The sequence below is a fragment of the Amphibalanus amphitrite genome, unplaced genomic scaffold (genome assembly GCF_019059575.1).
Source record: "Amphibalanus amphitrite isolate SeventyFive unplaced genomic scaffold, NRLGWU_Aamphi_draft 001868F_arrow, whole genome shotgun sequence".
Taxonomy (NCBI): Eukaryota; Metazoa; Arthropoda; class Thecostraca; order Balanomorpha; family Balanidae; genus Amphibalanus; species Amphibalanus amphitrite.
The window spans coordinates 13,351-85,439 of record NW_024883361.1 but is presented as its reverse complement, the minus strand read 5'-3'; the positions used below and the strand labels follow the sequence as shown (position 1 = coordinate 85,439).

Sequence of the window (72,089 nt, the reverse complement as noted above, 5' to 3'; positions counted from 1 at the left end):
CCAACCAGGTCATGAAAGGTAGAATGCAAATATGTTGTTTGAAAGGTGATATCATAAAGAAAACGGCGCAAAATCGGGTAATGTCATTGAAAAAAGCTGCGAAATATGCAAATAACTGAATGGCTGCATTTCTCAGTTGCAATTTGAATACATAGCCTACCGATGCACGACGTTATGTTACGTGATCTTTGATTACATATGCACTTTGAGTCTTCAATCACAGCTAAACCACGCCGGTACAGCAGACCAGCAGCTCTAGGTCAAGGACAGTCTCAGTTTTAGTAGCTGGACTGGCTGGATTGCAATCTCAGGCGGGCCACGTTTAAGCTTCATCTGTCTCCAGACCTCCAACGAAATATTATTTCAATTTTTTATGGAGCATGATAGGATGTACTTACATCGTGCATGGATCGTATAGCCTCTAGAGACCCCGGGTGCACTATAGTATACATGGCTTCAGCGCCGTCTATATCGCTCCGATGTACTTCGAGATCGCAATAGCTATGGTCATACCTCAGACTGATCCAATGCCTGCCATCTGGTGCCAAAAACAAACCTTTGGTTGCAAAATTTGCCGCCAGGGGCCTTTTCGACTTCGCTATGTCGGGGCGACGGACGCGTTCAGGTGAGGCTCCGACATGTTTTCTTTTTTTCTTATTATCATGCCATGTTATCATCATTTTTGACATGTTGCTAGTTATGAGAAAGGTGCTGTGCAAATATGTGAATAGTTATTTTTGCTTTAGCCTTCGTAATTTTGACGAAATGTGTTATCGTACTTGATTGTATACTATAGTATACATCCGGACTTCAGACTTCATTTCATGCCACCCGATGATGCAAGTGCCCTATATCTTATATTCCACTCTCTTGAAAAAAAACTTTATTGTATCGTGACTGTAAGACCACATATTAAGATAATTGTCATACCTAAACCACAAAATTAAATCCTACTTATTGAATGTGTATACTATGGTATCCATCAGGATTCGCTCGTTTCTTGATTTGTGTACTATAGTATACACTTAGGCTTACATTACAACAGGACATGTGCACTCAAGTATACATTCAGGACGTGAAGCGTAAACATACTTGTGGTTCCCACGGACACATCTCAATAATTATTGCGCTAAAACATGGCACAACGTTAGGGACCGGTTAGTATGGTGTTGCACACAAGTCAGACGGGGTACCATTTCACACTCAGGCACGTAAACGACTCACCTTTGCGCTCTCTCGTTCATCGCCCTAACGGCGTTTTACTGGTATTTGATGGTAAAATACTGTTCTTGAATGGAGAATAAATGGTCAAACTACCAAAAGGGATCGTGGCGTCACAGTCTGCATGCCATCACTGAAAAGTTAGGTCGGATTATAGAGCGAAGTTTGATAAACTGTGCTGTTTTATAGGTGGCCTATCGTCTGCCAGTATCAAGGCCATGCTCGAAGCACCTGATTCCGGATCCGACGTAGATGTCTCTGATTCAGGAGACGCCCAGTAAACATGCCGACGTTGGGCCGAGGCTCGGCCCGACGTCGGCCCAACGTCGGTTCAACCTCGGCCCGACATCGGCTGGACGTCGGATATGCCCGCATGTTCCGACGTCCAGCCGAAGTCCAGCCGACGTCGAGCCGACGTCGGGCCGAGGTCGTTTGCCGAGGTTGACGAGATCGTTTGTCGTTGGACCGACGGGGCCGACGTCGGCATCTTTATTGGGACAACGCGCCAAAAATATCAACCGGCGGCGGGATTCGAGCCCCCCAGTCGCCGACGTCGGCATGTTTACTGGGACAACACGCCAAAATCATCAGCCGGCGATGGGATTCGAACCCGGTGTTGTTCAAACGCGAGGTTAGTGCGCTAACCACTACACCACGCAGCCAGCTAACGAAATATGTTTGTTTTGTTGGGTTATGCCCTTTCGGTCTGACAAGACCATTTCAGAGCCGGAAAGATCATAGGATGGAGACATTGGTCTTCTTGGCGAGCACCCTGGATCCAGACTCCAGTTCATATAGAGTCCCTGGTCCCATTGCTGTTACGTGACACTTATTGGAAAGGGCGACCCCACAATGGATTCATATAGCCACTCTTACACACCTGCACCAACGTTTCCCAAAGTGTCCCTTTGATAAGTGGCACTTTGGCAAAGTGACACTTGCCGACTGGCCTTTCTATATGAACTGGGCCCGGCCCTGGTGAGTTGCCGGTGCTGAGCCTGACCAAAGGATAGGCCTGGCAGCCCCCAAGCAAGCACTCACCGCACCCGGCTACGGGCGAGCTCGGCTTACGGGCAATCCCAAATGGGTTAAAGTTTCCCGTCCAGTCCGGATCAGGGGGTTGCGGCGTGGAGGAAGATTTGAGTTTCTTGAGGATATTTTGAATACAGAAGCTCTTTATGAAAAATCAAACATGCATTTTATACCAATACCAATACCAATTTTTATTCAGGCAAATCCACTCATAGTGGCTATTCCTTGCCATCAGTCAAGTTGTGAAATGCAGTGATATAAAAAGACATTCACACTTTCCACATGCACATAAACTAAAACGGGCATAATAAAAAGGGAAAAACTAAAATAAGACAATAATGACGACGACAGCAAGTAACTAGTAGTAAAACACGCATTCCTATGTTTCCCTCGTGCTAATAACTCGCTTGAGAGCGTGATTAAAATTGGCGACTGTCATCGTGCGCATTTCCACTGGGAGGGCATTGTACAGCATCGGTGCACGGTACAAGAACCGGCGCCTCCCAGTCTCCGTCCGTACACGTGGCAGACGCAGGTCATCATCATGTCGAGTGCTCCGTTCTCGTGCCTCACGGTTTGTTTGGAGTGAGGATGAAAGCGACACTGGTGTGTGATGCATGCAAATTTTGTGGAGTAATGCGAGCGTATGAAATTTAAATAGGTCCTCCGCATCGAGCCACCCCAGTGCCGCCCTGACGTCCGCTGAACGGCTGAACCTCCTTCGACCTGATACGACACGCGCAGCAAAGTTAATCACTTTTTGAATCTTGTCTAGATTCTTTCGGCTGCCGTTGCCGTACACAGGGAGGGCAGTAGCGGACGCGGGAAAGCACCAGGGCGGCTACGATGGTGGGGAGGACCTCGACCGGAAGATAGTGACGGATGTGCGACAGGCCAATGAGGATCCCGAAGCATTTGCGCGTAATTTCTTGCACATGGGCGTCCCAGGACAGGTGGCGATCAAAGACCACCCCTAGATTTTTAACTTCTAAGACGGGCTGAATTGTACGCTCGCGGAATTTGACGCCGAAAGGTGTGATGTTCCGCAGATTTTGTCTACTGCCAAAAACTATCAACTGAGTTTTGTCGGGGTTCACCTTGAGAGAATTTGCGCGGAACCAGAGGTCGAGAGAGGAAAGGGCCTGTTCCATGCGCTCAGTCAGATCTGACAGGGCTGTCCTGTTGCCGCAGACCATGACCTGGGTGTCGTCCGCGTACTGGACAACGGTCGCATCCGGCACGAACAGGCTGAGGTCGTTTGAAAAGACGGTGTATAAGAGGGGACCTAGTGCCGAACCTTGAAAAACGCCCATGTTGTTCGGAAGCGCGGTTGATGTCTGCCTGTTGCCAGAGACATCAGTGAAGCTGACGCTCTGTGTGTGGTTCTGCAGGTACGCCTCAAACCATGCAGTGTCCACACCGTGTAACTGAAGTTTTTGAAGAAGCTTAGAATGGTCTATGACATCGAAACATTTACTAAGATCAAGCAGGCAGAGGAGCGAAATTTGATTTTGATCGTTAGCCAGGAGAACGCGATCCGAAATGGTGACCAGTGCCGTTTCGGTGGAATGGCGAGTGCGGAAGCCGTGTTGGGTGTCGGAAAGGAGGTGGTTGATAGTGAGGTAGTGGTACAGCTGTCGCTGCACCACTCGCTCAACTATTTTGGATATAACTGGGATGATGGATATGGGCCTGAAGTTGACGGGATTGGAAGGATCGCCGGATTTATGGATGGGATTGACGAGGGAGTGTTTCCACTCCGCAGGGATATCACATCGAGTAAGGCACGAGTTAACCAAATGGAGCAGTATGTGGCTGATCACAGGTAGACACATTTTTATGACTCGGACACATATGCCATCGACCCCGCAGGCCGAGGTTCCGGGCATGCTTAATATGACGCTGTTAAGTGTACAGAGGTCGATGGCAGACACGGCAAAGGCGCACGCTCCCACTCGCGGCAGCCTACCGGGGATACTCGGTTCACTCCCCTGTAGTCTCACCTCGTGCGCGACTTTCGGCCCAACGTTAACAAAGTAAGCGTTCATATCACCAGCGGACACCAGGGGCACAGTCCTCTGTGATGGCTGTTTTCCCGCTACATGCTGTCTGATATTGCGCCACAGTGTGTGAGGGCCTGCTCCTGAATGCGGTTGGCAATGTCCGCTCGGCTGTCACTGCGTTATTGCGGCCCGTACGGCCCGGTTGGCGTCCCGGTACGCGTCAGACCCGTGTCCGTCAGCCCGCAGCGCTGCCCGCCGGCGGCGCATCAGATCCCTGGTCGCGGCGGTGACAGGTGGGGCAGACGGGTTCCGGATCTTAACGGTCCGAGTAGGCGCATGGGCGTCCAAAATAGGGGTAAACACTCTCACAAACTCCGCCACTGATCGGACACGGTCCGGGACGCAAAAAACAGACTGCCAGTCGGCTGAGGCCAAATCGAAATGCAGTGATGGTACATCGACATTACGCAAGGACCTACTTTGGGCTAAAATGGGCTTGTGGCGTGGTCGGGGGACGGATAAATCAAAACGTACAAAGCGATGCGGGCTAAAATGGCAGTGGTACACTCCGGACCGAGACACAACACAGCCTGCATTGGTAATCACCAGGTCCAACAGGGAACCGGAATTGAATGTCGGACACGTTACATGCTGGCTGAGAGAATATCGCACTAGAAATTCACTTAGTTTATCGCGCCCGAAGCTGCTTTGAGTGTTGAGCATGTTACAGTTAAGGTCGCCGGCGAGTACGATTGGACACTGCGGATAAGTCATGAGAGCGAGCTGGAGCTGTTTATCAAGTTCATCGATGTCATGGTCGAGGGCGGCCTGAGTGTGGCGCGGCGGGCGGTACAGTGACGCAAGCAACAGCTGGTGCCGATCCCACTTGATGTGACACCACAGCGACTCAAGCTTGCATTGGTTATTGTCGATCTCAGGAGTTTTTTAGCACCGTGGTTTTAATGTCACTTTTGTGAAGAATGGCCACACCGCCCGTACCCGCGCCCATCAGGACGGTCGGCTCGCGTGACAGTGAAGCCAGGGAAGACCAGGAGACGGTTGTTGAGTCGCGGGCACAGCCAGGTTTCCTGGAGAAGGACGATGTCGTATTTGCATTGCTCCAGCTCGTGACGTAGCTCCACGACCTTGGGCTTGAGCGATTGAATGTTAAGGGTGCAGGCTCGCAGCTCTCCCCGCGCCGCCCCCGCCCTCCAGCGCTCGCCGTCCCTGCAGCCGCGCCGCCGGGAGCGCCGGCCGCGCCTCTTGCCCCGGCCGACCGATGTAGGCGGCCCGGCCGCCAGTGGAGTCCGCGCGACGGGTGCACCAGGCGCGTCCGCGCTCCGGCCAAGGTCAGCCGCGCCAGTGGCTCTCAACCTGTGACCCGGCGCGGTGGGCTGATTGGGGTCGGAGGCCACACGGCGGAGCACCGCTGGAGAGTCGTTGGGTGCACGTGCACCGTGAGACACCTCCCTGGGGCGTCCCGGCGGTCGGGTCAGCACAGCGCGAGCGTAGACGGTCCCCGTGCGGCGGCAGAGTCACGGAGCGGCTAGAGCGGGCACGGAGCACGGGCGGGCGGCAGTCACGGAGCACGGTGACGGTCAGCAGGCGCACGGACGCCAGCTGCGCGTCCGTGCGCAGCTGGCTTATATTATTTTAACGGTCAAAACAGCGGCCGATGTCGGTCCGACGTCGCCCCGACGTCGGCCCGACGTCGGCTGGACCTCAGCAATTGATCTCGGTCCGACGTCGGCCCGACGTCGGCTGGACCTCGGCTGGACGTCGGTACATGCGGGCATATCCGACATCCAGCCGACGTCGTGCCGAGGTTGGACCGACGTCGGGCCGACGTCGGCATGCCGATGCCGAGATGCCGACGTCACCCCGACGTCGGCCGACGTCGGCATGTTTACTGGGCGAGTACATCCCTCGAGTCGATCCTGCTCCTGGGTCCGACAGTGAGAGTGACCTCGAGTTAGGTAATCAAGATGTCACCCCCAATGCTCCTGAGTATGTTTACAACGAGTATGTTTTTTTCCATGCAGATATCACCTCAAAAGGTTTAGAACACATCAGCCTATTCATCACATTGCTAGACATTGTCCATGCGACCCTTAAAAAGCATATTTATCACTTTTAATATTAACAACCAAGTGCAAAAAAATAAGTTCTGAAACCGAATGTATACTATAGTATACAGGTCACTGCGCATGCGCATTGGGGCATATGGCCAAAACGACTGGAAATTTATCAATCGCACCACTTAAGCAGACTATATTCCAAATTTCGTCTTTTTTTATCTGTAAACTTGCTCTCGGGTCTCTAGAGGATAGATACATCTTGTGTATTGTCGTGCTTTCTTTCATGCTTACATGTCAGCTGCTTGAAGTTGATGGCTAAAATAAGAATTCGGACGCAATAATGGAGGTGTTAGGTTTCGCCAAGCCATATTCTGCAGTGACCACCTTTTGAGTTCAATCATAGCATAGGAAACGATAGTGAAGAGTCGGAGAGGACGAGACTAACAAAGCATTAAGCTTAGATTCGTTTATTTAATTTGTAAGCTTAACGATTGCAGAAGGCATAAATGCTTGGGAGGATCGCACATTTTATAGTCCTACATGAAACAATAGCTGTCATTTTCTCACGATTAGCCGATTTCACTGGCCACGCAGCCATTACCGGAGGGACCCTCAGAATCTGCCGGAGGCTGCAGATGCGCAACACCTGTATGACAGGCTGGATAGCGGACATGTCTGTGGGTCACCGGAGGTGTGTTCCGATATACGAGCCCTACCTGTGCCGCACAGGGCGACATACTGCGGTGCCCTGGTCATCACTAACAAGAGAGTGCCACCTGCGAGGAGCACTGGGTCGAGGGTGCGCCTGATCGGCATCTGAGGCAGCCCCGTTGTTGACTCTGACCTAGCACGTCGGACATGCCGCGGCAGATGCAGACTTCTTCTGCGACAGCGCCCCTCCACTTCCGCCCATCAATCCTGGACCGGAAATGTCAGCGGACACCCGTGTGTGACTCGGCAACACGCTGGGTGTCCTATCGCCACTTCTTGCTACCGCCCGACCCTTTCCGGGTCCTCCGGCGAAGGACTCGGCGCAGAGCGCTCCGAAGGACCCGGCTGTTGTGCCGTGTCGTCTCTCCTCCGAGACTGGGTCGCTCCGCCCTCGTGCCTCTCTGTCGAGACGATTCAGCATCTCGTCCGCCCTCAGCTGCCCTTGTCAGAACGCGGTCAGCTATAGAGGAGATGGTAGCGATAGGGCGGCGGCGAGAATCAGTTCCGGTAGTGTACCGCCTCCGGTGGGGGCGTTGTCATTCCGCTGAGAGGGGCGGCTTTTGTAACCAGAGATCGAGATGTTTTGCTAGACTGGAGCTGAGCTTGACTGTCAGGGTCGCGGCGCACATCTGAAGGAGCCCGTTTCGCAACTCTGTCGGCAGTGTGAGCGATGGGCGGGATCGGACAGAACGCTGAAGGGTTGTGGGAGCCTCAGATCGTCGCCGATGAGTGCTATCTTTGATCATCGAGTGCGGGCGATGATTGGCAAATTGGTTTCCCACCAGTCCGACCGCCGATCGTGGGGAGAAGGAGGGGGGGGGACGATGGTAGGTCACGAGCTCATCTAACTAGGGTAACTATATATCAACGCCATCTAACTTCAGGCAAGTCGCATAAAGATGACTTTTATCATCATCACAAAATAAAACCATTTAGTGGAGGTATGAAGGTAATATTGAAATAAAGATGAAACAATAATGTCACTATAATTGTCATATAGTAGTCATAATAATCACTATTACAGTCATTGTGCCTGCATATATCAATGTTAGAAGATAGAACAGATGGGCACTTACCTCCAAGGCTCAGCGAACTTCTAGTGCCGTGAGTGGCCGCGCACTAAAAAAAGAAGAAGAAATAAAGCAGGGTGCTGCGTCCTTTTATTGTAGGTAGATAAAAATCTCTTAAAGCACGCTTGCAGGTTTTCATTTCTAACATCGGCGACTGCAATACCAAGGATGTTCAAACTTGAATGTCCATTCCAGAAAAGATTGATGAATATAGCATAACGTCAACACATGCGTAATAAGTTCCATTGCCTAATGCATCGAGTTTCCGAGGACTTCACGAGAAGTCTCTGCCCATCTCTGGTAGCTAGAAAAGTCGGCTTTGTGCCTGTGATGTGGTGAGTATGACTGGTATGAGCATGTCAGTATATATCACGGGAAACGCCGCTGGACGTTCGTGTAACTGTTCGCTATTCAGATTGCAGACGCTCTTAAAAGAATCAATGCTTGGCGCCAGGAGTCGAGCACTTGTCCCTTTTCTTATGGTACAAAGCCACATCTCGTATGTATACGTGCAGTAAACGTCTGTCAAATAAGCTAAAATGATACTCCTGTGTGCAGTAGGAGAGTAAAAGCCGTTTTCACGACGGCCATCGGGTTCATATTTGGTGCACATTTGGTGCAGATTATGTGCAGATTTGGTCAAATTAGGTTAAGTGTGTCTCTTAGTAGCTGTCAGCTAGGGTTGCACTAATTGCTAATATGCCTACTTTGTCATATTATCAGAGAGTATCATCGATTAAAACACTGAAATAAATTCATGAAATAAAGATATTTGCTGTAAAAGAGATTAGGTGCAGATTTGGTCAAATTAGGTGCACTCACCGGATAGCCCGTTGTGAAAACGGCTAATATCGAGTTACATAGGTATCTACCCACGCATTGAACAAACTTGTAAACGTTTGACAGGTCAGCAATAGACGGTAGTTCAATATGCTACTGCATGCCTGTGCTCGGTGCGGGTCATACTATCGGCTCTAATTCGCACTATTCCGCTACCGTGCACACGCACACGAACGGAACTCGGCCCGGCACGGTCGGGGCCTGTCCTTCCCACGCCAGTTTGCCCCGAACAAACTGTGCACGTCGCACCGCTGCAATTGTGCATGTGCACAGTGCAAAGTGCGCAGTGCAAGAGTAGTGAGGCCCCCCACTCCCGGCCCGCCCCCGCGCGTGCGACATTGTCGATCGAACCGTAACCGCCGCTGAGCCAACGTCCGCGCTAACTCGACACTGTGCGACAACAATGGTGCTTTGTTTGCGCCCGACCCGCCGGCCGGACCCGTCGAAAGTCATACCGACAGTGAGTTACGACGCTCTGAAAAACGCCGGCGCGCGTGGCTGTGGATGTCCCTCAGGCTGACCTACTGACCACGCGCGGTGACCGCACGCGCAAATATGCGCATACCAAGTGTAAATGTGTTGATGTTTGTCGACTTGGTTAGAATAAGAGACAGTGTGTGCAATGTGCATGTATTGCTGATAGGATGCTGCTGAGGTTATGCGCTTGTGGGTGTGACCTAGTGAGTGTGACCTGATTATTTACTCAGTGCACGATGTGTGTGAATTGCGAACAGGAAAGCTGGAGTCTGTGACGAAAAGCAGATCCATAGAACCTTTCTGTTTGGATGGTGGCGTTACAGTCAATTTTATAAATGCCCTGAATGTCAACGGACTTGTAACATCGTTTAATGTATGGGAGCTTGAGTGTGGGACTGTCAAGAGCGATTGTTCTTGGTAAATTTTATGTGATGGATTGTTCGATTAAACCATAAGCAAAACGATTACGATTTATTACGTTTATGCGTTTATTTCAGCTATCATTACAACACGCCCAAGACCCCTTCTCGGATAGGGGTAGGCACAACTATAAATCACAGTCAGTATACGAGCTCTGACACATTTGACCACGACTCGGCGCATTTCGTTTGAATCGGTCACCACACCGTCCAGACGTCCGCTTCGGTCAAGTGAAACGATCGCGTAAAAAACTCCGGTTCTCCATGGGAACTTGAAGCACGCCTGAGTTCGTCCAGCGTGATCCAATAGCTTGTCATTGAGCCAGAATGTGAGGACCAGTGTGGGGACGTGTGAGGAGCAGTGTGGGGACGTGTGAGGACCAGTGTGGGGACGTGTGAGGAGCAGTGTGGGGACGTGTGAGGAGCAGTGTGGGGACGTGTGAGGAGCAGTGTGGGGACGTGTGGGGACTGAATTGTAGGAGAACGTGCAAGAACGAACTCTTTTGCCGGCGCCCACGGCCACACAGACTGCTCGTTATTAGCTTTGTAAAATTAACAGAAATAGAAAATGAAGCATTCGCGGATTTTTGCTCGGACATTGCGTTTGCGGTGGATGTATGACAAATGGACCGACTTTGGTTTATTCATACGTAAAACGTATTTAGGTACTCCAATACCGCTACCTAGTACCTACATAGTTATGCCACCGTTCCTCTCGGAGTCATGCATCGTTTAACCTTTCGGAATATTTCCGGCAAGCGAACACATAAATACACCTTGTTATTTATCTCGCTGAGCAGGAGACCTTTCATGACTCATGCAGCCATCATCCGCCACAGGGCTGTTTGCATTTCATGGTCAGTTCATCTCAGGGCAATCCATTCCTCATCCTGTCGGTCTTTAATTGTCCGTGAATCACGACTCACGATTCACTTGTTGCCTTGTCGGGTTTGCTGGCTCACGCCGCTCAGTGAACCTCATGACCTCAGCTTAGGGATCGTGACGGGATAGTTCGATCCCAATCTCCTCCGACAGTCCCGACGACAGACCGAGGCCAAATGCAAGTGGTATTTGCATTATCATGGTACTATCATCGCAATGATAAAGCAACAAACACAGATACGCTGTTCGAGCCCATGCGAGATGCTCAACTCACGCTCTGTCTCAACTCCAACATTAATGTATGTATATTTTTTCCATGCTTTGGGTAGGACCCATGGCAGCACATGTATGAATTCAAATATCTAGCTACCCACCAGACCACGCCGGTGATACCTATGCACTCGCATCACTGCGCTGGGTCAGCCTCAGTTCGACCATCGTCAGTCTCTACGGCACGCTGTTCGACCGGTGCCCTGAGGACCTGACCCAAATGCGGCGCCCCCGGTCCGTCCCGGTGGCGGGGCGGGGTCAGGGCCGCCCCTCTTCGCCCGTGCCCTGTCGGCACTTCCTGCGCCGCGGGCTGGTTTTTACCGGCCCTCTGTGCGCAGCGCGTGCGGTATTAGCCGACGGGGGCTCTGAGATGTGACACGGATCTTTGGTATAGCGTCGGTGCGAGCGGATTAGAGCTGGACCGCAGTGAGGTGCCTGACCATGGCCCGCAGCGTGGCAGCGATTAGGCGGCTTTAGCTGCTGCGTGTTGTCAGCAAGGGAAGCCGTGTCATCAAGCACGGTGATGTGGTATCGTTGTACCTGAGCTGCGTGAGTGTTATGCTAACGTGAGCCGCTTTGCTATTACCGTAAGGTATGGACAGTCGACACAGTTTTGCAGAGACTAAGGCTGATTATCTATCACAGTCTCTTATTTTGAGTTGCATATCGTGTTTTATTGATAAGCTAATAATAAGTTTAAACACGTGTTAGGCGGCGATCGAAAGAGCGTGAAATATAATGACAAAAATACTTCATTCTTAGGTCAGGTCAAAGGTCAGGTCACTAGAGGTCATCAAAGGTTAAATTTTGTCTATTTCAACATTTTTCGAAACACTCAGTGCCTACCTCGAGAACCAATAGAGCTTCAGCGCCGCCTTAAAGTGCATTCGATAGTTCCTTTACAGACATTTTTGAATATGTTCTCAGATTCGACTTCAGGTCAACGGTCAAGACTCTAGAGGGCAAAAACTTTAAAAAGCCGTTTTTATGAAAAACAAAGTTTTCCTGCAATAGGTTTTGACTCAAGAAAGTGACAACATTTATTTTGCTAGCATCGTGTCTCTCTCGTCAAGACGCGTCAAAATGAACTATAATTTGGCCTTGAAAGGCCATTTAGAAAATTTGACCTCAGGTCAACTTGACCGGAAAAGATCATGCTGCACATCAGTCGATCCGTATCGTCGAGCTGAACACATCTGAGGTGTTTTCATCGCTCTATAGCATATCTCTATCAAAAGTTATTGTAAAAAAACTGCTGGGGACCTTTCATGACCTGATATGACCTAGGGACATATAGAAAGGTCACGGTTGCCATTTTTCGTGGTGCAGCTTGTCAAGCCCTTACCTGTACCCCAATGTTTGCAGTATTTGGAATGACGTTTGTCCAAAAGAGGCGCCTTTCAATTTTCTCCCGTTGACTTATGATAGAGAGGTCGCAAAGTTGACCTGACCTTAGGTCACCGATATAAAAATTTCGAAATATAAATTTCGTAGATGCTGCTACCCTTATCAATCGCTGACAGTTGCAAGGCGATCGTTCAGTCGGTATAGCTATAACGAGAATTCTTACTTTTTCTGAGGTGAGGTCACTTTACGTGACCTGGTGACCTGACCTTGAGAGACCTGGGTCTGAAATTTTCACAACATGTGTGTGAAAGTGCATGAACAGGTGTGCGCTTTTTACAGATCTGCGAAAAAACCAAGGGTGGTGTTCAAACACCGCCCCCCCCCGGCCCGGCGCGGGTTTAAGGTTTCGTATTCTTGGACCTCGTCTATAAGCATGATAACTAATAAACAAAGGTCCGGTTTCTCCGCTCCTTGGACACGACCTGGTTCCAAGCTGGCCTCACATTTGCGGTTCCAGGGACATCTGCATAACATTGACTTCTTCAATGCAGAGAGGGCAGTACTGAAGAGAGATGCCCTTATAATTCGCTTGAATAGGACCGTTCATGACATTAATTTCGACTATACTGTGAGAAGTGAAGTCACTTGCTCATTCATTTCCGAGAGCTTAGACTTTAAATGACGCCTATTCATGTGCAGTTTAATATTTTTCAACCCCGGACCGTTTAGTCCGAACTCTTTGACTTTATTACTCGGCATTCAGCATCAACCTCCGACGCCCCGCCGCGACAACAGGCGTTTTATTGTGCATACAGACCTGCAGCGTACATACTGCAGCACTGTGTCAAGGCAACATATGCAGAGTTTGCGGTGCTTCTCTTCTGTCCCGTCTCAGACCGGATGGCCCAGTTACGGTACACGGCTGTATCGCTGCAGTCGCTCTGTCAAATCTGTCCAGGGGAGGGGAGGGGAGGGAGAGGGAGAGCGGAGAGGGAATGCCAGCAGAGTGGGACACGGGAGGATAAGCAGAGGGAAGAGAGAGGACTGTCACGCAACAAGCGCTGTCGGATGAAGGTGAAGGGCAAGATGTCCTAGATGAAGGACAAGGATATTTGTTCTTAGGTCATGGAATTTCCGATATATTTCTGTGGAAATACCATGCCGACTGGGAAGTAGGTCTGTGGAAAACTTATAAGCCTATTTATTTTAGTGAGTCTGTAATATATTATTATATTATATTATATTAGTTAAATATAATATAATAATATATTATATATTATTAACTAATATAATAATATAATAATATATTACAGACTCACTAAAATAAATAGGCTTATAAGTTTCCACAGACCTACTTCCCAGTCGGCATGGTATTTCCACAGAAATATATCGGAAATTCCATGACCTAAGAACAAATATCCTTGTCCTTCATCTAGGACATCTTGCCCTTCACCTTCATCCGACAGCGCTTGTTGCGTGACAGTCCTCTCTCTTCCCTCTGCTTATCCTCCCGTGTCCCACTCTGCTGGCATTCCCTCTCCGCTCTCCCTCTCCCTCCCCTCCCCTCCCCTGGACAGATTTGACAGAGCGACTGCAGCGATACAGCCGTGTACCGTAACTGGGCCATCCGGTCTGAGACGGGACAGAAGAGAAGCACCGCAAACTCTGCATATGTTGCCTTGACACAGTGCTGCAGTATGTACGCTGCAGGTCTGTATGCACAATAAAACGCCTGTTGTCGCGGCGGGGCGTCGGAGGTTGATGCTGAATGCCGAGTATAAAGTCAAGAGTTCGGACTAAACGGTCCGGGGTTGAAAAATATAAACTGCACATGAATAGGCGTCATTTAAAGTCTAAGCTCTCGGAAATGAATGAGCAAGTGACTTCACTTCTCACAGTATAGTCGAAATTAATGTCATGAACGGTCCTATTCAAGCGAATTATAAGGCATCTCTCTTCAGTACTGCCCTCTCTGCATTGAAGAAGTCAATGTTATGCAGATGTCCCTGGAACCGCAAATGTGAGGCCAGCTTGGAACCAGGTCGTGTCCAAGGAGCGGAGAAACCGGACCTTTGTTTATTAGTTATCATGCTTATAGACGAGGTCCAAGAATACGAAACCTTAAACCCCGCCGGGCCGGGGGGGGGCGGTGTTTGAACACCACCCTTGGTTTTTTCGCAGATCTGTAAAAAGCGCACACCTGTTCATGCACTTTCACACACATGTTGTGAAAATTTCAGACCCAGGTCTCTCAAGGTCAGGTCACCAGGTCACGTAAAGTGACCTCACCTCAGAAAAAGTAAGAATTCTCGTTATAGCTATACCGACTGAACGATCGCCTTGCAACTGTCAGCGATTGATAAGGGTAGCAGCATCTACGAAATTTATATTTCGAAATTTTTATATCGGTGACCTAAGGTCAGGTCAACTTTGCGACCTCTCTATCATAAGTCAACGGGAGAAAATTGAAAGGCGCCTCTTTTGGACAAACGTCATTCCAAATACTGCAAACATTGGGGTACAGGTAAGGGCTTGACAAGCTGCACCACGAAAAATGGCAACCGTGACCTTTCTATATGTCCCTAGGTCATATCAGGTCATGAAAGGTCCCCAGCAGTTTTTTTACAATAACTTTTGATAGAGATATGCTATAGAGCGATGAAAACACCTCAGATGTGTTCAGCTCGACGATACGGATCGACTGATGTGCAGCATGATCTTTTCCGGTCAAGTTGACCTGAGGTCAAATTTTCTAAATGGCCTTTCAAGGCCAAATTATAGTTCATTTTGACGCGTCTTGACGAGAGAGACACGATGCTAGCAAAATAAATGTTGTCACTTTCTTGAGTCAAAACCTATTGCAGGAAAACTTTGTTTTTCATAAAAACGGCTTTTTAAAGTTTTTGCCCTCTAGAGTCTTGACCGTTGACCTGAAGTCGAATCTGAGAACATATTCAAAAATGTCTGTAAAGGAACTATCGAATGCACTTTAAGGCGGCGCTGAAGCTCTATTGGTTCTCGAGGTAGGCACTGAGTGTTTCGAAAAATGTTGAAATAGACAAAATTTAACCTTTGATGACCTCTAGTGACCTGACCTTTGACCTGACCTAAGAATGAAGTATTTTTGTCATTATATTTCACGCTCTTTCGATCGCCGCCTAACACGTGTTTAAACTTATTATTAGCTTATCAATAAACACGATATGCAACTCAAATAAGAGACTGTGATAGATAATCAGCCTTAGTCTCTGCAAAACTGTGTCGACTGTCCATACCTTACGGTAATAGCAAAGCGGCTCACGTTAGCATAACACTCACGCAGCTCAGGTACAACGATACCACATCACCGTGCTTGATGACACGGCTTCCCTTGCTGACAACAAGCAGCTAAAGCCGCCTAATCGCTGCCACGCTGCGGGCCATGGTCAGGCACCTCACTGCGGTCCAGCTCTAATCCGCTCGCACCGACGCTATACCAAAGATCCGTGTCACATCTCAGAGCCCCCGTCGGCTAATACCGCACGCGCTGCGCACAGAGGGCCGGTAAAAAACCAGCCCGCGGCGCAGGAAGTGCCGACAGGGCACGGGCGAAGAGGGGCGGCCCTGACCCCGCCCCGCCACCGGGACGGACCGGGGGCGCCGCATTTGGGTCAGGTCCTCAGGGCACCGGTCGAACAGCGTGCCGTAGAGACTGACGATGGTCGAACTGAGGCTGACCCAGCGCAGTGATGCGAGTGCATAGGTATCACCGGCGTGGTCTGGTGGGTAGCTAGATATTTGAATTCATACATGTGCTGCCATGGGTCCTACCCAAAGCATGGAAAAAATATACATACATTAATGTTGGAGTTGAGACAGAGCGTGAGTTGAGCATCTCGCATGGGCTCGAACAGCGTATCTGTGTTTGTTGCTTTATCATTGCGATGATAGTACCATGATAATGCAAATACCACTTGCATTTGGCCTCGGTCTGTCGTCGGGACTGTCGGAGGAGATTGGGATCGAACTATCCCGTCACGATCCCTAAGCTGAGGTCATGAGGTTCACTGAGCGGCGTGAGCCAGCAAACCCGACAAGGCAACAAGTGAATCGTGAGTCGTGATTCACGGACAATTAAAGACCGACAGGATGAGGAATGGATTGCCCTGAGATGAACTGACCATGAAATGCAAACAGCCCTGTGGCGGATGATGGCTGCATGAGTCATGAAAGGTCTCCTGCTCAGCGAGATAAATAACAAGGTGTATTTATGTGTTCGCTTGCCGGAAATATTCCGAAAGGTTAAACGATGCATGACTCCGAGAGGAACGGTGGCATAACTATGTAGGTACTAGGTAGCGGTATTGGAGTACCTAAATACGTTTTACGTATGAATAAACCAAAGTCGGTCCATTTGTCATACATCCACCGCAAACGCAATGTCCGAGCAAAAATCCGCGAATGCTTCATTTTCTATTTCTGTTAATTTTACAAAGCTAATAACGAGCAGTCTGTGTGGCCGTGGGCGCCGGCAAAAGAGTTCGTTCTTGCACGTTCTCCTACAATTCAGTCCCCACACGTCCCCACACTGCTCCTCACACGTCCCCACACTGCTCCTCACACGTCCCCACACTGCTCCTCACACGTCCCCACACTGGTCCTCACACGTCCCCACACTGCTCCTCACACGTCCCCACACTGGTCCTCACATTCTGGCTCAATGACAAGCTATTGGATCACGCTGGACGAACTCAGGCGTGCTTCAAGTTCCCATGGAGAACCGGAGTTTTTTACGCGATCGTTTCACTTGACCGAAGCGGACGTCTGGACGGTGTGGTGACCGATTCAAACGAAATGCGCCGAGTCGTGGTCAAATGTGTCAGAGCTCGTATACTGACTGTGATTTATAGTTGTGCCTACCCCTATCCGAGAAGGGTGTCTTGGGCGTGTTGTAATGATAGCTGAAATAAACGCATAAACGTAATAAATCGTAATCGTTTTGCTTATGGTTTAATCGAACAATCCATCACATAAAATTTACCAAAACAATCGCTCTTGACAGTCCCACACTCAAGCTCCCATACATTAAACGATGTTACAAGTCCGTTGACATTCAGGGCATTTATAAAATTGACTGTAACGCCACCATCCAAACAGAAAGGTTCTATGGATCTGCTTTTCGTCACAGACTCCAGCTTTCCTGTTCGCAATTCACACACATCGTGCACTGAGTAAATAATCAGGTCACACTCACTAGGTCACACCCACAAGCGCATAACCTCAGCAGCATCCTATCAGCAATACATGCACATTGCACACACTGTCTCTTATTCTAACCAAGTCGACAAACATCAACACATTTACACTTGGTATGCGCATATTTGCGCGTGCGGTCACCGCGCGTGGTCAGTAGGTCAGCCTGAGGGACATCCACAGCCACGCGCGCCGGCGTTTTTCAGAGCGTCGTAACTCACTGTCGGTATGACTTTCGACGGGTCCGGCCGGCGGGTCGGGCGCAAACAAAGCACCATTGTTGTCGCACAGTGTCGAGTTAGCGCGGACGTTGGCTCAGCGGCGGTTACGGTTCGATCGACAATGTCGCACGCGCGGGGGCGGGCCGGGAGTGGGGGGCCTCACTACTCTTGCACTGCGCACTTTGCACTGTGCACATGCACAATTGCAGCGGTGCGACGTGCACAGTTTGTTCGGGGCAAACTGGCGTGGGAAGGACAGGCCCCGACCGTGCCGGGCCGAGTTCCGTTCGTGTGCGTGTGCACGGTAGCGGAATAGTGCGAATTAGAGCCGATAGTATGACCCGCACCGAGCACAGGCATGCAGTAGCATATTGAACTACCGTCTATTGCTGACCTGTCAAACGTTTACAAGTTTGTTCAATGCGTGGGTAGATACCTATGTAACTCGATATTAGCCGTTTTCACAACGGGCTATCCGGTGAGTGCACCTAATTTGACCAAATCTGCACCTAATCTCTTTTACAGCAAATATCTTTATTTCATGAATTTATTTCAGTGTTTTAATCGATGATACTCTCTGATAATATGACAAAGTAGGCATATTAGCAATTAGTGCAACCCTAGCTGACAGCTACTAAGAGACACACTTAACCTAATTTGACCAAATCTGCACATAATCTGCACCAAATGTGCACCAAATATGAACCCGATGGCCGTCGTGAAAACGGCTTTACTCTCCTACTGCACACAGGAGTATCATTTTAGCTTATTTGACAGACGTTTACTGCACGTATACATACGAGATGTGGCTTTGTACCATAAGAAAAGGGACAAGTGCTCGACTCCTGGCGCCAAGCATTGATTCTTTTAAGAGCGTCTGCAATCTGAATAGCGAACAGTTACACGAACGTCCAGCGGCGTTTCCCGTGATATATACTGACATGCTCATACCAGTCATACTCACCACATCACAGGCACAAAGCCGACTTTTCTAGCTACCAGAGATGGGCAGAGACTTCTCGTGAAGTCCTCGGAAACTCGATGCATTAGGCAATGGAACTTATTACGCATGTGTTGACGTTATGCTATATTCATCAATCTTTTCTGGAATGGACATTCAAGTTTGAACATCCTTGGTATTGCAGTCGCCGATGTTAGAAATGAAAACCTGCAAGCGTGCTTTAAGAGATTTTTATCTACCTACAATAAAAGGACGCAGCACCCTGCTTTATTTCTTCTTCTTTTTTTAGTGCGCGGCCACTCACGGCACTAGAAGTTCGCTGAGCCTTGGAGGTAAGTGCCCATCTGTTCTATCTTCTAACATTGATATATGCAGGCACAATGACTGTAATAGTGATTATTATGACTACTATATGACAATTATAGTGACATTATTGTTTCATCTTTATTTCAATATTACCTTCATACCTCCACTAAATGGTTTTATTTTGTGATGATGATAAAAGTCATCTTTATGCGACTTGCCTGAAGTTAGATGGCGTTGATATATAGTTACCCTAGTTAGATGAGCTCGTGACCTACCATCGTCCCCCCCCCTCCTTCTCCCCACGATCGGCGGTCGGACTGGTGGGAAACCAATTTGCCAATCATCGCCCGCACTCGATGATCAAAGATAGCACTCATCGGCGACGATCTGAGGCTCCCACAACCCTTCAGCGTTCTGTCCGATCCCGCCCATCGCTCACACTGCCGACAGAGTTGCGAAACGGGCTCCTTCAGATGTGCGCCGCGACCCTGACAGTCAAGCTCAGCTCCAGTCTAGCAAAACATCTCGATCTCTGGTTACAAAAGCCGCCCCTCTCAGCGGAATGACAACGCCCCCACCGGAGGGCGGTACACTACCGGAACTGATTCTCGCCGCCGCCCTATCGCTACCATCTCCTCTATAGCTGACCGCGTTCTGACAAGGGCAGCTGAGGGCGGACGAGATGCTGAATCGTCTCGACAGAGAGGCACGAGGGCGGAGCGACCCAGTCTCGGAGGAGAGACGACACGGCACAACAGCCGGGTCCTTCGGAGCGCTCTGCGCCGAGTCCTTCGCCGGAGGACCCGGAAAGGGTCGGGCGGTAGCAAGAAGTGGCGATAGGACACCCAGCGTGTTGCCGAGTCACACACGGGTGTCCGCTGACATTTCCGGTCCAGGATTGATGGGCGGAAGTGGAGGGGCGCTGTCGCAGAAGAAGTCTGCATCTGCCGCGGCATGTCCGACGTGCTAGGTCAGAGTCAACAACGGGGCTGCCTCAGATGCCGATCAGGCGCACCCTCGACCCAGTGCTCCTCGCAGGTGGCACTCTCTTGTTAGTGATGACCAGGGCACCGCAGTATGTCGCCCTGTGCGGCACAGGTAGGGCTCGTATATCGGAACACACCTCCGGTGACCCACAGACATGTCCGCTATCCAGCCTGTCATACAGGTGTTGCGCATCTGCAGCCTCCGGCAGATTCTGAGGGTCCCTCCGGTAATGGCTGCGTGGCCAGTGAAATCGGCTAATCGTGAGAAAATGACAGCTATTGTTTCATGTAGGACTATAAAATGTGCGATCCTCCCAAGCATTTATGCCTTCTGCAATCGTTAAGCTTACAAATTAAATAAACGAATCTAAGCTTAATGCTTTGTTAGTCTCGTCCTCTCCGACTCTTCACTATCGTTTCCTATGCTATGATTGAACTCAAAAGGTGGTCACTGCAGAATATGGCTTGGCGAAACCTAACACCTCCATTATTGCGTCCGAATTCTTATTTTAGCCATCAACTTCAAGCAGCTGACATGTAAGCATGAAAGAAAGCACGACAATACACAAGATGTATCTATCCTCTAGAGACCCGAGAGCAAGTTTACAGATAAAAAAAGACGAAATTTGGAATATAGTCTGCTTAAGTGGTGCGATTGATAAATTTCCAGTCGTTTTGGCCATATGCCCCAATGCGCATGCGCAGTGACCTGTATACTATAGTATACATTCGGTTTCAGAACTTATTTTTTTGCACTTGGTTGTTAATATTAAAAGTGATAAATATGCTTTTTAAGGGTCGCATGGACAATGTCTAGCAATGTGATGAATAGGCTGATGTGTTCTAAACCTTTTGAGGTGATATCTGCATGGAAAAAAACATACTCGTTGTAAACATACTCAGGAGCATTGGGGGTGACATCTTGATTACCTAACTCGAGGTCACTCTCACTGTCGGACCCAGGAGCAGGATCGACTCGAGGGATGTACTCGCCCAGTAAACATGCCGACGTCGGCCGACGTCGGGGTGACGTCGGCATCTCGGCATCGGCATGCCGACGTCGGCCCGACGTCGGTCCAACCTCGGCACGACGTCGGCTGGATGTCGGATATGCCCGCATGTACCGACGTCCAGCCGAGGTCCAGCCGACGTCGGGCCGACGTCGGACCGAGATCAATTGCTGAGGTCCAGCCGACGTCGGGCCGACGTCGGGGCGACGTCGGACCGACATCGGCCGCTGTTTTGACCGTTAAAATAATATAAGCCAGCTGCGCACGGACGCGCAGCTGGCGTCCGTGCGCCTGCTGACCGTCACCGTGCTCCGTGACTGCCGCCCGCCCGTGCTCCGTGCCCGCTCTAGCCGCTCCGTGACTCTGCCGCCGCACGGGGACCGTCTAGCTCGCGCTGTGCTGACCCGACCGCCGGGACCCCAGGGAGGTGTCTCACGGTGCACGTGCACCCAACGACTCTCCAGCGGTGCTCCGCCGTGTGGCCTCCGACCCCAATCAGCCCACCGCGCCGGGTCACAGGTTGAGAGCCACTGGCGCGGCTGACCTTGGCCGGAGCGCGGACGCGCCTGGTGCACCCGTCGCGCGGACTCCACTGGCGGCCGGGCCGCCTACATCGGTCGGCCGGGGCAAGAGGCGCGGCCGGCGCTCCCGGCGGCGCGGCTGCAGGGACGGCGAGCGCTGGAGGGCGGGGGCGGCGCGGGGAGAGCTGCGAGCCTGCACCCTTAACATTCAATCGCTCAAGCCCAAGGTCGTGGAGCTACGTCACGAGCTGGAGCAATGCAAATACGACATCGTCCTTCTCCAGGAAACCTGGCTGTGCCCGCGACTCAACAACCGTCTCCTGGTCTTCCCTGGCTTCACTGTCACGCGAGCCGACCGTCCTGATGGGCGCGGGTACGGCGGTGTGGCCATTCTTCACAAAAGTGACATTAAAACCACGGTGCTAAAAACTCCTGAGATCGACAATAACCAATGCAAGCTTGAGTCGCTGTGGTGTCACATCAAGTGGGATCGGCACCAGCTGTTGCTTGCGTCACTGTACCGCCCGCCGCGCCACACTCAGGCCGCCCTCGACCATGACATCGATGAACTTGATAAACAGCTCCAGCTCGCTCTCATGACTTATCCGCAGTGTCCAATCGTACTCGCCGGCGACCTTAACTGTAACATGCTCAACACTCAAAGCAGCTTCGGGCGCGATAAACTAAGTGAATTTCTAGTGCGATATTCTCTCAGCCAGCATGTAACGTGTCCGACATTCAATTCCGGTTCCCTGTTGGACCTGGTGATTACCAATGCAGGCTGTGTTGTGTCTCGGTCCGGAGTGTACCACTGCCATTTTAGCCCGCATCGCTTTGTACGTTTTGATTTATCCGTCCCCCGACCACGCCACAAGCCCATTTTAGCCCAAAGTAGGTCCTTGCGTAATGTCGATGTACCATCACTGCATTTCGATTTGGCCTCAGCCGACTGGCAGTCTGTTTTTGCGTCCCGGACCGTGTCCGATCAGTGGCGGAGTTTTGTGAGAGTGTTTACCCCTATTTTGGACGCCCATGCGCCTACTCGGACCGTTAAGATCCGGAACCCGTCTGCCCCACCTGTCACCGCCGCGACCAGGGATCTGATGCGCCGCCGGCGGGCAGCGCTGCGGGCTGACGGACACGGGTCTGACGCGTACCGGGACGCCAACCGGGCCGTACGGGCCGCAATACGCAGTGACAGCCGAGCGGACATTGCCAACCGCATTCAGGAGCAGGGCCCTCACACACTGTGGCGCAATATCAGACAGCATGTAGCGGGAAAACAGCCATCACAGAGGACTGTGCCCCTGGTGTCCGCTGGTGATATGAACGCTTACTTTGTTAACGTTGGGCCGAAAGTCGCGCACGAGGTGAGACTACAGGGGAGTGAACCGAGTATCCCGGTAGGCTGCCGCGAGTGGGAGCGTGCGCCTTTGCCGTGTCTGCCATCGACCTCTGTACACTTAACAGCGTCATATTAAGCATGCCCGGAACCTCGGCCTGCGGGGTCGATGGCATATGTGTCCGAGTCATAAAATGTGTCTACCTGTGATCAGCCACATACTGCTCCATTTGGTTAACTCGTGCCTTACTCGATGTGATATCCCTGCGGAGTGGAAACACTCCCTCGTCAATCCCATCCATAAATCCGGCGATCCTTCCAATCCCGTCAACTTCAGGCCCATATCCATCATCCCAGTTATATCCAAAATAGTTGAGCGAGTGGTGCAGCGACAGCTGTACCACTACCTCACTATCAACCACCTCCTTTCCGACACCCAACACGGCTTCCGCACTCGCCATTCCACCGAAACGGCACTGGTCACCATTTCGGATCGCGTTCTCCTGGCTAACGATCAAAATCAAATTTCGCTCCTCTGCCTGCTTGATCTTAGTAAATGTTTCGATGTCATAGACCATTCTAAGCTTCTTCAAAAACTTCAGTTACACGGTGTGGACACTGCATGGTTTGAGGCGTACCTGCAGAACCACACAGAGCGTCAGCTTCACTGATGTCTCTGGCAACAGGCAGACATCAACCGCGCTTCCGAACAACATGGGCGTTTTTCAAGGTTCGGCACTAGGTCCCCTCTTATACACCGTCTTTTCAAACGACCTCAGCCTGTTCGTGCCGGATGCGACCGTTGTCCAGTACGCGGACGACACCCAGGTCATGGTCTGCGGCAACAGGACAGCCCTGTCAGATCTGACTGAGCGCATGGAACAGGCCCTTTCCTCTCTCGACCTCTGGTTCCGCGCAAATTCTCTCAAGGTGAACCCCGACAAAACTCAGTTGATAGTTTTTGGCAGTAGACAAAATCTGCGGAACATCACACCTTTCGGCGTCAAATTCCGCGAGCGTACAATTCAGCCCGTCTTAGAAGTTAAAAATCTAGGGGTGGTCTTTGATCGCCACCTGTCCTGGGACGCCCATGTGCAAGAAATTACGCGCAAATGCTTCGGGATCCTCATTGGCCTGTCGCACATCCGTCACTATCTTCCGGTCGAGGTCCTCCCCACCATCGTAGCCGCCCTGGTGCTTTCCCGCGTCCGCTACTGCCTCCCTGTGTACGGCAACGGCAGCCGAAAGAATCTAGACAAGATTCAAAAAGTGATTAACTTTGCTGCGCGTGTCGTATCAGGTCGAAGGAGGTTCAGCCGTTCAGCGGACGTCAGGGCGGCACTGGGGTGGCTCGATGCGGAGGACCTATTTAAATTTCATACGCTCGCATTACTCCACAAAATTTGCATGCATCACACACCAGTGTCGCTTTCATCCTCACTCCAAACAAACCGTGAGGCACGAGAACGGAGCACTCGACATGATGATGACCTGCGTCTGCCACGTGTACGGACGGAGACTGGGAGGCGCCGGTTCTTGTACCGTGCACCGATGCTGTACAATGCCCTCCCAGTGGAAATGCGCACGATGACAGTCGCCAATTTTAATCACGCTCTCAAGCGAGTTATTAGCACGAGGGAAACATAGGAATGCGTGTTTTACTACTAGTTACTTGCTGTCGTCGTCATTATTGTTATTTTAGTTTTTCCCTTTTATTATGCCCGTTTTAGTTTATGTGCATGTGGAAAGTGTGAATGTCTTTTTATATCACTGCATTTCACAACTTGACTGATGGCAAGGAATAGCCACTATGAGTGGATTTGCCTGAATAAAAATTGGTATTGGTATTGGTATAAAATGCATGTTTGATTTTTCATAAAGAGCTTCTGTATTCAAAATATCCTCAAGAAACTCAAATCTTCCTCCACGCCGCAACCCCCTGATCCGGACTGGACGGGAAACTTTAACCCATTTGGGATTGCCCGTAAGCCGAGCTCGCCCGTAGCCGGGTGCGGTGAGTGCTTGCTTGGGGCTGCCGGCCTATCCTTTGGTCAGGCTCAGCACCGGCAACTCACCAGGGCCGGGCCCAGTTCATATAGAAAGGCCAGTCGGCAAGTGTCACTTTGCCAAAGTGCCACTTATCAAAGGGACACTTTGGGAAACGTTGGTGCAGGTGTGTAAGAGTGGCTATATGAATCCATTGTGGGGTCGCCCTTTCCAATAAGTGTCACGTAACAGCAATGGGACCAGGGACTCTATATGAACTGGAGTCTGGATCCAGGGTGCTCGCCAAGAAGACCAATGTCTCCATCCTATGATTTCCGGCTCTGAAATGGTCTTGTCAGATCGAAAGGGCATAACCCAATAAAACAAACTACATCCGATATCTCGCTGCGTGGTGTAGTGGTTAGCGCACTAACCTCGCGTTCTAATAACATGGGGTTCGAGGCCCATCGCCGGCTGACGCTTTTGGCGTGTTGTCCCAGTAAACATGCCGACGTCGGCGACTGGGGGGCTCGAATCCCGCCGCCGGTTGATATTTTTGGCGCGTTGTCCCAATAAACATGCCGACGTCGGCCCCGTCGGTCCAACGACAAACGATCTCGTCAACCTCGGCAAACGACCTCGGCCCGACGTCGGCTCGACGTCGGCTGGACTTCGGCTGGACGTCGGAACATGCGGGCATATCCGACGTCCAGCCGATGTCGGGCCGAGGTTGAACCGACGTTGGGCCGACGTCGGGCCGAGCCTCGGCCCGACGTCGGGCCGACGTCGGCATGTTTACTGGGTTGCCACCCTTTTTAGAAACAGTACCAACAAAAACCTTATTTACTATACTTTTTGTGTACCCCCAATCTCAATGATCTGTATCCGCCTATGATTTTTGAAAATGCATATTTTTAGGATCCATGTGAATTCCTGGTTCATTCTCTATCGATCGGCAAAAGTTGCGTTAAAGGTAGTGTGCCAGTTGCCACCTTTGAAAGATTTCCCGTTTTATTTTTCCTAGGATAAGAAGCTTCTGTTTTTACCTAATATCGCAAAAAAAATCAAAAATGGGCCTGGAATAGTGCCTTTTTCGCCTAAAAGTTTATCGGTTTTTAGATATGTATAACAACTGTAGTGGGCTCACCTGCAAACAGGCGTCGGGCAACAATCGCGAATGCGGCGCACTTGTGACAATAAGCAAAGGTCATTATAGTGTTACGACCATACGACGTACGGGAATGAGTTATCAGCTGTCTAATCGTAGACAACACAATGTCGAGCCTTAAACTGTAAGCCTGTATTGGTATTGTTTCTTAAATTTGGCTGTCGAACATTAATTTGTGGTTTGAAGTATGATTTTATGTAAAATAATTGATATGAAACAGCCGTCTCTTAAGTTATGACCCCATTACACCACACGCAAGTGGCAGAAATGACAATGATCAGCTGACGCATTTTTCTTGGCCGAAGTCAGAGCGCGCGGCCCGACGCACCACGCGTATTTGGAAATTCCGACCTCGACGAGCATCAGAAGCCACCTAACAGGCGTGTTCGAAACCGCAGGAGATGATGATGAACGGGTTTATCGAAACTTGATTGGATGAGCCTATCGGTAATAGCGATTTTAGTGTGTGCATTTATTGTTCATAGTGGTGTGAAATGTGGTTGGGGTACGACCGACAACCCGTCGGGGCGAATTTCGCACTGGGGTACTCAAAATTTGAAGAATTTAAGACGTTTCCATAAGTTTTGAAGGTATGGATAAGTTCTAAAAATCCGGTTCTCCTTATCCGGGTCATTAAAGGGACCCTCCCACCTTCAAAAAAGCTTATGAATTGGCATGAAAGTGATGTCGCTCGGTTCAGAAAGAGCGAAAACGAATATCTACCAAATTTCACCGAAAAATATTCACCGGTTTTCAAGATATTAGACTTTTACTTTTGTTTACTTTTTAGGGATCTCCGCTTTTTCTAGCGACTTTATTTTAGAAGTGCGGCGTTTGCGGCAGATGTTGCGCGCAAATAGCATATACCACCGCGTGCTACAAAACGTTTTAGTCTAACATTTAAAAATCGTCAGATATCTGCGCTGACGTCACACATTCAGAGGGGTCTTCCTAAGCATTAGCCCCTCTGAATCAAAATGCTGCAATTTTGAAATTCAATATTTCCGATTTAAGGCATTTCTCGATGTTCTGAGTGCCGAAACCGGTAATTGTGAGCCAGGGACCCCATTTTGGCTATCTCAACTCAAATCTAATGTTAAGGTGGGAGGGTCCCTTTAACTCCATATGGTCCAAGAAAGCTGGAACACTACCTTTAAGATTGGTTCAGAAACCTGGCCGTGATAAACAGTCTAAAATGTATCTGCAATTTGCCCTTTTTTACCCCCCTCTACCCCCCTATTGACATTTTTTAATTTTATCTTTTTTAGAAATGTAGATCTCGTTGAGCCAAATCGAATGCCGTTTGAATTTTGAAAATCGGCCCGTTAGATCTCGAGATATCAAGGGGGGGTCGTAAACAGCCCCCCCTGCCACTAATATGGGGTAGCCAGGAGCCTGCCACTAATAGGGTTAATTCGGAGATATGGAATTTCAAACTTGCAGTTTTCGGATTCTAAGGGGCTAGTGCATTGGTATGCCCCCTTAGAATTGGTGACGTCAGCGGAGATCTAACGATTTTTAAATCTTTTACTAAAACGTTTGGTAGCACGCGGTGGTATATGCTGCTTTGCGCGCAACAAATGCCACACTTTCAAATAAAGTCGCTAGGAACAGCGGAGATCCCAAAAAGTAAACAAAAGTAAAAGTCTAATATCTTGAAAACCGGTGAATATTTTTCGATGAAATTTGGTAGATATTCGTTTTCGCTCTTTCTGAACCGAGCGACATCACTTTCGTGCCAATTCATTAACTTTTTTGAAGGTGGGAGGGTCCCTTTAACGCCAGACCCCTTGAGACCCTAATTTTTCGCGATTTTTTTTTTTAAATGCGTGGAAGAATTTCAACCAAGCTCAGGACATGGCCGTTTCAAGACCTGCCAAAACTTTTTCAATTAAGATATTTTATCGCCATTTCAATATTTCAGGCACTTCTCATTGACTCGTAATGTTAAATTTCGAGCAAGATTTCCACCCGGTGTGTAGAGGCTATCTATCACCAGTCTGCCTGTGATACGTTATGACGTCACAGCTAAGCCCCGCCTCTGTGGTCTTGGCCTGCGGCGGTTTCGGGCCGGCGCGCGGTCACTCTCGCTGTGGCGGGGAGCAGGGACGGTCGAGCGGTGCCGAAAGCCGGCGGAGTTGTGCGTAACGTCTTGGCTGACAGTGCCCAAAGAGCGACATGATGACTGAGGAGCCATAAATGCTCAATGCGCATTGCTTGTACAATGCTGATATGTTCGCTGATATTTGCTTCATTTTTTTTTTTATAAGCTGCAAATGCCGGGCAGAATAGATGGCATATAACTGACATAAGGTTAGGAAATATTCACCTGTATTTAAAGCCTATGGCGTTGCAAATAATGCGATAATGGGATGTCGGATGTTACCAAGTAGCTGCCGATTTGTACATCGCTATGCAACCATCGAACAACGCAATAATAAGTTATTGCCTTCGCTTCACATCATAAGGCTCGCTCGTATTTCAAACAGATATCCTACATCGAAAATCGTATTTGTTAGGAATCGCTCGCTCGTATTGTTCGAAGCACGTGTGAGTAGTAGGTTGAGGAGTGATGGTCCTCTTGGTCCTATATACAAGAGTCAACAAGAACCTAACATTTACTTGACCGTCTGCTGCAATTGATTCATAGCACGTGAAGCGTCAGCGAAATTCATAGTCCTTTACAGATGGCAGGGGTGTCGTTTGTACAGAGGTCGCTGATGGGCACGGGTCAGTGCCGCAGTCGTGGGCGGAGCCTAATGTCATATGACGTATGAAAGCCTCTATCCAGGATGGAAAAACAGTTAACGTTACGAGTAAATGACAAGTGCCACAAACATTTAAGTGACAACAAGATGTATTTGAAGAAAAAGTTTCGGCAGGTCTTGAAACAGCTACTTCCTAAATATGGTTGAAATTATTCCACGCATTTAAAAATAATCGCGAAAAATTAGGGTCTCAAGGGGTCTGGCGTTAACAGTAGTTGACCACTTGACCAGGACACGGAGGTCACCGCATTCAGAACGGCATACGGCGGCGACAACCGCATACGGTAAGGTCAGTCCGAGTCATTCGGTGTCACCCGCAAATGACCTTAGGTCAACGCATGACCATGGGAGGTCAGATTGCTAGTGGGAAAGTAAGATCAGATGCCTGCGAGTCGTTTGGTGCCGTTTTTAGCGTTCTAGCTCCACTTGGAAGGGCCATAAACTGCTGTGGAAATTTGAGCCGTGTGACCTTTGCTGACCTCTGTAGGTCAAACGGCTGAAAGTGCCACCGAATGACTCGGACTGTGGATTGGACATCACAGCCTACATTGTGCGCAAGTTTCAGCTCGATCTGGGGTGTCCCGAGTCTGAGCTGAATCCGGGCTGCGACCTAGGGGGAGTCGGAGAATCGTACCTTTTGACCTGCCCAGGTCAAAGGGGGTCACATAGCGAGAAGCGGTTAAGTGGAAAAGTTACCACGTCTCATGGACTACCCGATGGTATGCTTTGATTTGGAATTCGGTCGATCCATATACTCCAGAACCGCTGTGCAGTGTATCTTTTTTCGATATAGCCCGCAAATGACCTTAGGTCAATGCATGACTGCGGGAGGTCAAATTGCTGGTGGGAAAGTAAAATCAGATGCCTGCAATTTTTTGCCATTTTAAGCGCTCTAGTTCCACTTAGAAGGGCCATAAACTGCTGTGCAAAGTTGGGCCACGTAACGGCCTACATTGTGTTCGTGAGTTTCAGGTTGATCTGAGGTGTCCCGAATCTGGGCTGAATATGGACCTGTCTTGATAAACATCGATCATCCCGACTTTTGGGTCATTGACCTGACCTGGAAGGTCAACCAATGAAGGACCTTAAAATTGGGTATCATCGGCTTCCTCCCTGCTGGACGCCGACTCCAAGTTCAAACCGATGCGGACCTGCGAGAGCAAAGACCGCGAGCTCCAGGAAGCCATCATGAGGTCGCTGGAGGGAGCGCCGGCCGACGCCTCGGAGCAGGCACACTTATCGGAGCTCTGCGTGGAAGACGGCCAGTCTCCCCGCTCAGTGGACCTGGCCGGCGACTTTACCTACCGGCTGGTGGGCGTCGTCAGCCACTACGGCAGCGCCACGCACTCTGGGGCACTACGTGTCGGATGTGTACAGCGTCGGCAGGGACAGGTGGTTCCACTACGACGACCGGCGCGTCAGCTGTGTGGACGAGGCCGACGTTCTGGGCGAGGCCGGACACCAGAGGAACAGCTGCATCTTCTTCTACCTGCACAGAGACCTTTGCGACCAAGTGGTCAGTGTGGAGGAAGCCGGCGGGGCGCTGTGACCGCCGCGTCAGGGAGCGGCACCGGCGGCGGAACGGCCCCGACCTCCTCCGTGTGTATGGGTGTATGTGTCCTTGTGTGCGTGTGCGTGCGCCTGTAAATCGCGTTTGTGGAAAAAAATCTGCGATGCAAAAAAAAAAAAAATACAGACCCCGTAAAAATTACACATTGTTATCAAAAATTGTTCCAAAAGCTATGATAGGTTTTCCGCAAATGACGTCAGAGTGGCGTCATGTTCTGCCGTTTTCGGTCCCAAAAAAGGTTTCGCGGGAAGAGCTGTCAGGCCTATAGCTTTGAACATTAGCGTCGCCACGGGGGGGCAAGCGGGGCAGCTTGCCCCCCCCCCCAACCTCGGACCGGGCACCCCCTGAGATCGATACAGATCCGATGAGATTTTGGAGTCGGAAAAAATGGGGGTACCTTTCTGAGAATGTCTGTGAGGTCAGACTCGGTTGGAGCGTGCAGTTTAAACCAAAGTCTGACTCGCAGTCGCCAAAATCTTCAAGATTCCGAGTCCAGACTCGGAAATGTCAATGCTGTGATTCATTCCATGTTCCTAGTTCGTTCTTTATTACATTTTACAGCTGATTTTCATAAGTTTTGGAGTGCTGACACAATTTTCGTTCAAAGTGTGAAACGAAATCTTCGGGGCCTTTCTCAACTCTCGTCAAATGTCTGCGACAGGCTCAATTACCGTACAAGTGTCGCAGGGCTCATGAGCTTGCTTTAAACAAAGGCTCCTAAAGAGCTCCACTGAGCCCTAAAGAACCTTTCAGAGGGCCCAAACGGGCCTTTGAAAGTCCCACTGGTGTCCATGTTCTCTGAGGGCCCATACAGGGATCTTTGAGCCTTCGAACATTTCTGAGAACCTTAATTGGCCTCTGATAGTTCAGCCAAACTTTTGAGGCGATAGACTTTGTTAACCCCAAGCCGGCATCTGAGGGGTCACAGCTCACGTGTCCCTCTGAGGTCCGCAACACATGTTTATTATGTCCCTACGTAAGGTCCTTAGGGATTCGACACAGACCCCGAGGGTTCACACTGTTATCCGAGGGCTCCAGGCTCACCCTGGGCCTAGTCTCTTAGCGCCCGCCGCCCACACTGGCTTCTGAGGGCCCCACCTTGGGCTCGGAAAGCCCTAAAGCACCACGTACACGTAAATATTTGAGGTGACCCACGCCGATCTCCGGGATCCTAAGCATGCTTTTGAGAGTCAGCACTGACCCTGAGTGGCCTGAAATGGCTTGGAAGTCCCAAACCTATCTCTAAGGGATCCCTTGCCGCTATGCCGTGCGTAACTTTTGGATCCGTTTAACAGTTTTTGTTCGCGTTTGCAGCGCTTCCCTTCACACGAAAAACGAGAAACTTTCGTTCACACTCGAGTGAACAAAACACTTCCTCTCACTTGACCAAAGATGAATTACTTCCGATTCACACTTCCGACATTCACTCTCCGCCGAAATCCGAATGCCCAACTTAGCTACGATCGGTGGCTGGGATAAGTCCTATGCATTTCACGTAAAACCTCTGCATGCATGCGTGAATGGAGGTTTTAGCAGGGTGATCCGATTAAATGGAGCTTTTTTCACCTTTTTCTGGGTAATGATCATGAGCGTCGAGCGTCTACACAGGGGCCCTCTGCAGTGCGTCGGCAATCGCAGCCACTATATACTATAATTCTACCAGTCGTTTTTGTCATGAAATTTCAATATTTCGAATTTTTCTGTAAAAAAATTACATGTCATAGCTAGACAAAAACCTTTCTCACCATCGGATTGCTCGCACCATTGCGCGTCGAATGATATGTAAAACGAGTGAGTAAAGACTGGGGAAAGGCAAGTTTTAACACAAAAGTTGATTTTGCCCCCCCCAACCGAAAATCTCTGGCGACGCCTATGGCTTTGAAGATATAGAAAAACGTTCAATACACAAAAGGTGTAGAATTATTAGGGCTACAAAACTGCTATCTCGAAATTTTGATTTTTTGGAATTTGGACCCCCAAAAATAAAAAAAATAAAAATTTGAATGTAATTGTCGACAAATCAAAAAAAAAAAAATCGAGTTTCGAAATAACCCGAATATATGATAGCACCTACCGTCTTCTATTCACATACCAAATTCTAGATCGATAACTCTTTTTTGGCCAAGTTATAGCGAAAAGAACTTCAAAATTGATGACGTGAAATTTTCAAACTCAATTTGTAGCAATTCTAGACCACGTAGCGCAAAACCAAGATCACCATTAGACTCGCCGTGACGAGCTGCATCGATTTGATACCCATTTTATGCAAAAATATCAACTTTAAAATTTGACCTTTTTTGACCTGACATTGACCTGACCTCCACCAGGAAGTGACCTAAACCGTTCCTGATGTTCTTATAACCAACACCATTGCAATTTCGTTTGAAATGTAAAATTGGCCATAAAACATGCATCACACAGCCCTAGTGAAATTGCTGACCCTTGGTGACCTGACCTGTGACCTGACCTGGTATTATCAGTGACCTCTAGGCTCTAATAGTAAAACAGACCCCACCAGGTTAATCCTAAGGGTGGCGAGGACCGAGGACGGACCGAAACAGCTAAAACCGCATACGTATTTATAACGCTCGCGTTTGGCGCTGCTAGTGCTAAGTGCCGTGGGTCATGCATTAGCTCAGTTTTGCTAAAATATGCTAAGATATAGGTACCAAACTAATTTAACCCCGCGTTCGATGTCTCTCGGACGACGAAGATTCTACGTCGTCCGGCCAATCCCGTCCAAGGTCAGCGGGGGCTCGGCTGCGGTTATAGAACGTGATTGGCCGGACGGCGTAGAATCTTCGCCGTCCTAGAGACATCGAACGCGGGGTAAGCCACAATAGACGCGTTTACATAGGGTTTGTTGCAAGGTGATATCTCCGTCCGTGATGCAGGGCCTCGTCTAAGGAATTTTCACTGGGGGGGCAGAGACTGAAGGAGCCAAACCTAGGGTACCCCCAAATCCTGTTTTCTCACCGGATTTAGGCCACTTGTTTTTCGTCACAGCCCTGAGACCATGATTTTTTAACAATTTTCTTTTTTAATTTGATTTTTTAACCTGCGCCGGGTCGGGGATTTTCGAACACCCCCCTGCGTTTTTTGGCACATCATGCATCTTTTCCGCACATGTTATGAAAATTTCAGACCCAGGTCACTCAAGGTCAGGTCACCAGGTCACGTCAAGTGACCTCACCTCAGAAAAAGTTAGAATCCTCGTCATAGCTGCACCGACCGAACGATCACCTTAAAACGTTCAGCAATTGATAAGAGTAACAGTATATACAAAATGTGTATCTCGGAATTTTGATATCGGTGACATAAGGTCAGGTCAATTTTGCGACCTCTCCATTATAAGTCAACAGGAGAAAATTGAAAGGCGCCTTTTTGGACGAACGTCATTCCAAACACTCTCACGCATTGTGTTACAGGTAAACTCGACAAGCTGAACCGAAACATGGCACCCGTGACCTCTCCTTAGGACCCTGAGGTCATATCAGGTCATAAAAGGTCCCAGGAATTTTTTAAGGTCAAATTTTCAAAATGAACTTTCAACGTCAAATTATAGTTCATTCGACACGTCTCGACAGGAGGAACACGATGCTGGCAAAATAAATGCTACTTCCCTGAGTCATAAATTGTTGCAGAAAAACATTTTTCATGACAACGGCTATTTTGGGAGTTTTTGCCCTCTGGAGACTAAACCGTTGACCTGAAGTCAAATCTGAGGGCGCAGTGGCGAAAGAGCGTTAAAAGAGCTATCGAATGGGCTTTTCCGCGGCGCTGTAGCTCTATCGGTTCCAGAGTTAGCCGTTGGCAGTTCCCAAAATTGTTGAAATAGACAAAATTTGACCTTTGATGACCTCTGGCGACATGACCTTTGACCTGGCCTAAAAAATGACTGAAGTGTTTCCGTCATTATTTTTTACGCTCTTTCGAATGCCGCTTACTGCATGTCGCTACATGGCCCAGGAGCGGAGTTGGACGGGGGGAGGGGGGGGGGGGGGTTCAGACTAGGGATGCCAATTTCATGAAATTTCAATTCCAATTCCGATCCAATTCCAAGAATCTGCCAAGTAAATTTCCATTTTTTGTCCAAAGCGGGGGCTATTCCGATTCTTTCCCGATTTTTTTCTTGCTTTTTTGCGTACATTGTAAAAGCGCATTGGCCTTGTGTTCCGATGAATTTCCGAAAAATCTTAAGAATTCCGTCCAAATTCCAAATTGGAATTGGACAAAAAATTGGAATTCCAAGAAAAGAAATTATGATTGGCACCACTAGTTCAGACACCCCCGGCCCAGCGCGATAGTGACGGAGCACCGGCCCGGCGCGGGTTAACATTGTGTTGCCCCCTCACATTGTCCCACCAGACAGTGATAAACATACTTATCCGTGTTGAGCGTTTGACTGAGTGTGTGTGTGCGGGGGGGGGGGGCAAACACGAGTTGGGTCACTGGCCAGCTGCTAATTGACAATTTGCTACTTGGCGCTCTCAGCTCTGAAAATCACGAAACTCTGGCTTTTCCCGTAGCCATGAACAGTTATTGAACAAATTATTTAATGTTTCTCGTTAAATCCATAAGCGTAGGAACCATGGGTGCAAGGGTGCAGCTGCACCCACAATATTTCTCCAGTGGGTGCAGACAATGTATTCTGCACCCACAATAATCTGAACCAAAAACCCCTTTTCTCATCAACACTACTTCCCATGCAGCACGGCAAATTCAGGATATGTTGCCTACTATCCATCTTTCGAAGCATTTCCTACTGTGATGGTCTTCAAAACTTTCATTTGTGCTGAAAAAGAAGGGAAATGGAGCATGTGATTCAACACATATCGAACCGATGACCCACTGTTAAAATTTTTAGCCCGATATCTTCGAAAATGGCTAACTTGGCCGCTTTTACTTTTTGCGGTAGTCAATATTGACAATATTAACCCTCGCATGTGTGCGGCGTTTTCCAGCTTCTAATGTGTAGGGGGAGGGGAGGTCATAGGTATCTTGGGGGGTCGGTCGGACCGAGTAGTAAAGTAATCTTGGGTCGGACCCCCTGCCGTTCGGCCCCTGATTGAGCTAGAGCTTCGCGGAAAAAACGAGGGTATTGCCCGTGACGAGAGGAAGCCGATGATACCCAATTTTAACCCTCGCCGGCCGAGGGGGGGGGGGGCGGGTGCCGCCCCCCCCATAGGGTTTTTTCGCGATAGCTCCGAACACGCCGGCGATAGAGAGCTGAAACTTGGCATACCTGACCGTTGATCCAAGCCGCATCTTTTGACACCAACCGCATTTTTGGGTCAGGTCAGGTCACTGACCTATGACGTCATAAGTGAACCTCTGCACGGTCTTCAGATGTCGCAACTTCGCAACGCCCTCACTGCCAGAGGAGATGTCACAGGGAAATGAAACTTGCAGGATCTAGTATCCATTATGAGTCTCACAACTTGTATATCTCGGATTTTTCCTAAAGGTCATATGAGGTCGGGTCATTTCCGTGACCTCACCATTATAAGTCAATGGGGAAAAATTCAAACTGCTATTCTGGGGCCGGGAACGATCTCCAACTATCTCAAGCACACAGAATCGTGATTTGATGCACTCCTTGCAAGGTTAGATGCGTCACTTTTGCAATGTTGACCTTCCGTGACGTCATTTATGACGTCATCAAGGTCATATTAGTTTTTCGTCAATAACTCCCGATCAAATTGAGCTAGCGAGTCGAGAAAGCCACCAATGGACTCAGGAAGACCTGCCAAATCGAATGATATGCGACATGACCTCTTTCGACCATATTCGTGACCTGGGGGTGCTGACCTGACCTTGACCTGGGGTCAACACCCCAAGTTGACCTGACTCGAACAAAAAGTATATCATTCGACGCGCCTGAGCGAGGCGAACACGATGCTGCCAAAATCGCGGCGCTGCGGCCTTTTTTGCGAAGTTATTCACCAAAAACTGAACCGTACCCTGGGGCACTTGACCTGACCTCAGAGGTCACCGGTTGACCTAGGACCTTAAAATCGGGTACCAATCTCTGCGTCTTGTAACGGCGCACACGCTCGTTTTTTCCGCGACGCGCTAGCTCCACCAGGGGCGAAACGGCGAGGGGGGGGGGGTCGTACCCGCCCCCCCCCTCGGCCGGCGCGTATGTAGAAAACCAATAGGTCCGGCGAGGGTTAAGGTCCTAGGTCATTGGTTGACCTTCCAGGTCAGGTCAATATTCCAAAAGTCGGGAAAATCGGGACCTGCTAGAACTGCGTAAAGTGAAGCTGTTATTGGGTTTTTCGGGGTGCTGATCACAAATATTTGATGTTAGTTTTGATCACAGATGATTTCTTCATGCATTTAGGCCAGATCGGGTCAGGTCAGGTCAGGTCAACCATTAGGCGTCCTACCGGCTATCCATAATAGGTGTCAACTACCACTGACGGCGTCGTAGCATGTTACGAAGGCACTAAAACTACTTCGTAAACGTTCAAATGGATGCTAAATTCGAAATCAGCCCGATAAACTACCCTAAAAAGTAGAAACTTGTAAAACTCGAAAAAGTGAACCGAGGTCATCAAAGGTCAATGACCTGACCTGACCTTCAGGTGACCTTCACACCCACCGTGATGCATGGGAAGAGCATCATTTCACATGTTTGGACGTCTACAATCACAAAAAGACTGGAAACGCGTGGATGATGTGAGCTGACATACGCCAAATCGCGATTCAGGCCGAACATGGTCTCGAGAATCAGGTCACAGGTCGAAGGTCTTTTGGGTCAGGGTCATGAAATTTTCAAAGTAGGTGGAAAACTGATCAACTCGAGGGTACTAAAAGTTTTGTCGCGATCGGCCGCTTTTTGCGCGAGTTGTTTGCGAAAAACCATGGGGGGGTTCATCCGACATCCCTACACATGCGAGGGTCAATGCTTCCAAATGCACTTATCGGTCGGTACCTTTTCGACATGGTACTTACACCCTCAAAGCTCGCAACGAGCCTTCGCTCGGATGTCGCTCCCTCCCCCCCCGCCCCGCTTCACTGGCCATGGCTGGATTTCTGCACCCATGCACCCACAATGTTCCAGCCGTTCCTACGCCCATGGTTAAATCCATGTAAGACTCCTGGCAAAAACGTATTGTAGAGAAGGAAATTTTGTGAGAAGTTCACGTGTTGACTGGGGGGGCAAATGTTGGCCACTGGGGGGGCAATCCGCTCGACTGGGGAGGCAATTGCCCCCCCAGTTAACATGTTAGACGAGGCCCTGCCGTGATGTTGCAAAAGATGCCGCTTAACAATTTACAAAATGATCCCCTCTAAATATTTGAAGACCACTGCAACGAAATGATCGCCAAATTAACGAGCTAGAGCCTCGTCAAATATGCTATGTAAACCGGGTTAATATTTGCATAATGCATAATATACTACCCAAAACGCGCGGGAAAAATTATCTACTAGCTTTTTCTGAGAAGCTAATTATTTTAAAGCGAAAATTTTGTTTTGAAAATAAAACATTAAAAAAAAGGAAAAGAAATAAAAAGTAAAATTTTGTTTAAAGCAAATCATAAGGGAAAATAGAAAAAGGTTGGCTTTAAAGTTTTTGGAATTAGTCTAGTTCCAAATCTGGTATCCCTACTTGCGCCGTTATTATTTGGCGTCTCTGCGTCAGATTTGTCGAAACTACTGTTTATTGTTTGAGATCGTCTGTGCGAGTGTGTGTTGCGAATATAGGGCTTGTTTTGGATCAATTATTTGATATTTGCCTTGGGCTCAGCCGTGGCGCTCCACTAACCTTTCAGGAAGAAGTGCCAATCACCGCATTTGCTGCTGATTGCCAAATGCAGGTTACCTTTTGACAGGTTGAAGTACCTATTCAAAATGACCTAAGTCTCGGTCTGACAAGTGAAGTGATAACTGAAGTATTTATCTCATTTCAATTTGAATTAGGACAATCCATAGAAAGGTATGTGCTGGTGAAGCATTACAGTTTTAAATCATAAACATGTAGCCATGTTGTCCAGGAGATTGGTTAGTTACCTAGTGTAATTGAGTCGGTGGTTTATGCCGACATGACCTAGATGCCAGTCGGGGGAGGTTTGGTCAATCGTTGTCATTTTTAGCACGTGCTATTTTTGTCACACGTGCTAAAAATGACAACGATTCTGCTATTTTTGACAACGATGAGGCCGATTTCACTCCTCAGCGAGGAAATGAAGATTTTGGAAAGATAAACACTGATTTTGGGTCGGAAACACGGAGGTCCCCAAGCGTTTTCGTTTTAATTATATGAATCCAATTAGTATCATAACATGCTATAATCCAACTATCTAACATTCCCTGCCAGTAAAATGCAACAGCTTACCATTTAAAGCTGGCAAAATTGACCCCAAAACACCACATGCCTCACCCCTCGCAACCGACGCTGACGCCATGCTGGTTACGGCGGATGAACACAATTTATAAACAATCAAGGCTGCAAAAATATCAGATGCGTTTCGCGTGCACAATTTTTTATCGCAGCCAGAAATGACAAACAATACCAAGGTTCTCAAATTGTTATGTCTAAAGCGCGGACAACCTAACCTAACCTACTGATTTTTGCCTACCGAGCTTAAAGAAGCCTAACCTAACCTACTGATTTTGCCTACCAGGCATAAAGAAACCTAACCTAACCTAACCTAACCTAACCTACTGATTCTTGCTTACCGGGAATCCTAATCCTAACCTAACCTAACCTAACCTAACCTAACCTAACCTACTGATTTTTGCCTACCAGGCATTAAGGAACCTAACCTAACCTAACCTAACCTAACCTACTGATTTTTGCCTACCGGGAATCCTAACCTAACCTAACCTAACCTAACCTAACCTACTGATTTTTGCCTACCAGGCATTAAGGAACCTAACCTAACCTAACCTAACCTAACCTACTGATTTTTGCCTACCGGGAATCCTAACCTAACCTAACCTAACCTAACCTAACCTACTGATTTTTGCCTACCGGATAAGGAAATAGTTACTTGCAGGAATAGATTGCAGGCAATAGTAAATCAAATATTTTCAGGTTAAGTGGTCATGCATCAGGCTTCAGGCCTTCGGCCTGAAGCCAGATACATAACCATTTAACCTAAAAATATTTGATTTACTATTGCCTGTAATCTCTCCTAAGGCATTGCCTTCGGCACTGCACTGCTTCGCCACGAGTTGGCCACCGACGAAAACATGCACAGTACAGGCGAAGAAATGTTGGACGAAGAATGAAAATATGTACAGACAAAAAAATGCACGGACCAAAAAACGATAATAAAGAAAATGCACGAACGAAAATATTTACGAACGAAACATTTCTGAAGACTTTTTCAGAAAAGTCGCTATCATTCGTCGACAGATCTGGCGCATCTCGTGAGGCGCTTTACCGAAAAAGAAAATTACCGAATTCTCTTCTATTAAAAATTAGAAATACAGAACCGTAATGTAATTCCAAAATTATTTGTGTATATCTATCACTTTTTCATAAAAATAGTACCCCCCCCCCCCACCCAAAACCCCGGTTTCCCACAGTTCCCCTAGTGAGTTGGATTTTATGAAGATACTACATTTCTGCGTAATGGTATTTAACAACAATTGACATGTTGACAACAGACCGTCGTGCGGCTCCACCGAGATCGTGGTAAGAATACGATTAGTTAGCTTTTGGTCTTAAAATTATCGATCAGATAACTGGAAACCACATTATTCTTACTAAACATGAGTTTCTCTATAGAATGATGTCTATATTATAGGGATTAACTAATTTTGAAGCGGGGACCTCCATGTGTACCGCCTGATTTTGGAAAAGAAGTGCTGCCACCTGGTGCAAGACGAAGAATCCAGCTTTAATATGCCTGTTATTTGTATGGTAGTTTGTTTTGTGGCCTGAAGTTGGAACTTAAAATTGAAGCATCCGAAAATGATCGATATTGATCGAAAACATGATGTTGATGAAAAAAATAATATTTTAAGTTGAGAGAGGAGGCCATTTTATCCAGATGCAGTAGTTTACTTCTTGAAATTATTTTTGCTAATGACGGCTGCTAATTATCCCTCATTACATGGCAGTCGTCGTAAGCAAAAATAATTTCAAGAAGTAAACCACCGCATCTGGATAAAATGGCCTCCTCTCTCAACTTAACATATTATTTTTTTCATCAACATCATGATTTCGATCAATATCGATCATTTTCGGATGCTTCAATTTAAAGTTCCAACTTCGGGCCACAAAAAAGGGTATACTTCAACGTTGGACTACCATACAAACAACGGCCATATTAAAGCTGGTTTCTTCTTCTTGCACCAGGTGGCAGCACTTCTTTTCCAAAATCAGTGCTTGTATTTCCAAAATCGTGATTTCCTCGCTGAGGAGTGAAATCGGCTTCATCGTTGCTAAAAATAGCTGATAGCGTTGTCATTTTTAGCACATGGTTGCCAAAAATGGCATGTGCTAAAAATGACAACCATTGACCAAACCTCCCCCAACTGATGCATAAGGTGGTAATCTGCTTAGGGTTGTAATATGTTAGGACAGAACACAGTCTATTGAATCAGTGGTATGATGATGATTAACTTGTTAAACTCCTGGTGAACCTTACTGACTGAAACACAGCTGTCATTTGGAAATTGCTTCTCGTTCCTCTCATTTGAGTACATGGCATATTTTTCACTTTAAACCTGAGTTTGAACTTTGAAGCAAAAAATATGCTGTGCATTTCAATAAGAGGAGTGAGAAGTAATTAGTACTTGATATATCTGTGTTGTAGCCTCATGATGGGACCATATTTCATCATGGAAAAAATGCTGAAATCAAAATGGATGATTATTTATGATGTACAATATTTAATATTTCCAGTGTTTTGGAGCACCTGTTCTTTAAAATTTATATAGTATATCTGATTCCAGTCATTAAAAACTCAATTGGGAATTGGGATAGTACAAATTTAGTTCCTTTGAATCAGGGGTGGAGATCCAGATCTGTCAAAATGTCAGGGGGGGGGGGGGGGGTCCAGGCCGGGCAGATGGAGGTGGGCTGGATCATGGATGCAGTACCATTGACTTACATAGCAGTAATTCGTTTTCAGGGGGGGGGGGGGGGTCCTGACCCCCGCCCCCCGAGATCTCCACCTCTGGGAGGTCCTTGAAGACTAATTAAAGTCCTGCTATAGTTCAATATCCCACACAAAATATGGCTAATTGAATGGCTGTATTGTGCATATAAACTAGATGAATGTTTGTGGCCAATATTTTAATATTCCTGGCTTAAATCACATGTCTTTTAGATGCATTTAGCTTTTCAACTAGCTTTGAGCTCTTGAACAGGGAAGAGGCTAAGGTTTGCTATAAAGTGTAATGTCATTTGAATTTTGTGTTTCTTTTCAGGTTGAGCCATGTTTTATGCCCAGTATGTGCTCAACAAGAAGGGCCCGCTGGCCAGGATTTGGCTGGCGGCCCATTGGGACAAGAAACTCACCAAAGCCAATGTGTTTGAAACAAACATTGAGAAATCTGTGGATGGTATTCTACAGCCAAAGGTTTGTGTCGTGAACTGCTGCTTGTCATTGCTGCACTTGTTGCATTTTGCTTTTCAATGGTGCATGAGTTGGGTTATACTGTTTACATTTGATCATTCATTATATTTTCTGAAAACAGGTATGGATATTTTACTTGGCAATTCATTGCTTAGGTGCCGAGCACCTTAAGAAAATAATGATAAATTAAATGGAGTTTTTTTCAGAATATTTTGCCACTTGTAGTATTTCGCTGAAAATCGAGTCTTGTTTCGTGAAGGTACGTATGAGATATTTAGAAAACACTTTTTGAACGAATAACAAGTGAACACAATAGTGAGTCATGCACTCTGTCTAACAGCATACCTACTTTTAGCACAATGAACCCAACCAGTTTTGAGAGGAAGTGCACTTGTGCACTGCAGATGTGCATTATCACCCCAACCATAACAAATAGGAATGCGTTGCTTGGTTGGCGCTCATGGCTAGGTAAAGTTTCAGCACAATTGGCACAGCCATTACTGAGTCATTGTAAGCAGAACAATTTTGACGACCTCGATTTGTCCGTAGCACATGTCGTAATGGTCACCGAAATGCATCAATATTGTCCACATTGGCCCGGGACAAGAGAGCACTGACAGTCTGTCAAACGTATGTATGGTTCAGAAGAAATCAACGCAAGAGCGCTATGTAAGCTGAACAGTTTCAATACCCCTGACCTAACAGGTGGCACGTGCCGCGACGGTCTTCTAAATGCATCGAAAGTAGTCAATATTAGGTTAGAAGGGACGGGGCTAGCCATCTGAGGGGACCACTCGTCAAACGGATGTACGGTTGCAAAGATATAAATCTCTCAAAAGCATCACAGGCCGGCCGGGTCGGGCTGAGCCGCTCATGCTGATATTTTTCCCCGCTAGATTGAAAAGACTCATATCTCGCTGGCCCGTAATAGTTGTACTCAGTAAATTATCACACTGAGCTCGCATTTTACCCATAGTTGATAACCAAACATCCTATCTTATTACCTGCATCGCCTGTCTGTGTGTATGTGCACTAGTCCTGTATCATCACCTGTCTCCGTGCCCCCAGGTGAAGCTCGCCCTGCGGACCACCGGACATCTCATGTTGGGCGTGGTGCGCATCTACTCCAAGAAGGAGAAGTACCTGCTGGCCGACTGCAATGAAGCATTCGTCAAAATCAAGATGGCCTTCCGGCCGGGCATGGTGGACCTGCCGGAGGAGAAACGAGAGGCGGCCGTCAACGCCATCACCCTCCCGGAGGTCTTCCACGACTTCGACACGGCCATGCCAGAGCTCAAGTAAGCTTTCTCGGACTGGGAGCAGTCTTTTTCAGCATTTTCCCATTTAGCTTACTCTTTCCACTCACGGTATATTTACTAGGTATGTTTTGTCACAAGGGTGATGAAACGTTTCCTTAAAATAGCTTGTTTGCCCTTCCCCTAACTGCTTATTATCCCGGCAGTTGCTGGGGTATTTCGCCACCCACCGTTTGCTGGGGGGGGGGGGGGGCGTGAAACGCCCCCAGCCGATAACTCGAGAACCAATAGGCGCAGCGAAACGCACGAGGCGGCAAACGAAAGAACGCAACGAGACGCTTCAGATGAGTACTTTAAAGTTGAATTTTGAGGTCACAGGTCGGGTCAAGGTCAGGTCAAACACCTGAAATCGGGCTTTCAGTAGCATGGACTTCAGGACTTCGCAATGGGCGGCTCTCGTCATAAACTGTCAAAACGGTGCACAATCCATCATATACGGCCTACAAGAGTGTCAGCTCCATGTAGGGGTCAGTCAAGCATAGGTCAGGGTCAAGGTCAGGTCAACCGGGTAGGCACATATCCCCGAAAATCGAAACTGATATTCGCAGCCTGTGACACATGTTTTATCGGTAATTTGGGGCGTAGAACACGATGGTGACATTCATTTTGTCATATGTGTTCGTGTTTGGCTCAAAAAGTTCAATTTAAGAAATGCATGTATCATGGTCGTGAAGTAGTCACGAGAAATTGCCAAGATTCAGTTCAAGATTTTGCGAAATGCTAATCGATAATCAATAATCGAAGATAGCCATTTGATTGTTCATGGTATTGGCAGTCTAATGGCGTTTACGGCATGTCTGTATGTCTATTCTGTGATTTTATGTGATTTTTGAACATATGCCGTTTTTGGTCGAAAACTCAGAAATCATGACGTCACTAAAACCTCGATATATTAAAAAAATTTTCCGACCGATTTTTTTTTTGAAACTTTGTCACAATACACATCAATCAATTGTCTACAGGTACCCAAAATTTGGCGCGCCGTTTTCATGCTATGGCCCGGCGAAAAAAGTGGGGGCGTTTAACGCCCCCCCCCCCCCCCCCAGCAACTCGCGGGTTATCACAGAGTTATTCCTAACTGCTCCGCGTTTTCAGTGACGTGGACATCCAGGCGCAGTTCTCGTTCAACCAGTCCAGGGCGGAGGAGATCACGATGCGAGAGGACTACGGTAACATCTCGCTCGTGACCGGCGACGACGGCTTCGGCGACATGGGCTTCGACGCCGAGCCGCCCGTCGAGCTGATGCGAGACGCCAACTCGCTCGAGCCCACTCTGGAGAACACGGTGAGTCGGGGCGCTCTGGTCCGGCCCAGGGGTAGGGCGGGTTTGACGTTGGAGGGAAGAGTTTGAGCATATGTGTGCTATCAGCTATGATGTGAAAAGTGTGTGTTGTAGGGGAGAGTGGGGTAAGATGCCCAGGGTGGGAAAGACGCCCCACCCCCTCTAGCGGGGAAACCAAGAATCGAACCTGGAAATTAATGCTCTTAGCGTAAAGCGGAAGCCTGCCTTGTTAACTGCACAAAAATTTGCGAAGCTCAGTTGGGCAACGGCTGGCTGGTGATTGCATGTTTTTTATTTGCTGCTTTCAAAAAATATTTTGGCGTCAAAACATTGTAAATATCAAAGAAGGTAGCTAATTTTTGCGTCCCTTGCTATAGTCGTGATACATTAACATGCATGTACTGTGTCCCAAACAGTTTGTTTCAGGGTGTAGTTTTATGGCTAACAAATGGTGCTGATTTAATGTTACTTCGGTACCTTGGGGTAAGATGCCCCCTGTCCTGATGGGGAAAGACGCCCCCCTAAATCCGTAGGCTGTCCTCCAAGCAGCCCGTCAAATCATTTATTACATACTTGTGATGAGAGACAAAAGCCGATCTGGGACTATTGAGAGTCCAGTACGGTCGGGTGCTCCCCATGCCGGTCTTTCGGCCCGCACAGCGACTTTTTGGGCGGCACCTGACTCTGAGAGCCCTCACGACGGCCTCTGTGGGCCCCATTATTGGTTCCAGGGCCCCTCACGACATCCTTTGAGGGCTCCCACGTTGGCTCCACGGGCCGCGCTGGCATCTGAGGTCCCCACGATGGACTCGAGGTCCCTCAAGCATCATAAAGACCTATAAGGGCCCACAGTGGTCTCCGAACGCCACCACGGAGGCTTGTTTGGCCACGCTGGACTACGATGGCCCTAACGATGACCTCTGAAGCCCCTTACGACTACTTTTGAGGGCCCTTACGATGACGTTTGGTGTCTACTGCAGGCTCGAAGGGACTACTGATTCGTTCAGGCGGTTAACGTGCCTATTTATGTCACTTATAGTGCAGGGGGCATCTTACCCAACCCCAGGGGGCGTCTTTCCCACCCTGTGGGGTAAGATGCCCCCTTTCACTTCTTCAGGAAAATGCTTAATAGCAAAAAAAGTTTTCATATTTCAGGCACGAAAGAGTGATATTTTTGGAGAAAAATGATGTCGGCTTCCGTTGAAACTTCAAGTTTTGGCTTTCCGATCGTCATTTTCGAATAATATATGACATAGTCAAACCCTGGGCATCTTTCCCCACTCTCCCCTAAATAAGTGTGTCTTTTTAGTCTAATAATACCGTTAAACGTAAGATTTTGGACAGTTTTGAGACTTATCGGTGAATATCTTGAAAACTACTGTAGATAGAAATGTGAAACATGGACTATGTTGTGGGCTGAGTCTGGCCTTATCCATCCATGGTGTCAACAAAAAATTAGGTATAGCCATTTCCCTATTAAAAAAATGTCTGGTGTTCAAAGTCACCATGCAATGGGGTGACTTTGGAACAGTGTTTTTCATCATTTATCTCATTAGGTGTGCAATTCCTCGTGCCGGTTGGGGTGGCTTTGAACACCCTGATGCTTTTTTAAAAAAGAGGCCAAAAACAATTGATACCTGCAAAAGTCCTTTTGGTGGTAGTAGTCAAAACAAGGCGAGCTCATCAAGCAAAAAAACACAACTTCTTGTAACAGCCTCTGCTGATGAATCAAACACCATATTCACAGAAATTAGCACACAGACAGTGAGTAAAAAGAAGCATCTTTCATGGCAAACACCTTACTTACTCACCTTAACACTTGCATAGTTAGGCACTGTGGAGCAACACTCACAGGATATGAAATCACTCGATTCAACTCAACTCAAGTGTAATGCATGCACTCGACTAGGTCTGTGCATGAAATACACCTGAGAACACCTGAGTACAGAGTATCCTTGGACACAGATAACACTTGACACCCGACTTAACACGTTAACCTTCGCCCCAGTGGGGGGGGGGGGGGAGGGGGCATATGTTACCACCCTGTCGCGGTTTTTGCGTGTAAATAAAAAACCGCGGCCGCTTGGGGTAGCTTTTGGTACATCAATTTTGGACGATGAAATTTTTGACCCCAGGTCATGTCAGGTCAGGTCACCAGGTCAAGTTAACTGACCAAGCCTAAAAAAGTTTGCAATCATGTCCAGCCTGCAGTGTTTGTCAGAAAGGTTTTAAACTTGGTGGATTGCATGATGTTATGGGCGCCTACAATTTTTATATCTCGGATTTTTTATATCCGTGACCTAAGGTCAGGTCAGTGGCGTGACCTTTCCATTACAAGTCAATGGAGAAAAATGAAAATGCCTCTAGATCCGTGTGTACGCATAAAAACAGTCCAAATATTTCAGAATCACAATGATTTGGACCACCCGTGATGACCAGGGTGTCATTTTTGCTGATAGCCTCTAGAAAGGTCAACCGAGGTCATTTGAGGCTACAAACAGATTTTTGCCAATAGCTCGCGATTGGAAAGAGATAGAACGCTGGGGATGGTCTCATTGTGTTTGTCTTGCCAAGACGCATCGACTGATATGCAACATGACCTTTTCCGGTCAGGTCATGACCTTGGCCTGAGGATAAATTTTTAAGTTGACCTTTCAAGGTCAAATTATAGTTCATTCGACGCGTCTCGGCGAGAGGAACACGATTCTGGCAATAGAAATGTCGTGGCTTTTTGTTGTCGAAAGTTATTGTCGAAAAACACTTTTCGTAAAAACAGCTATTTTTTGAATTTTTGCCCTCTGGAGGCTAAACCCGTGACCTGAGGTCAATTTCGATAATGACCTTTTCAAAAGAAGAGTTCAAGAGCAATCGATTGCTTTTCCATGCGTTTTTCTAGCTACCATCATAGTTCCTGAGAATGGCATGTTTTCTGAAAAATATAATGACCATTGGCAAATTTTGACCTTTGATGACCTCTGGTGACCCCAATATTGCTCTAAGATGAAAAATGACTGAAATACTTTCAAACGTACTCATTGAGAGCTATCGACTGATTTTTACCGCGTCTTTCTAGCCCTCTTAGTTTTTGAGTTAAAGGTGGGTGGTAACATATGCCCCCCCCCCCCCCACTAGGGCGAAGTTGGCTGAGACCGCCACTGGGGCGCGGGTTGATACTAACACTTAACACTAGGTACACCTGCTAGCGTCAGAACACGTCAGTCATGAGTTTACCCCAGCATCATTTTGTATGGTGAGAGCTCCTCACTCTTGAAGTGGAGCCTGCCCCTCCTGTCCATGTCAGGCTGGCTTAGCTTGCACACCAGCTGGTCGATCTCTTTTACACCCCTATCTTGCTTCTCTGGCCAAAAGAAGCTGCCTCCTGAGGATTTCGTCATGAAATCTATTTCTACGCCGTCGTCAGTACTCACAATATACATCTTGCACCCATATTTTGCCTTTGTCACGAACCTGGCCAAAAAGAATGTACCAGCAACTGCCGGAGGTACCAGCAACTGCGGCAACCCTAAGATAGAGGACGCCAGGTGACTGGAGCCGAGATATGGCACAAGTTTGTAGCGCAAAATGTATGAAGAGTATTTTAGTAGGGTTACTTTGAACAACAAGTCTTTTGAACAACAAGTCAGGCATGCATGTCACCGGGGCTACATTGAACACGTTCAAAGTCACCCCAGCGAAGTTCCAAAAATGTCATGCTTTTACAAATCCCTTCATAGCATTGGCCATGCTCAAGCAAGCTAAAAATTTTTGATGGGGCACAGATAACAGTAGTACTTCTGTAGTACTACTGTAGTACTACAGTAGTACTACTGTTATCTGATTCTGTGGATGGGGCAATATAGGCCAACCATCGAGGATGGCAAAAATATGTCATTCCTTTCCATGACCATAATGACTAGTCCATGACATATGGAAGTTTACGGGTATATCTCAAAAAGCTAAAAACATTGATTTAGTTCTTGATTTTTTTACTCCTATGTACTAAGGTACAAATCTTCCAATATGTCATGTACATTTTCAAAAATGTGCATTCTTATCTGTAAAAAACATGGCTGCATTTATAATTCACATTTTTAAGATATTTGTGATTCCCTCTAAGAAGTGAACGGCGTTAAAAGTCACCCGGAAGTTCAAAGCCACCCCAGTTTACGGTACTTTAGAGGAATTCTGTAGAGCTATATGAATCATGATTCGATGGATGTTATCCCAATCATGTTGTTTTTACGGAGCGAGCGAAGCGAGTGGAGTCTTTCCTTAGATTATCGGAAATTTCTGAGTATGAGCGGCCGGCCGGCCGGCCGTGCGGACGCTTTTGCGAGGCTTATATCTCAGCAACCACTTGACCGATTTACATGCGGTAATTTTTGTAGGGTAGCTTCATTCCTTCTACCAAGTATTGGACTATTCCTGATGCTTGTGGGTGACCCCTTATGCACGTGCCACGTGCAAAACGAAGAGGTGGGTTTTGTAATTGTTGCAACATCTCGGTAGCTACTTGGCCGATTGCGCTGAAAGTTGGCAGGTAGGTAGGCACCCACTAGGCACTCCATATCCATGTGCCAGAGTTGGGGTGCTGCTGCACGTGCGCACGTGCAGGGGTCGTTTCCAGATCTCGAGAACGGCTGGACCGATTGCGCTCAAATTTGGTACACAGTTAGGGACCGGTTAGTAGGGTGCCGTGCACAAGTCAGTTGGGACCCATTTTGCACGTGCGCACGTGCAGGGTGCCGCTTCCAGATCTCGAGAACAGCTGGGCCGATTGTGCTCATATTTGGCACATCGTTAGAGACCGGTTAGTAGGGTGCCGTGCACAAGTTAGTTAGAGGTACCCCCTCGAAATTTCGCACGTGCTAGGCTCACCCTTTCGCTCGCTCCGTTGCTCGCCCCAAAAGGCGTTATACTGGTATTAATGTGTTCACTGAATAGGTATCCTAGGCCTGTTTTGATGTTCACAGAGACTTGGGTAGATGTACCGCGGTCGTTTGTTTGTGGATGTCTGATTTCTCTTCTTTTCACGGATCAACGCATTCAACAATATGTGTTTCCCGCCTGTCACCAATGGTTGACGCGGTTTTGTTTATCGTACCAACTGTTTAGCCTTTGAGCGACATTCTGATCGGCTTTTCTACTTCACCTCGTCTGTAATTTATTCAACACCTCCCCATTACGTTCATTTACGATGCACCCTCTGTCGGCAGAACCTGCTGTTTGACGGCAGCAACGCGCCCAAGCCGGAGGCGGCGCCGGCGCCCGGCGAGACCAGCCAGCAGTCCACGTCCAAACAGACCCCGGCGGCCCTCGAGCTGGACGCACCTATCCGGGATGACGGCTTCGGGGGCAACCTCGGCCAGGACATCATGGGTAGGTGATGGGGATGGGAACAGGACGTCATGTGTAGGCGACCAGCGGGAATGGATGGGAACTCGATCATACTATCATGATTAGGGCTTTGAGACTTAGTACTTACCTAAAAGGGGTGAGCGATACTTGGGCAGGATGTCACTGTTCGGAGTTTAAGGTTGATTTGGCAAGGAAAGGCGGGCATGAAGTACAAAAGAACATGCTGAAACGTAAATAATTTGTTTTACTTGTTTTTGCCTTTCCATATGGCTGCTCTTCTTAACTGGTTTCAACACCATTTTGCCGTCGAACCATGCTATAGTACCCGCAGCCCCTCTGACACACTATCCCGCCTCCGGCAGCGGGCGGCCTCTTCGACGGCGGTCTCTTCGACGACCCTCCGATGGCCAGCGCTCCGCCGGCGCCGCCGCCGCCGACCGACTCCCCGGCACCTCCGGCGCTCGACGACCACCACTCGGACGACGACTTCGACCACCACATGGACGCCAGTCCGATGGGCGGTGGTCACAGTTCAGACGAGTCGCGGCCGGCCTCCCCGGCTGCCGCCGCCGCGCCGCCCGCAGAGGCGGCCGCTACCGCGGCGCCACTGACCGAGCCGGCGGCCGGGCCGGACGCTCCCGTCGAGCCGCCGCCGCCGCCGCCGGCGCCGGCCGAGCCGGAGATGGAGCCGCCGGCGCACGACCAGACCACGCTGCTGCAGAACGAGGAGGAGACGTTCGCGCTGCCGCCCGTGGACGCCAGTGCCATCAGAGGTGAGAGGCGACCGGTCATAATAGGAAGAAGGGTGGGGAGACAGTGGCTTAGAGGGTCTGGCCTTCTGCCAGCAGTGTACACCAGTGCCATTAGAGGTGAGGAACTCGCCGTGGGTTGGGGAGCGTTGACACGGTGGTTCAGAGGTGCCAACCCTTCAAATGTCACATCTTGTCGACGGCGCAGCGTGATGCTTAGGGCGATCAATATATTGTGTTAGGGCCATTGCTTGTAGTGATCAAACTGTTAAAGAATACGGCGTGATGTGACTGATTAGTCGGACGGTCGTGCAAATCCTTATTCTTATTCCCTAAGTAACTAAATTTCATTGTTATTGAAATTTCATTCTAAATTCATTGTCATTGCAATGTCAGTCGATGGATTGCTATGCTATGAAGTGCGTTCTAACACTGTTCTTTCCTTCCAGCCGGCGTGACCCGCAGCAAGCGAAAGCGCAAGCTGATCGTGGACGAGGTGAAGAACATCTCTGGCGAGGAGATGAAGACGCAGCTCTCTGACACGGCCGACATCGTCACTTCGCTGGACCTGGCGCCGCCCACCAAGCGGCTCATGCACTGGAAGGAGACGGGCGGCGTGGAGAAGCTGTTCGCGCTGCCGGGCCGCACCATCCCGGCCTCGGGACTCAGCCGGATGTACATGAGACACCTGACGTCGCGCCCCGTGGCGGACGAGGACGGTGACGAGGCGGCCGGCGCGCCCGATGAGGAGGAACCACAGCCCGAGCGGCAGGCGCCGGCGCGCGGCGCCGCCACCCGCGGACGACAGGGCAAGAGGAAGCGGGAGCCGGAGCCGGAGGAAGAGATGGCAGCGATGGAGCACGAGCAGCTCCAGCACCAGCAGCAGCTCCAGCAGCAGCAGCAGGCGGCCGCTGAGGCGGCGGCGGCCGAGGCGCAGGCTGCGGCGGCAGCTCAGGCAGCCGCGGAGGCAGCGGCGGCGGCAGCGGAGCCGCCCCCGCCGCCGCCGGCGCCGGAGGAGGCGGCGCCCGAGCCACCGGCCGTGGCACTGACAGCGGCGGCCACCCCGGCACCCGTGCCGGCCGAGCAGCCCGAGAGCGTGATGACGGCGCAGGCGGCCGTCGAGCCGCCCATCACCGAACAGCCGCCGCCCATCCCGCGCATGGAGAACATGGGCTACGACCAACAGGAGCCGTCCGGCCACCTGGCCAACATGGGCTACGACGAGAACATCGCTCCGCCGGTGACGCCGGGCGCCGTGTCCGACCGCGGCCCGCTCAGCGTCTACAGCAACGGGCCGGCCACTCCCTGGGAGGAGGAGCTGCAGGAGCAGGCCTCCGTACAGGTCAGTCGGAATGCGCTCATTGACGAGGACAACCTGGCATCAGTCTGGTGGCATGCGATGGTTTCAGGTGTTTTGATTATTGGGAGCTATTGTTTCCTGATAATTCATCAAGCCAATGTTGTGACGGCTGCTTGAATTGATTGGCCCGGTTTGAGTTCATATTATGCTCATGCATACGCAGAACTATTGTTGTTGCCTGGTAATATTTGTGCCAATGCTTGTGACTTTGAGTTCATACTACGCTGTGTGACACAGCCCTCTGTGTGATTCATCTGCTTGCTACGTTCAATGCTGCTTTAACGCCGAGTGACTGCTCTGCCATAAAACCACACAACGTGTCCGAAGTAGTCATTCTCTGCAGTCTGCACCCACCACCTCGATGTCCCCACGACTAACACCCGTCGCTCTCCCCAGCCGGATGACGGTCAGCAGGAGGGCGAGACGTACGAACAGTACGAGGACCGCGTCAACAACAAGCGGGCTGCCGTCATGCACCGCATCATGAAGTCCAAGTTTGAGACCAGCGACAGGCTGGTCTTCAGTGACCTTTGCCGCCGCAACAACAGAAAACAGGTCAGATATTAGTCGGTACTGGTGGTGTTGAGGGATGCAGGTACTGGACCACGAAATGGGACATTTATGCCTGCAGATGTTTCCAATGATTAACCCAATTTTTCTTACGACTTCCGCATACACGAGCTGCAGCAAGTCTCCTCTTTGTCTCTGCGGCAATGTTATGTCGCACTTTCAGCTAACTAATGGGATTTCTTTGCTTTTATTTAAAAGGCCGAAAGTTAAGGCACCTATTGGCTATTCATGATTTGACTAGTCATCGTTCGACTGCTCTCATAATTCCGTTTCCGATCCGATTCCGAACCCAATTGGAGCTAATCGTCACGCGAATAAGGTGTTACGTTCGCAGTTGGCACCTCTGCCGACGCAACAACAGAGAACAGGTCAGATACTAGTCGGTGCTTGTGGACTGTGGTGTTGATGGATGGTTCTGGGCGGCGGAAGTGGGACAGTATCATTACAGATATTGCCAATGATTTACCCAACACTTCTTACCTCATATACATGAACACCAAGTCTCTTTTTTGGCCCCGCGGCAATGTTAAGTCGCGGATCCTAATTAAATTCCTTCATTTAATCTAACAGGCTGAATGTTTTCATCATTTCATTTGACTGCGCTCATAATTTCGTAGCCGATTCATGTACCTACCCAACTGGAGCAAATTGTCAAGCGAATAAGGTGTTACGTTCGCAGTTGGCACTGAAATCGCTTACGAGCAGCGCGGCTGAAATAGCCGAGGGAAACAGTGGTCACTTGGGCACTTATTTCTCGACTCGTGAATGTCCAGGTGGTCAGACCACGTGACCCCATACCACCAGAATGTCTAGATGCGACCATCTCGCTAATTACGACCGCAGACTATAACCAAACATATCCATATCAGCTATTGCTAGAACTTGCAAATATCTCTTCTAACTTGCTTCATGGATCATGCCACTGACTGTAATGAGTTTGTGGTCTGCGTTAATCTACCTTAATGAGATGGTTGCGGCTGCTTCAGACATTTTGCAGTCCGCGGCTTGTAGTGAAGCTTTGGGCTGCGGGAGTTCCATATCTTCAATGGTTTCATTTGGGACCATTGTGAGTGATGATGCTCGTCAGCCGCGCCTGCACCAGCCGGAGATTGCCAAAATATGGACAGCTGGACCACCGCCGGCCGATTTGCCGCTCGGTGGAGATTTCCAGTTCCGTCCCGGCGCGATTGTCCCCATACTATATCTGCCCCCGGCCAGCCCTGGATGGCCGTGATTATATATTCCAGCCACGAACAAATCGCCGCTACGGGTGTGATATACGAGGAGAGATTCTCGTTTGGGCCCGCGGGGGCTTGAACGAAAAGCGTTGCCACGACAGAAAATGGAAATGATGTTGGTCATGCTATTAGACTGGTTAGCGGCGTTCCGCGAAAGTCTAGCAGCCGCGAAATAGATGCGAAGTTTGCCCGTTTTCGTCTCTGGTGTGTTAATATGTTTTTGCTTGTTTTATTGTTCATTTCATGCATCTCTTTGGCGTACAAACGCAAACGTCAGCAGGCTGTTAAACGCTCGCTGTCAGACTAATGGTTCTTTGTCACACCGTAATATTTGTGTCATCTCACCCGCAGTGTTCCGACAGTCGCATAAGACTGCTCAATCATCCAGTGAAATATTGAGCGTTACGAAAACCTCTCTGGTAACTGGTTTATAATAACATGTTATTCACCAATGGCCTCCCACTGGCCTATCGTGTACCCCGAGCTGTTCCGACTACTGAGTGAGCCGGTGGCTGACCGCTCTGTTTGTCCGTCTGTCAACAGGTGGCGCAGAAGTTCTACACGACGCTGGTGCTGAAGAAGCTACGGGTGCTGGAACTGGAGCAGGAGTCATCCTACGCCGACCTGATCCTCACCCAGGGGCCCAAGTTCAGCTCTGTGCAGCTGTAAGCTGCGCTCAGCCGGAGCCCCGCTCGGCGGCAGCGCCCAGTACAAACTCCCGTCATGGAGCGACCGGGCCGGACCGGCCGCGCTACACGTGATGGGTGGACACTGGACAGTGAGGTCACTGTCGGCTTTGGAGAGGCCGAGGAGACAGTTGTCGTGGCTCTGACGGGGTGACTCTGATTTGAACAGTCACCAGCGAACTGAGTGCGGAATACGAACATACGGCAGCGCGTTACGCCAGCGATGCACGTGAACTGAGTCACGTACGTTTCTTGGACATGCAGCGAAGAGATTTGGACAATACATTGGGTGACGTGTGCGAGGCGCAGTGCCGTGGAGGTTATAACATTACCGTGGGGTGAAGTGACGTTTAACTTGTGAAGGGAGGGGGAGCGGAGGGGGATAGGCCGCACTGAGCAGAAGTTGCATGTTTCTCATCATCTCGATGCCGTTTCTCACATGGGCGACTGGCCGCGCACCGGGGATGGTGCCGGTGCCCGTTTTCACCGTCGATTCCCTGTTACATCGGATGTAAATCATTGTGTAGTTTAGATAGTCGTGACCGATTGACGGAGCGATTCTTAGCACGTCTCCACGCGTTCGGCGCATATGTGTGGCTGGGCCGCGTTGCTAGCCGTTTTTCTTCGATCGCTGCCGTTGTGTGTTGTCGCGAGGCCGTTCTCCGAGGTGGCCCCGCGGCTGGGAGCTCAGATGACCCAGGCTCATCCGTTCGAGCTCAGATGCGTGGTTGTTCGAGCATCAGCGATCGACCGACTCCGCGAGCGTTTGATCCGACCTGACCTGACCTGACGATGCGATGGTGTGCGACTGCCTGCTGTCGTAGCGTGTCGCTATTTCTGTGCCGAGCGAGCAGCGGCCTGGCGTGCGCCGCGAGGGCCTCTGAGGGTGGGAGGGAGTCGCGCTGCTTCCCGTAGTCAGATCTCGGTGCGTGAAGAAGGCATGCACTTGTCAGCGCGGCGCACCGCCTTTCCGAGTATGTGTCTGCGTTTTATGCAAGGATAGCATACGAAATACATAGAAACATGACGTGATAGTTTTATTGATGCAAAGTTCTATGGTGAGCAGATTTTCAATCGAGGTCATGTATCTTTCTTGGATACGATTTCCTGTGTTCCCGAAACATACAGGCCCTATCCATTAGGGTTGTTCAAAAAAACCGAATTTTGGAAAAGTATATGGGCTCATGGCTCATGTGGTGCGGTATTCTTTTCTGAGACCAATGATGCCCTTTTTACTGAAAAGTATTAACTGTTAGGGGCTCCTCAAACGGCTTAAAGAGAACCATGTTACGCCCGCCGACCGGCCGGTGTCAATAAGGGCGAGAATTCGACGCCGCACGGCGGCGGCAGCGCCTTATCGGCACCGCGCGCCACGACATCTGCCGGGCCGCCGGCTGGGCGGTGGGAAGTTATAAGTGCGTGGTCTTAATGCACACGATCGGGGTGAGCTATCCCATGTTTTCGGGGTGGAAAGTTTCAGTGCAGCATCGGTGCGTCTGCCACGGTGGTCTGTGTCGATGGTATAGAAAATAACTCAAGCAGAGCTCAGAAAAGAATGAATGATTCCGGGTAGTTGCCTCGAAATAATCCGTTTCAAGAATACAGCTGCCTTCTTAACGTACCGTATCACTTGTTAATTCTTCAAAAAGCAAACTCTGAGCAATAACACACCTCTTTGCATTGCTGTTGACAATTTACGTTAGTTTTTGACGGTGGCTCGCACCCCCAATATGCTGCCGCGCAACTTTATTCCAACGGCGAAACGGCAACTTCGCGAGAATCGAAAATTCACGATATACGTACAGCAGGGGCTGGCAATGCAGTATGCACAAGGACAGAATATGGAGGAGACCCGACAGTCATCGGCCCAAGTTTGGGGGTGGCTTTGACGAGCATATGCGTCACCAATGTCATTATTCAGATACGTGGATGTCAGATGCTGGGGCAACAGAATCGACGCCAGGTGTAACTTAGATTAGCGGGTCGAAAGAAAACATAACATGTCTGGGAATGACAGAGTGGCCACCCTGACAGTGAGACGAAGTGAGACATGAGTAGAGACATTAGCCGGAGTACCTACTCATATAAATCAAGCGCCGTTTATCCAATCCTTCGAGCATAAGCGACGCCGGCAGTCCGGCCAGGGCGGCCGTGCCCACCGATGCCGATCAAGACCCGAATCCAGACCCGGCATAGAACACAGCTCTGCCCTGACGTGACACATTACCCCGGTGTGTCACTCATGACGGATAGACCAATGCAGGAGCCTTGCCAGCTCCTGTTGTACCTACTTCGTTAAATTTTCGATTCTCGCTAAGTTGCCGTTTCGTCGTTGGAATACCTAGAGTTACGCGGCAGCATATTGGGGCTGCGAGCCACCGTCCAAAAGCAACTTAAATTGTCAACAGCAATGCAAAGAAGTCTGTTCAATTGCTCAGAGCTTGCTTTTTGAAGAATTAGCAAGTGATACAGTACGTTAACCCTAGAACGCCTAGGGGGGGGGGTTGTATCAACCCCCCCCCCTGAGGTTTTTTCGAAGTGCACGCTAAACGGCTTGTCGTAGCGGGCTGAAATTTTCAATACCCTCTGGGGCAACCTTTGCGCATCTTTTGCCGAAAAAAATTGATCGGGTCATGTCAGGTCACGGAGTTATGACGTCATAAGAGGTACAGCCTCCGGCCGGATTTTCACAAACTGAGTGCCAACGCCCGAGGTTTCCTGCCGGTGGTACGGACATCGGTTGATGGATCGTGATGAAACTTCCCATGCATATTGGGGCAAGTATTGGCTATCATATAGTATAAGAAATTTGACCGGGTCAGGTCATGTCACGGAGCTATGACGTCACAAGAGGAACAGCGTCCGGTACTATTTTTGAAAAGCGCCCGAACCACTATTTTGCTAATTCTTGTCACCTCAATGGGAATATGCAGCAATATTAGCTTCTATAGGGAGCAAATGGACCGCCCAAATCCAAAAATACGATCAGATTTCAAAAATTTAAATTTTGATTTTTCGAATTTCTGCCGCCGACTGTGACCTTGCCGACTTCCGGCGCTCCCAACGCGCCATTTTTAGAGCTAGGGAAACGAAATACATACCAAACGATAGAGAATTGATCAAGGAACACGATAGTGAAGGTTTCAAGTCGATATCTCCTACCGTTTTGCCGCAATCGCCGCCGAAAGTTGAAAAAAGTCTATTTTTCCGAAAATTTGACCTTTGACCGGTCAAAAGTAGGTCAAATGTTGACCTAGGACCAAAAAATATACCACCAATCGCGAGATCTCGTTGAGAGCAATCCGTTGGTTTTTCCGCTAAGCTCTACGACCTTCCGTTTCGAAACGCCAGGGGGGGGGGGGTCGTAACAACCCCCCCCCCCTTGGTCGTTCGTGTTATGAGAAATGGCCTGGTCGTGCGAGGGTTAAGAAGGCAGCTGTATTCTTGAAACGGATTATTTCGAGGCACCTACCCGGAATCATTCATTCTTTTCTGAGCTCTGCTTGAGTTATTTTCTATACCATCGACACAGACCACCGTGGCAGACGCACCGATGCTGCACTGAAACTTTCCGCCCCGAAAACATGGGATAACTCACCCCGATCGTGTGCAATAAGACCACGCACTTATAACTTCCCACCGCCCAGCCGGCCGCCCGGCAGATGTCGTGGCGCGCGGTGCCGATAAGGCGCTGCCGCCGCCGTGCGGCGTCGAATTCTCGCCCTTATTGACACCGGCCGGTCGGCGGGCGTAACATGGTCCTCTTTAAGCCGTTTGAGCAGCGCCTAGCAGTAATACTTTTCGGAAAAAAGGGTATCATTGGACTCAGAAAAGAATACCGCACCACATGAGCCATGAGCCCATATACTTTTCCAAAATTCGTTTTTTTTTAACAACCCTACTATCCATGAGTAGCATGAGTAGTTGAGCGCTCGAATTCGGGAGAAGTTTGCTACTATTTGTCATTACAAGTGTGCGTTACTGCTGGAGTGCTCGGCGAGTCTACGCTTCCTGCCATGGGCAAGGGGGGGGGGGGGGGGGCACATGGGCTCGTGCATAGGCGGCGGAACGATTTGAGACAAGGGGGGGCACCATGGCTCAAGGAGCCAAACCTAGGGTACCCCCAAATCCTGTTTTCTCATCGGATTTAGGCCACTTATTTTTCGTCACAGCCCTGACACGATGATTTTTTTTTATTTTATTTTTTACTAAACGAAAATGGCAGTTCACCCCCGTATGCAGGGGTGTAATTTTATATCTCTTTGTGGGGGCATATGCACCCACAATCCTGAAATATGTATGCCCACACAATGATGAAAATGCACCCACAAGTCTTTTACAAGGCTGCAAGCGTCCTTTCGAGAGTACGGTGCCCTTCGCATGCTCTAACGGCGTCCTCCTGACCGTCTCGCGTTCATGGATAATATAGCGTTTTTAATCACTCGGCGCCCTTCTGGGAGAATGGCGCACTTTTGACAGCACCGCGCCATTCTCATGGTCTAACGGCGCCCTCCTGACCGTCTCGCGTCCTTAGGTCTCTGTTCACCGTGCATCCCTCGACTGTTCGGCGCCCTTCTGGCCTCTCAGCGCCCCTGAACCACATATAGCGTTTTCAATCACTCGGCACCCTTTTACGAGAATGGCGCCCTTTTCATGATCTCAATGCGCCCTCGTAACCATCTGGCGTCCCCACGTCCCCACCAACGTAGCACTACTGACTGTGCGGCGCCCTTCTGGCCTCTTAGCGCCCCTGGACCACATAGCGTTTTCAATCACTCGGCGCCCTCCCAAGAGAATGGCGCCCTTTTCATCGTCTCACGGCGCCCTCGTAAGTCGTAACCGTCTGGTGCCTCCACATTTGGTGCCCCTCCTACTGGATGGCGCCCTCTACAGCTTTTTACGTCCTTCCGGTCAGTTTCCACTTTTAAGCGTGTATTTGCTTAGTCAGACACGTCACTTGAAGCGCCATTCGGCTAGCAATGTTATCAAATTCGGTGTTAATTTAGGCTCCCACATAAAGAATATCTATCGCGCCCCAAAACGGCCTGGCGCCGGGCGCCCCTACAGCTGGGCACCCACAATCATTTTAGGAAAATTACACCCCTGCCCGTATGTGTGGTTAACTTTAAGCTGATCCCCAAGTACCTATGTGTTTGTCTCTTCCTTATTCTCGTTTGATAAATTCCATTAATCCTACATGTAACAAATTACCAAGAAGCCATCGCATGGTACTAATCAGTGGCGAATCCCAGGGTGGAGGTCACATGGGTCATGACTTAGGGCCTGGGGTCACCACATGCCTGCCAGGAGCACCACAGGCCTGACAGCCGACAGGGGCACCACAGGCCCGCCAGGGGTACCATAGGCCTAGCAGGGGCACCACGGGCCTGTCAGTGGCACCACAGGCCTGTTAGGAGCACCATCGGCCTAGCAAAAGCACTACAGGTCTTCCAGGGGCACCACAGACCTACCAGGGGCACCAGAGGCCTGCCAGGGGCACTATTGGATTCGCAGGGGAACCACCGGCCTCGCAAGGGCACCATGGGCCTGTCAAGGGCACCACAAGCCTGTCGTTGGCAATTTAGGATTGTCAGAGGCACCACAAACCTGTCAAGGGCACCTGCGTTCTAACAGGGGCACCACAAACCTGCCAAGGCCCAGGGATACCACAGGCTTAGCAAGGACACCACAGGCCTGTCAGGGCCCATGGGCACCTAAGTCAAGTCAGGGCCCACCGTAGGCTTGTCAGGGGGCAGGGTAGGTAGGTACCACAGTCTTTCCAGGGGCATCAGCGGCCTAGCAGGTGCAGGGGCACCAGTCATCACATGACTAACCAAAAATAAAGAAAATAAAAAAAAACTGAAAATAGGGCACCACCAAAATTAAGTGGCCGAAATCCGTTGAGGTTTTAATTTTGGGCATAGGTAGGGGCACCACTTCGATTCATGGCCCTCCCCTTGGAGTTTTCCCCGAATCTGCCCCTAGTACTAATACATCAAATTTAAGGGGGGGCACCTTGCTATTGGTGCCCCCCTTGCAGAATTTAAGGGGGGGCACGGTGCCCCGGTGCCCCCCCCGTTCCGCCGCCTATGGGCTCGTGCCCCTCCCATTTGAATTTAGGGGCCCATTTGAGACAGCCGAAGCTAATGGGCTTCGAATGGACCCCTAATCTTTAGACCGCCTAAAAATGAGCTGAAATGGTAATTAACCCGCGCCCGGCTGGGGGTCCTGGATTTCCACGCCCTGCTGGGGGGGGGGGGGGGTGTTTGAACACCCCCCCCTTCTAACTCGGCTCCTGGGCCACGTAGCGACACGCGGAAGGCGGCGTTCGAAAGAGCGTCAAAAATAATGAGGAAATCACTTCGGTCAATTTTTTGGTCAGGTCAAAGGTCAGGTCACCAGAGGTCATTGAAGGCAAAATTTCGCCGATTTCAAGGTCGAATGTCGACAATTTCCAAGAAGCCAACGCATAACTCGGGAACCAATAGAGCTACAGCGCCGCAGAAAAGCGCATTCGATAGCCCTATTAACGCCCTTTCTGAGTAATTTTCTCAGATTTGACCTAACGTCAACGGTTTTGCCTGCAGGGGGCAAAAACTGCAAAAATAGCCGATTTTTTCGGAAACAGTTTTTCTGCAATAATTTTTGACTCAAGCCTTGTACGAGCTTACTTTTACCGGCATCGTGTTCCTCTTGTCAAGACGCATCGAATGAACTATAACTTGACCTTGAAAGGTCAACTTGAAAATTTGACCTCAGGTCAAGGTCATGACCTGACCGGAAAGGGTCATGTTGCATATCAGTCGATCGGTATCGTCGAGCTGAACACATCTAAGGCGTTTTCATCGTTCTAGCATGCCTCTATCAAAAGTTATTTGCGAAAAACTGTTAGATACTATTCGTGACCTAAGATGACCTCAGGGCATAATCAGGGGTCACGGACACCATTTTCATGTTCAGTGTGTCTAAACCACTTGTAATTCAGTGTTTGGGAGTGTTTATAATGTCTTTCGTCCAAAAGAGGCGCATTTCAATTTTCTCCCATTGACTTATAATGGTGAGGTCGCAAAATTGACCTGACCTTAGGTCATCGATATCAAAATTCTGAGATATACATTTTGTACATGCTATTGCTCTTAGCAATCGCTGAAAGTTTCAAAGCGATCGGTCACTCGGTGTAGCTATGACTGACATTGAAACTTTTTATGAGGTGAGGTCACTTCAAGTGACCTGGTGACCTGACCTTGAATGACCTTGGTCTGAAATTTTCACAACATGTGTAGAATTGATGTATGATAAGGTGTACCAAAAACGGCGGCGCTCCGCGCCGCCGTTTTTGAGATATTCGCGAAAAACCACAAGGGGGGGTGTTCAAACACCCCCCCAGCAGGGCGCGGGTTAAAAAGACCAGGAGGGCCCATTTTGGACCCCAGCAGGCAGCAGGTTTTATGAGTCCATGTGAGGCAACGTCTTTCGGCTGGGGCCTGGCTGCCACGACCATTCAAAAATCATATGTGCGCGCCTGTTGCCTTTTGGCTTTTTGGCACCTTATTTTGAATGTGCTTTAATTTAAAGCACTATAACTGACACAGATCATTTAAAAAAAACTAGGGCTCACATTTCTGCTGTGTTTGTATTCGTTAGCAGTATCTGAATTGTTAAATGTTCAGCGTTCATTGTTCACACCTTGGCTTACCTGCGCGTCAGCTGGTTAATTCACTGTGTTTTTCTATCATAATTTAGCTGCTGTTTAAGGATCTAGATTTCCGTAAAAGGCAAACCTTGATGCATTCGCCAAATTTGTTGTTTGGAGAGTTGTTTGTTGTGTGTTGTGAGTGGAAGGAAATTTAAATGGAATTTTAATTCAATTCAACTGTAAACACTGGTTGGGATCAAGATTTTGGCTTTGGATGCTTAAAAAGCTGAGATAACTTCTTTTTTCATGGTCTTCAGCAGAAGCTCATTACAAAAGGGATCAGAAAAGGTAAGGATGTTGAAGGATCAGTATTGCAGTGATCCTTTGTGAATGAAGGTAATTTTAAATTCCATGTAAGGATCCATGCAAAGATCATTTGTTTGTGCCCTATAATCCATTTCTATGGGTTGTGTGGCCATTGATTCAAAGTTTTTTCCTTGAAGCCTTGCCAGCATTATTGATTCAAACTTTTTCAGATAAAAAATGCCAAAAAAGATGTGTTTGGGTTGTCTCCCAGTCAAAACTAAATTAAAGTAGGTAGGTGGGTTAGTGGGTTTTGACCATGTAAGGTGATCATTTTAGTCCCTGCAAGGACATTGTCCAGCTAGGGACGGTCTGATCAGGGACAATGGTTATCCCAATCCTGTAGCTGATATCGGTACTCAGCAGCCATGTGAAATTCGCCTTAACATGTAGTAGACACGATCGATCGATTGGCTTCCCACAGTATTTTTCTTATATTCTCACTTATTCTGACACATGTTGGTTTGCGTTTGCTGTTTCAATTGAAATAGATATACAACTTTGACTTACCCCAAATAAGCTCTTTGCTACAGCTTGATATTTCATGCTTAAGATGATCCAGATCAGAAAAGAAAATGATAAATGCTAAGAATATGAATTTTAAAGATATTTTTATATAGGAAGAACTATTTTCCATCTTTGGTAGAGGCTAAATAGGATTTGCAGCTGGCAGCAGAAGCTTATTACTAGTTGACCAATCATATTGCATAGTTCAAAACAAACTGTATCAGTATGCTGATTGGCTGTCAATTAGCCTATGCCAGAGGTGACTGCATTCTTTGCATTCTTCCATAAGGGCATAAGGTACCACATTCCTCTGTAAGGGAATGGTTTGGGAACTAAAATCAATATATCCTTGGCTAGGGTGATTGATGGAGTGTAAAAGCTTTTGAATTGTGCTAGTCTCAGCTCAAGGTACAAAACTGCTAGGTATTCCACTTCAAAACCCCATGCTAAAAGTGGTTTGTTTCCTTTGAAGCAAAACTTTGGTTTATTGTTTAGTGCTGTTGCATGGAACATTGTAAAATAAAATTGAAACAAAAAATATTTTTCCTGATAGATATGATGAAGTATAAAGCAGATACAGGTATTGAGGAATGAGAATATTTTGGTGAGCTTTTGGTACAGGTACTAATCAAACCATGAAATACAAAGTGACCAATTCCCACAAAGTTTGTTGTGCTCTTGTGCATTATCTTAAATATTCATAGAGGTTAAAACTGATAAAAACACATGCCCTTTCCTTTCATTTTTGCTATGTTTAAGCATTGATTTTAATGAAAGTTAATGTGGAAATTGAGTCATGGGTAATGGGTATTGGGTCATTGATATGGTGTGCCAGCCCATTGTTTCCCATTGATATTTTGGTACTCTTCAAACCTAGGCTGTTAGAATGAGTTAAAAGGCAATGGTAGGTATGGTAGTTACATTTAAGACTATATGTACAAATGTGTCAATGTTTAGCGTTTCTAATCTGAATTTTAGCTTATTTTATTGTCTGATTGTGTGGCCATTGACAATAATGGGTTGCTTATTTCTTTGCATGTTGTTGTCAATATCAAGCAACCCATCAATTTTTTTTTGCTGCTCCATTCGTAATGTGTTTTCCCGTAATTGCTGTTTTGCAGAATTAGGACACAAGTCAGTCCTAATTTTGTAGCCACTACCTATGACATAGGGGGCATCTAAAGTTCTCTGCTTCACATCCCATGGCCGTCTGGCGGGGTCACTTCACGCCAGGCTAGACCGGCGTGCTCTGGCCAGCCTCTCTAACGTCGCTCTGCTGTCACCTGCCGGGTCCGTGCTGTTTGGAATCCAGTGGCCCATCTCGCCTGTGTCGTTCCAAGCCCGTGGCTGGCGAGGGGCGAGCGTCTGATGTCGCTCTGCTGTCGCCTGTGCCGCTTTGGTCCATGTCTGCCGTGCCTGCTCTGCTTTGGCCCTGTCTGTGCCGTTCCATGCCGTCAAAGGCTGGCGGGCGTCTGCCCAGGCGGTGCCGGGCGGCCCTCTGATCTGGCCGGTGTGTGGGCGCCCGCCGCCGCCGCCGCCGCCGCCGCGGGTCCGCTCAGGTCTGCCGCTCGCCTCTCGCGTCAGTACGGGACGGACGGTCGAGCGGTGAAGGTGGTGTTGCGGCGCGGCGGCGGCAGCGGCGGCGGCAGCGAGGACGGAAACCATGGTGGGATCGTCAGGTAAGCACATAGCTGTGCTGGACGGTGTAATCGGTCGGTTCTTACTGGAATGGAGTTTATGAGGTGTAAGCGATGGTCCGGTCCGATATTGTCCCTGACTTCTTCAAATCAGACACCTCTGAAATTGACGAACATGGTGACAGATATGAGATAGTTTCCATCCAGGTAGGCCCGCTCACAGCAGCAGCAGTGTCTGCTTTCTCCATCTGCGTTGGGACTCATATTAATTTAATTAATATAGATGTGCTCTGCGAAATGGACTCTCTCTCTCTCTCTCTCTCTCTCTCTCTCTCTCTCTCTCTCTCTCTCTCTCTCTCTCTCTCTCTCTCTCTCTCTCTCTCTCTCTCTCTCTCTCCCTCTCTCTCTCTCTCTCACAGGAAATAGTCGGTTCTTGGCCATTGAACTTTATCAATGATCATGATTGACCATGATAGTGGGTTTCCGACATCTTCTCAGCTTAAAGTCAAATGGTAAAATTATGGAATAGATTATTTCATCGACAATTCTGTTTAGTGCAAGTGTCTAAAATAATGAGAACCGAATATTGGCTGGTGAATGAGAGCTTCTGAAACTGATGCTTAGAAACATTGCGCAATGTGCATTTGATCCATCTCCCAGCACCGTGTCCCGATGATTGGCTGACAGTTACTATGTAGCTGTGCTTTTCGTCAATATTTCCCGTTCTACCGGAAATTCCTTGTGGAATTTTGGTTCCAGCCCAGCAACAATTCCGAACCTTTTGTTTGCCGAATGTTCTAGCTCCAGCCGACCTCACTCATGGTCAACAATATTTGTCCGTGCAGCAGGTCAGTATCAGGTTACGGGATGACCTGCCTTTGACCATCGGCCATCCGTGAGGTCGCAAGGTAGGGTCGATGAAGGGCAACTTTTCGTTCCCGAACTTTTAGGGCGGTCGAGTCGGAGAAAACATGAGGCTTGCAGTGGCGCCTGGAGTAGATGGGTGAAACGCGGCAAACAGCGAAATATTGAAGCAAATTTCCGAATGACGAAACCATGAGTCAAGACAGACGGAAGGCATTTCGGACTACATCTGTGCGCCGTCAGGCTCGTACGCCGAAGAGCAGCTGAAAATTCCGATCGTGACGTTCGGAAACCGGCAACAAATGTTATTCGCAATGGCAGATGGCTTGTTCTTTAGTTCTTTAGATGGCAGGGCATATGAAAACAAAGACAACCTTTCATCCGAAATTCATCATAATGCGTATTTCCAAAGTCAAAGTTAAAAAAATAGCGCATAACTGTTGAATGGGAACATCAATAAGCCGTAAAGGGAACTTCGTTTAGACAAGCCTTCATTTGAAGTAAAATACCCGACAAAACCACTGCAAAAACAAACGACCGAGTTTGGGTTATACAAAACCAAGGAGTTCTGCAAAGGACAGCGCTCAATAACCCGGCGAATGTATTGGTACGAGGAATGATGAGCGCTCAAGAACCAACGAAGATGCGCGACATGTGGCAGAAACAGACTGCCGACTCATAAATTCACGAGAAGCTGAAAAATTGCCCCCGGCGCATCACCGCTTGTTCAGGAATGGGATCGTTTTGAAGAGTAAAATGGTGCTTTGGATGTCGCCGCCCTCCTTCATGCTAGAGTGGGCTCCAGCGCTCTCCTAAAGACTCGTGAATAGTGCTCAGGCAATGTTTTGTCTTTCTCTGCTAAAGTTCGTCATCGTGTCGTTAAAGCCAACCCGAATTCTATTCCATGCGTTCTTAGCTTAACCCGCGCCGGGCCGGTGCTCTGAGATTCCGCGCCGGGCCGGGGGGGGGGGGTGTCTGAACACCCCCCCTTCTAACTCGGCTCCTGGGCCACGTAGCGACACGCGGTAAGCGGCAATCGAAAGAACGTCAAAAATAAGGACGAAAACACTTCGGTCATCTTTTGGGTCAGGTCAAAGGTCAGGTCACCAGAGGTCACCAAAGGTCAAATGTCCGCTATTTCAACATTTTGGAAACTGCCAACGGCTATCTCGGGAACCGATAGAGCTACAGCGCCGCGGAAAAGCGCATTCGATAGCCCTTTTACAGACCTTTCTGAGTAATGCTCTCAGATTTGACCTCAGGTCAACGGTTTAGCCTCCAGGGGGCAAAAACTCCAAAAATAGCCGTTTTTACGAAAAACGTTTTTTCGGCAATAACTTTTGACTCAAAAGAGTCATGACATTACTTTTACCACCATCGTGTTCCTCTCGTCGAGACGCGTCGAATGAACTATAATTTGACCTTGAAAGGTCAACTTGAAAATTTGACCTCAGGTCAAGGTCATGACCTGACCGGAAAAGGTCATGTTGCATATCAGTCGATCCGCAACGTCGAGCCGAACACATCTAAGGCGTTTTCAGCGCTCTAGCACGTCTCTATCAGAAGTTATTAGCGAAAAACTGTTAGATTCTGTTCGTGACCTGAGATGACCTCGGGGACATAACGAGGGGTCAGAGTTGCCATTTTCCGGTTCAGTGTGTCCATTTTACCTACATCTCGATGTTTGAGAGTGTCTAGAATAACGCTCGTGCAAAACAGACGCTTTTCAATTTTCTCCCATTGACTTATAATGGAGAGGTCGCAAAATTGTCCTGACCTTAGGTCACCGATATCAAAATTCCGAGATATACATTTTATAGATATTGCTGCTCTAATCAATCGCTGAAAGTTACAAGGCAATCGATCAATCGGTGTAGCTATGACGAGCATTCTTATTTTTTCTGAGGTGAGGTCACTTGGCGTGACCTGGTGACCTGACCTAAGGTGACCTGGGTCTGAAATTTTCACAACATGTGCGGAAAAGATGCACGAACAGGTGTGCCAAAAACGGCGGCGCTCCGCGCCGCCGTTTTTGAGATATCTGCGAAAAACCGCAGGGGGGTGTTCAAACACCCCCCCCCCGGCCCGGCGCGGGTTAAAGGAAAAATGAAGCCTTTACAACCCCGCTGCTCGAAGTTCTTGTCCTTGACTCAAGTTGGCCCGGGTATTGCTAAAATATAAAACTGCTATCAGGCGAGGTCGCCACATGGGGAAACGCTTAGATCACATGGCTGAAAGCCTTCACTCTGCATGCTGTATGATTATATGCATTATACATACGAACTGACATTTCGCGTCAGCGGGGTAGCCGGCAATGTCAACATGTCCTACTTTGAGCTGTGAATAACTCCAATATCACCTCTTCAATCATGAATGACGGCCTGTGAGCGTGGGCTCCTTTGTCTTGGTACCTCGTTGCACGGCAATCACGTCAGAAGCACCACTCAATAGAGGCTGCGTGGGTGGCCGTCGCTAATCACTGCTCTGACTCGGGCAGTGTATCTCGGCGCCACGGCAATCAGTATCGATCCCCGACTCCACTCTCCGGACTTACACGGCGAGTGATGCTGCGCGTTTGGGATTGTTTGCGCCTCTGGGACGCGAACTGCGGCAAACTCGATCGGGTGCGACGAGCGCGGCGCGCGTGGCGGTATGCCGGTCGACGACCATCGATCCAGGGGAGCAGAGCGTATCCTAGCGACTTCGCAGGATGCAGAGACCGCCGCCGGTCGTGATGGGAGACGCGGAATGCGTTTGGCTTGATGTGACGTCAACGACGGACGAATACGAGGTGCTATCAAAAAGTTCCGGGACTCTGCTGTTTTCGTTCGAACGGGGTGACGGGTGGCTACCTGCACATAGGGATATGGACTAGCATTCATTGGGACGTGTCGGTGCAACTTTCGAAGCGCTACGATTATTCAGTCCTGTGCAACGCGTGTTTGAGTGACACCCTCCGGACGCCGTCCTGCGATGTAGACGATGGACCGGAAAATCGAGCAGAGATCGAACATCGAATGTTGTGTGAAAATTGGAAAAACAGCAGCTGAGACACTTATTTTGTAAAGACAGATGTACCGTGACGATGCCCTAAGCAAAACAAGGTGTTATGAGTGGCATGCAAGGTTTAGAAATGAAAGAACCTCACTGGAGGACGATGACAGACAAGGACGACCCTCAACATCTGTAACGTCTGAAAATGTTTAAGAAATCGGACGAATTGTGCGTCAGAATCGTCCGCGATAACTTTCGAAGAGGTGGCTGACATCGCCAGAATCTCATTTGGATCCGCCCAGATCATCTTGACCTCTTATCTGAACATGCTACGCATCGCCGCCAAATTCGTCCGAAGGCTTTTGACTGCGGATCAGAGGCAGGAACGTGTTGAGGTTTGTGAAGATCTGCTTCAACGTGTTCAGGAAGATCCACATGATGTCAAGGCTAATCACAGTTGACGAAAGTTGGATTTTTGTCTCAGCCGTGGTTTTTCCAAGCTTCACACAAAATTTGATGTTCGATCTCTGCTCGATTTTCCGGTCAATCGTCTCCATCGCAGGACGGCGTCCGGAGGGTGTCACTCAAACACGCGTTGCACAGGACTGAATAATCGTAGCGCCTCGAAAGTTGCACCGACACGTCCCAATGAATGCTAGTCCATATCTCTATGTGCAGGTAGCCACCCGTCACCCCGTCCGCACGGAAACAGCTGAGTCCCGGAACTTTTTGATAGCACCTCGTATAGCTGCTGGATGGTTCTCTAGATACGGTATCCGAGAATTGACGTCACTGGTTGGCGTTTTAAAATCAAAGGGCCAGCGTTGAAGCGTGAAATTGTATGAGCTCCATCCGTTTCGGTCCTGGTCTGAATTATGAATCTTTCCGATCAGTAAGAAAGTCGGCCAATCCCGACGGGAGCTGGCTCTCGTCGTCTCGGCCGGAGCGCAGAAGTTTGCGACCCTGGTGGATCGCTTTCCGAGTGAGTAGCAGTAGCTATGACTCCGGTCGAGCTGCCCCATCCGAGGATGGTGATCCGATCCGGACTTCTACGGCCCCCGTGTGTCTCCTTCCGAGCGAGTGACCAGCGCGCGATCAGCAGCACGGCACACGGACGGGTCCCGGGCGTCTCCTGAAAAGGGCGGTCGCCCGCTGTCGGCCGCAGCGGTCGTCGCCGCCGTCGCGTCGCCAGCGATGCGCTCGAGCGGAGCGGCGCGCGGCCTGTCTGTGGCGGCTGATCACCGGGCTGCGGCGTATCGTCCCTCGGTGCAGCCGCACCGAATGGTGGCTGTATCACAGCGCTGCGGCACTTGTGACGCGGTGCGGGCGTACCCGGCGGCAGCGATACGGTGCGCGACACGGGTTCAGGTGTCCCGGTACTGGGTTCAGGTGTCCCGGTACTGGGTTCAGGTGTCCCGTCACTTGGTTTAGGTGTCCCACCACTTGGTTCAGGTGTCCCATTATTGCATTGTTGAAAGTGCTGTGGGCACTGGACACTGGAGAGTGGACATATGCCTCGGGTTTTAGCCATTCGGGTTCTATTTCCTGCAAGTTTACTTTTTATTCTTATCGGTCAGGAACTGAAGTGAGAATCATTGAGATCATAAAGGTTCTAATGATTTTCACTATAGTTCGTTTTTCTTAAGTTTGCCCCTCACTGTAAAAGTATTTTTGAACACAGCACGAGAATTGCTAGCTGAATTACTTAGAAAACTGGTTGGCGCACATTGATTTGACCAGATTTGACAGACGATCAATTTGATCAAATTTATTTACTATTTCACAGACTCGTAGCTCGTATTTGCCAATACGTACAGCCCCACAGGGATAGACGACTTCTCAGGAATTATGTCTGAACTAATAAATAAATTGCACGGCGCTTAACATAACGTTAAATCGTCGGTGTTCAAAGCTTATTTTGAAAATATTATTCATATCTACAATACAATGTGCGCCAACCAGTTTTCTCAGTAATTCAGCTAGCAATTCTCGTGCTGTGTTCAAAAAGACGTTTACAGTGAGGGGCAAACTTAAGAAAAACGAACTATAGTCGCTAATTTTGGCATTAAAGGTAAAGGGCGCATTCACCTTCGTTCCGGCATTTTGACGACGATGCTTTATTTTTATTTCTTACCTCGCTAAAGCTATTTTGGAGTGTTCCTCCCAACATCCGCTCGGAGATTCTGTTTGATCCTCAGTGAAAGGAGCTTAATTTGAGGCTCCTAATTACATCCCAGAGCTGTTTGTACCAGCAGTGTTTTGGACGCTTGTAGCTTGTTGCCCTTCAATCCAGAGTCGCAGACCTCGCGCTCGGGCCGGGGAACGCATAGCAACTGTCCTCGAACCTCAGTCATCATCAACTACAATGCTCTGTCGATTATATCTCGCACTAGCTACCTCGAAGGGGGAGGGGGGGGGGGGGGGGCTGGATGCGTTTCTATAACACTCCCTCCGGTCACCGCGCCGGTGCGGTGTTCCCCCGTGTCCCCGGGGCTCTCCGTCCAGCCGTGTCCTATTAGTGTCAGTCCGTCTGTGGCTGTCACGGTGAGGCAGCCGCCGGCACTGACTGAGTCGGTGACCTGTCGGCGGAGCGTGCAGCGCCGCCCCCAGACTCTCTCCCTCCTCTCCCGCTCTTCTTCCACTCGCCGGAGGCGTGTCACTCGGGATTGGAGGGCCCTCAGCCTCGATATTGGAGGGTGCTGGAGTCCAATATAAGACGGGAGAGGCGATTCTGAACTGTGCTGCTTGGGCGGTGTTTTACGTAACTGTTGTTGGTTGGTTTTTTCCTTGCGATGGTCCTTGAACTATAGTTTGAATTAATTTTTTCCCCTTTACCTACATTCCGGATATTTGCTGTGTTTCATGTTTTACTATTACAGACAATTTGCGTCTTTGTTTCGTAGGTGTTTTGCGCACTTCCTGATTGCGTGTATTGTCGTTTCCTCCTAGACATCTCACCCAATCCAAGTATAATTTTAAACCGCAAGCCCTGAATTGGTCGACCAGTTCCGTGATAATTGACCAATTTAGGTGTAGGTAACAAATACAACCACCTGTGCCTGACTCGTGTGCCAGATTGGCAAAACCGTAAATAATGACGAGTGTATTAGCTACTTCCCATGTTTACGAGGCACCACTTCGGGGAATTTCAATTGTGTTTTCTTTGGCGTTCCATGGTCATTAAGTATCGCCAACATCTTTTGTTTCGAGGCTGGTATGTTATGTTTTCGTATTTATGACAATCATTAGACGGGAAAGCACTGGAGAGTGGAGCGTCGGAATACCATTCTGTTCATGCTATACATCCCCTCCTCTCTTTCCGATATCATGCCTCCTGTATTCCTCACCGTGCCCCGTCTGAATGCTTCTGACGCTGTGTGGCCTCTCCCGATCGGTCATTGGCCGCGGCAGCCGTGGCGGCCTTATTGTGTTCCCGTGGCCGTGCGCCGCACAGAGGGGCCAGCGGCACCGCGCGATTGACTGACCTCAATAGCCCGGGGCGGTCGGCACCGCCCGGTGCAGCCGACCGGCACCGCCGCGCGTGGGGGCGGAGATGGGCGGGGAA

At 49.0% G+C, this 72,089-nt stretch overlaps 1 protein-coding gene across 2 annotated transcripts; it reads left to right on the top strand.

The window, feature by feature from the left end:
* Positions 1-38,103: 38,103 nt before the first annotated feature.
* Positions 38,104-55,550, top strand: LOC122375556 (double-strand-break repair protein rad21 homolog). 2 transcript variants are annotated; one of them, XM_043355025.1, is made up of 10 exons: positions 38,104-38,366; positions 41,816-41,967; positions 43,033-43,262; positions 44,376-44,565; positions 49,779-49,941; positions 50,283-50,384; positions 50,619-50,693; positions 51,119-52,011; positions 52,426-52,584; positions 54,381-55,550. In XM_043355025.1, the coding sequence occupies exons 2-10, from the start codon at positions 41,824-41,826 to the stop codon at positions 54,504-54,506; spliced, it is 2,082 nt and encodes a 693-aa protein (XP_043210960.1). In that variant the 5' UTR covers positions 38,104-38,366; positions 41,816-41,823; the 3' UTR covers positions 54,507-55,550. The 2 variants fall into 2 exon arrangements, with proteins under 2 accessions (XP_043210960.1, XP_043210959.1); XM_043355024.1 differs by having other exon boundaries at positions 50,283-50,693.
* The last annotated feature ends 16,539 nt before the right edge of the window (positions 55,551-72,089 follow it).

What these genes read in the sequence shown, in the direction of transcription:
- LOC122375556 (XM_043355024.1), top strand. Translation starts at nt 41,824, where the DNA reads ATGTTTTATGCCCAGTATGTGCTCAACAAGAAGGGCCCGCTGGCCAGG. An exon ending in ACGGCCATGCCAGAGCTCAA is followed by an intron (nt 43,263 to 44,375) that starts GTAAGCTTTCTC and finishes CCGCGTTTTCAG; the next exon opens with TGACGTGGACATCCAGGCGC. An exon ending in AGGAGCAGGCCTCCGTACAG is followed by an intron (nt 52,012 to 52,425) that starts GTCAGTCGGAAT and finishes CGCTCTCCCCAG; the next exon opens with CCGGATGACGGTCAGCAGGA.